Source organism: Ostrinia furnacalis, unplaced genomic scaffold, assembly GCF_004193835.3.
Source record: "Ostrinia furnacalis isolate ACB-3 unplaced genomic scaffold, ASM419383v2 OfSCF2235, whole genome shotgun sequence".
Classification (NCBI taxonomy): domain Eukaryota; kingdom Metazoa; phylum Arthropoda; class Insecta; order Lepidoptera; family Crambidae; genus Ostrinia; species Ostrinia furnacalis.
Genome location: NW_021132474.1, coordinates 81,215 through 153,303, shown reverse-complemented (window position 1 = coordinate 153,303; position 72,089 = coordinate 81,215). Strand labels below are relative to the sequence as shown.

The window sequence follows — 72,089 nt, the reverse complement described above, 5'->3', positions numbered from 1 at the left end:
CCATTAGTTTATTGAACGTCACTATAAGAAAGTGAAATGACAACGGTGTCGAATTTTGCTTACCTTCATTATTTTTTTTAATTTGTCAACAGTCATCATCATCATTTCAGCCATAGGATGTCCACTGCTGAACATAGTAAGCCTCTCCCAATGATTTCCATAATGACATTTTGGTAGCGGCCTGCATCCAACGCCATCCTGCTACCAATATGAGGTTGTCGGTCCACCTGGTGGACGTTTTATGCTGCATGAACAGTAAATATTTGTTAAAATAAAATATGAGACACGGTAAAATCAATGTAATGAAAAGCATTTTCAGTTTTTAAAGGGAGCATTTTGCAAACAGTCGTTGTAAATATTGTATTTTTGCAATTTGCTGACGTTTAGCAGTGTATTTCATAAGGCTGAAATAATGATGATGGCATTTCTTCAGGTAAGCTATTATAGTGAAGGCTTTGACAGCCCCGGTATGTACTTTCATGACTCTCTGAAAATGTCTGTCATAACTCAACCGCATATAAAGTGTAACCACAGATTACTAATAGAAAGTAAGATACATTAATTTATTACAATGGACATCACACAAATACAGGCAATTACATAGACATGACAATGGCACATAATAAAGGAAGAAAAAATAAAAACAAGAGTAAACTGAGCAGTGCCACCCATTCACAAATAAGATGCCCACTGCAACGGGACCCCACTCAGCATATGCCGTGGCCCACGGTGAAGAAGGCCACGGCGCTGGTTTTCAGTGTGCCCCATAATACTAGTATCAAGGTACGGGTGGCTTATTAATTTTAACTATGGTTCTACTCTGACGCATTCCAGTTAGACTGAAATGTGCAGTTAATTGGTACCAGACGAGAATAAACATAACAATGAAACGTTTGTTAATTCTGCTATTAATTTAGAGAGCGCATCGGCGTAGGCACTTTAATTAAATTGTTGTTTAATTAATTTTGACTTTGACAAGTTAAGATTTGAAATATTGCGCTTAAGCGTTTTTGGATGTATTTTCAGCAATAATGGATTTTGTTTTTGATTAAATGTAAATTCAAAAATATCTTGCTTCTGAAAATACGATACCTAGCAATGCAAGACTCTGACAGATAGCTGGCGAATGACACTAATTGCTTAGATAGAATTATGTAGGTATGTACACGGACGACAGCACATCAAGTTAAAAACTAAGACATTTTATGTAGTTGTCATAGGGACGATTTTGTTTGTTAGGTATAGTCTGTTATAATGAGACTGTATAAAGGTGTATTTTTGAAACATAATTGAAATAAAATTATTATTTAATTTATCCTTATTTAGAGCCTACATTCGGTAATCATTTCATATTATAAAATGCACATAATTTGATTAAAAGCTCTATCTTTTTAATACCTGACGTAGATTATTTATCTCTTTATTTACACGTCTAACTAAGAATTCCTTTAAATATTTGTACGGGCTGATAAAGTATTTATAAACAAGTCCATAAATATCTGTAAGTAAACATTTGCTTAGAAATACTTTGTTTACGCTCTCGCTCTGTTCTGAACCACAAAGGATTTGCATTTTTTATGAGGTAGTTTATTCCTACCGCGTTACTTTTACTGTGTAATAGAACTAGCAAATCCAGTTGCTTAGAGGTACAATAGTTGAGAGTTCAATCTGAGGGTTCTAGCATAAGAAAACCACTATGTCAGTTCGTTAATAATAAAAAAATTCAAGGAACTCAAAAAACGATTTATACTTAGGATTGGATTCTTATAATGGCTCTAAAAAGTTCAATTAATTTCATGATCGGCTTACAAATATGGACTTGAAAACAGTTGGTAGAGCCCAGATGAATAAGTGATAGATTATGTTCTTTGGCTCAAGTTAGAGGGAAAATGCAAATGGTGAAAAGATGACGATGGTGATGATAAACTTAAATTACTTTTGAATTAAACTTTTATAGACTTCTGAACAAAATTAGGTTTGACAGACCATTGACATCGTTACATGATGACCGTGAGTAGTACGAAGAAACGATGGACCAAACCAATATATACTACCACTGTATCGAACGTATTCACAAACATTACTATGTGGTCTCACAGTACACGTGGACGCAAAAGGTCACACACGAACCAATCACAGAGCTCTATTCAACGCTGCTGCTTCACTTAAGCAAGTATCGTTTGTGAATACGGGTGTACTCTCCGTTCGCTTTAAGTTTGCCGCTGGCGATATGACGTCACTCGAAGGGAAGCGTCTATAACTTTATCAAACTATATTTAAAATATTTTTTATTTATTATTATTGATAAAAACACATTAATTGTGTTTAATCACTAACTAATTGCGTTTAGTCGCCGTTGAGAGAGGGGACGCGCATTCCACGGACCGGCAAACTTAGCGCGAACGGGTAGTATGCCACTTTAAACCCGCACAAAACTACATTCCCCGCAATTCGCCGTCATTCCACAAATCTTCGTGCCGCTGACCAAGTTGAAAGCGTAGACTTTTTATTCCATCACCGGGTGCGCAGGTGGGCTGAGTGGATTCGCGGATTCAACCAGACGGATTAAATCTATTACTTTGAAGAGTTAAATTTTAGAATTTCATGGTCAGTTTTACTTCTAACGGACTTCAAGTCGGCCTATGAAAAACAGCCTAAGAAAAAAAGAACAATATATTGATTATGTTGCCCAGATAGAAAAGTGATAGATTTTATATTTTTTGGCTTACGTTCAGAAGGACAATGCAAATGATGAAAAGATAATGATTATGATGATAGTCTTTATAGATTTATGAACAAAACTTGGTTTGACAGACCTGAGAATTCTCTTTTACGTCATGATGACCGTGAGTATAGTACGAAGCGACGATGGACCAATATTTATGTATAAAGAAGTTATGCGTTTACCTACCACTGTATCGCCCGTATTCACAAACATTACTATGAGGTCTCACAGTGCGCGTGGACGCAAAGGGTCACACATGAACCAATCAAAGAGCTCTATTCAACGCTGTGCGTTCGATTTGCTGCTTCACTTTAGCAAGTATCGTTTGTGAATACGGGTGTACTCTCCGTTCGCATAAAATAAGACACATTAATTGCGTTTAATCACTAACTAATTGCGTTTAATCGCCGTTGGGAGAGGGGACGCGCATTCCACGGACCGGCAAACTTAGCGCGAACGGGTAGTATGCCACTTTAAACCCGCACAAAACTACATTCCCCGCAATTCGCCGTCATTCCACAAATCTTCGCGCCGCTGACCAAGTTGACAGCGTAGACTTTTTATTCCATCACCGGGTGCGCAGGTGGGCTGAGTGGATTCGCGGATTCAATCAGACGGATTAAATCCGGTGGATTGAAAAATAGCACAGGCTTGCGACCGGATTCGATTGGGTTCGGTAAACATGTACGGTTTGTCGAGGTATGATAATTGAAATGGTCTGATTTTGTGTTAGAAATATCCTATAGCTTGGACAATGGACTTACATCGCCGTTTGTCTTGGTTTAAGTACATGACATAATAGGTAAAGAGATGAACGCTACATCTAGGTTAGAACTGTAGTTTCAAGCGTAGTTGGAATCGATTATGGCAACAAATATGACATGCTTTAGGTACACATTTACATAATCATATCGTGTTTGCGGTTATGCAACAAGATTTGTCAATAGTTTTAGCAGCATTTTCGGGACTCCTAAATAGTCTAGTTATAAGATAATCTTATAAGATAAGGCTTTTACCCAAAAGGGATCCATATAAATAACTAGGAATTGTAAAAAAAAATCATATTGTATGTAACTTGAAATATGGATAAATAAAAAAGCTTTATTATTATTATATTATAAGATAATCTAAATTCTCTTCATCCAGAAAAATTGAGATCGGATTGCAGGTTAAAAACGCACATAAAAACACTCTACGTAAAGGTTTGTTTTCAAGAGCTACCCACCTAACCTAATTGAGGCGTCTAGATTCGTTAGTATGTTTTAAAATACCTAGGCTGAGTTGCTCCATCTTACTTTAACTTAAACAAAAATCTGTCAAACTCCATACAAAAAAGACCGGTTATTGTTATAGTTATGGTTAAAGTTAGTTGGTGCAACTCAGCCCTAGTTTCTAAAAATCTGTCTTCAAAAGTTATACCTACATTTTGCTCAATTAAATCTAGCACAAAAGTCCAGAATACTTCGAGTTCTCGAGCCAGGTGCTAAGGATAAACGGCGGAGCCCGGCGCAGCTCCATTGCGTTTCCATTTTACACTGATTTACCATTCAGTCATCTTTCTGGGCTGTCTCGCTTGGAGAAAGATTTCAAATGCTACTCGTATTGAAGTTTCAAAATAAGTTGAGGTCGTTTACATTTACTGACCCTTAAATAGTTAAAGTGTGTGTGTAGGCGTATAGCATGCACCTAGAGGTAGAAGAATTATTAAGAAAGTTGCGTAGTGTAAAGGATCGACTAAAAAAGAAGATACCGGAATATAGTAATGTAAAAGATTAGACAGATAGATAATTATTTTATAATATACCACAAGAACACTGTTGGGTTCCAACACTAAAACTCATTCATTCCTTCATTCGTTCGATCTTGTGACGTATGTATTTGAGCGCCTTTCGCGCCAAGTAGCGTTTCGTACTCCGGCCATTACACTTGTGATTGTGAGTAATATCTTAAACTGTGCAGTCCTGGCAATAAACTTAATTAGTGAAACACGGCCTTTTAATCAACATCATCTACAACATCTCCGCTGCCCTACAAACACAAGAAAATAAAAAAATACACAAAAGAGACGGTACACACGATACATTTTTTTTATTTCTAACGGGTAGCTCTTGGCCTGTATCTCACCTGATGGTAAGTGACCCTCTTTAAAATTATTCCGTGCTATAAGATCACTTCAGCTACTACGATCTTGTCATGTTAGATTCTTATGACGACGCGTGAAGTTTTTAATAAGAAATGGTACGTAATCTAAATAAATATAACTCAAAGAAGACTGACTGACTGACTGACATAGTGATCTATCAACGCACAGCCCAAACCACTGGAAATTTGGCACGCAGGTAGATGTTATGACGTAGGCATCCGCTAAGAAAGGATTTTACGAAACTCCACCCCCTAAGGGGGTAAAAGGGGATCCACGCGTACGAAGTCGCGGGCGGCTGCTAGTTATTCATATAGCTAGGTAACATGCGCAGGTCGTGTGCATATTATTAAGATCTTCTTTCGAAAGAACCTCACTGTTTCAATCTCCAATGGTAGGTACTCAAGACGTTATATCTGTCCTTATCTCACATACCTAATAAGACGCCGTAAATCTCAGTCGCAGCTAAATTTGTTGCATTTTACAGTGTTGCAGTCTCAACTTTGAGATTTAAATAAATGCGAAGATTCTCAGAAACACGACGGAAAAATCCAGATTTATAGCAGTATTTGTTCTGCACCAGGTGAGCTGACAACTGAGATAGCAGGTATCGAGCTGGCTATTTCGAGAATTTGAGATGGAACGAAACGTCATTTGTGTTAATAATTTGTAGTTTAAAATACTGGGAGTTATGATGCTAAATAAAAGTAGTAGGGTCAGTAGGCCTAGGATGCGCGATAAACAATTGAGGAATTTTATCGATTCGATATAAGCTCATACATTTAAACAATATCTCGAATTATACTATGGTTTGAGATGTCACACTGTCGTCGCAAGTGGTCGATTTGTTGTCTAAAATCTTCATCATCATCATCATCTCAGTCATAGGACGTCCACTGCTGAACATAGGCCTTCCCCAATACTTTCCATTCCTTGGTAGTGGCCTGCGTCCAGCGCCTTCCTGCTTTTACCTTTACGATGTCGTCCGTCCACCTTGTGGGTGGTCTAAAATCTATTATGACGCGCATCGTAGCCCATATGGACAAAATATTTTATATGTAGTTGTCAATGAAACAAAGACGTGCTGTGAACTTTTTGTCTACTTTGGGTGTCACGAACTATTTGACGCTGACTGTAGGTAGGTACGTACCTACCTACTACGCGTGAAGATTTAGAGTAGGCGCACACCGTTGATTTTTCGTCGGCCGATAATTTAGTCGGGCAGTTGATCAGTATGGGCATGTATGGGAGTGCGCACACTACGCCGATTCGATTTGGCCGATTCTTCATACAATTTAAAATCGGGCACAACTATTGGCCAACTGAAAATCAACGGTGTGCGCCTACTCTTAACACTTGAGAGTGGAACTACGAAGTGCTACGAGTCACTACGAAGTGCTACGGAATTATACTCGTAGCGCGTTCGACATGTTCTCAGAATCTCATTCGAATAACTTCCACGGCGTAATGAGGAAGCCAGCCTATGTTAAGTCGGGAACGTGGTAGCAACGATAATATTATGGACTATTGATCGAATAAAGTGTTTTATTTTCAAGTACCTAATTTGTGTTTGCTGGCATTAGAATATAAACTTGCAATCCTAATTTTGGTTATTTCTATAGATTTTGTCTATAAGTAAATTATGTGAATTAATGAAAAGCCTATTTAAATCGTTTAATACTTCTATCTAACCCTGAAAAAAGAGTTGGTTAATCATATTGGCAAAATTGTGACAAACTAAGAATTTCCGAACATATCATCATCATCATCATCAACATTTCAGCCACAGGACGTCCACTGCTGAAAATAGGCCTCCCCCAATGACTTCCACATCGCACGGTTGGTAGCGGCCTGCATCCAGCGCCTTCCTGCTACCTTTGTCAGGTCGTCGGTCCACCTTGTGGACGTCTCACGTCCGAACACATATTACATGGGATTTTGCAGCTCATACAATGTCAATAGGCTAGTTGCCTAAAAAATTTTTTTTAGTCCGTAATGTTTAATATCAAAAAATATTGGACACATATATTTTTATTTGTCAATCTAACAAATAATTACATAGTTATGGTGCGTTGAAGTTGCGCACGACGTCACGACGTGCGGCATTTTTAAGCAAGCGTTGACGTCACGGGCCTCTTCTTATGAACTTTGGCGCGCTTTATCTCTTTAAATTTTCATTAGTTTGAAAAAGTAAAAAATACGTGTAGAGTATTATTTGATAAGTTAACTGACGGACTAATTAAAACTCTTGCTTTTTGACCCAGGCAACATCCCCATTAGCTGTAATATCAAGTACCAAATAATACATTTATCCTACTAATCGTTCGTATCTATTCGATAATCTTCAATGGATCTATCAGCACTCGAATACGTTCCGATTTAACCATCATTTATTTGGCAAATCTCATATGCCGCGATAATGCCCAAATTGTGCCGGAAAACGATCATTGATTGCAAGTATGGAGTCACAGACAAAAGAGTTCGAACACGTCAAATAACTAATATTAAAGTAACCTACTTTCAAACACATAATAGCGAAAGGTCACTGATTGACTGACTCACTCATCATGAAATCTCAGAAACTACAAGTGCTAAAAGTCTCAAATTTTGCTTGGGGGTTACTTTTAGAACGTAGGTGCTCACTAAGACGGAATTTTGCAAAATTTAACTCTTAATTAGGTAAAACGGGATCCACGCGTACAAAGTCGCGGGCGGCCGCTAGTAGTAACTGTACTTCAGTTAGTTTACGTTTGGTGAGCTCGCTAGCGACTGCGTAAAAATATGACATTAAAAATGTATGATTTATTGCGCAGCGCCCCTAGCGGCTACTTTCAAGAAATAAAATCTTCATAGATTTTTTGACCAATTTCGGCGACATGACTGTGGTATACCTACAGATATTTGTAACCCAGAGAAAAACAGTATAGTTTTTATACCGATTTTTAAAGAGGTGTACGCATGCTTTAACATATGTAGTACGGGGAAGTCACGGGCAAAAGTAGAAGTTGAATAAAAAATGAAATATCGAATTTTCTGTTCCCGATGAGCTATGTCGTGGGAATGAGTGAGCAACCGCAATATGATCAGTGCGTCGGCCACGATTAGAAGCTTACGTGACTTCACTCAACTATGGCGATTTCGTTGTTATTGCTAGAATTTGATGGTATTATAATAGGTGCTTGTTGTAAAAATAGCCTAGTGAATAATATAGTAACGAACAGCTTGATCGAGTTATTGAAAATAGTTTATTACCTAGTATTTAAAAAAAACATCCTGATATAATCATCATAAAGATGTAGAGTAGATGCAATCATAAGATTCACACAGATGTGTATTAATAACTAAGAAGAAAGGTAGTATTATTTTTATAAAATATGAATTATTTATTAATAACTAACAATAAATAATATAACTATAATCCGGGCCTTTTCAAGGCGAGAGTGAATAGGCACTTACAGGGCAATATGTACCATCCTAGACCGCATCCCAGTTAACATCAGGTGCGATTGTGGTCAAATACCTGCCTTGTTATGCATAAAAAAAAAACTCGTAGTCTGAAATCCCCCGCCTTATTAGGCAAAAAATAACTTTTTCGATACATACAAGTACGTATAGTAGTAAAAGTAGATACTTACCTACATTATAAAATGACCTACTTATTAGAATTTAACTCGTATTAATGCTGTAAAAATGATACTACTTGTCCAGATTTTTTCATAAAATATTTCCACCAACACCACCCCAATATTATCACATTCTGCCCCAACAGCGAACGCTTCCGCCAGATTATGTTGAAGTAATAAACCTATTTTGATACCACCTGTTACGAAGGATAGTAATAGGGATCCACAAGGTTCATAGTCTCTTAGGTAAATTGGATCTGTGAATAGATATCTCTGATTGAATTAGCCGGCTCATTGGCGCGCTCCGTTCGAGGGGTATAGCGTAAAAATGGCAGATGCTAAGAGCAATATAAATATCTTGTACGCATGTGGAGGCCAGTAAGTCTCCGACAATAACAAAGCTGGTAGAAACTATGGCCGTTGGGGCAGAAAAGTTCTCGAGTGGCGACCACGGGCTGGAAGACGTAGCGTGGCCAGGCCTCATACTAGGTGGACCGACGATCTGGTAAAGGTCGCGAGAAGAGCCTGGATGCGGGCAGCGCAGGACCGTGCATTGTGGAAAACCTCGGAGGAGGCCTTTGTCCAGCAGTGGACGTCATTTGGCTGAAACTTTCGTACGCAACAATAGAATTATATTTGGTTAACATACTGACAGTACTTTAATCTTATATCAGTCTAATACAATTCATGTCGGCCTTATAGTTTTAGTTTTCATCTTAAAGATACTTTAATTTGAAAACGTAGTGACGATCAATATTATAAACTTTACGTTTCTTAAGAATTTTAGTAGCTCAAATAAAATAATAAGTGTACTAAATTCAACAATAATACATAATACAATTATGTAAAAATACTTAATAAAATAAAGTTAAAACGTAAAGTCTTCTTTCAGCGACTTGGCCCACTTTTAGCTTGGTCCACGGGTCAAGCGCTGGAAGACTCGTTTAATATACGGTTTTATAAAACAAACGACGGCAGAGCAAGGGAATTAACGCTTAATCAACATAAACACATGGTCTAATTCTCTGCATCTGTGTAGTCTGGGACACTCAATACGTTAGAGCCGCTATTTGGTACGAGGGAGAAATTTTTGGCTTTTTGTATCTGGTGAATGCAAAGATGGGAAAGGTCAACCGTTAAGGGAATGCTCCAGATGATTACTTTGCTATCAATGTGAGGTCTTATGAAATAACATTTTCACTATTCTATGTACGATGTACGATCGATCAATCAATTTTATGTTTGTACAACACCGCGTATCGCCCGTATTCTCATACGATGCTTGCTTAAGTGAAGCAGGAAATCGAACGCACAGCGTTGAATAGAGCTTTGTGATTGGTTCGTGTGTGATCCTGTGCGTCCACGCGAACTGTGAGACCTCATAGTAATGTTTGTGAATACGGACGATAGTCACAGCGGCGGAGTGTTGATAATCAAATTAAAAGTTCGTGTTGTAAAAAAACAGAAGAGTAGTAAAACAATTAGAATAATAATAATACACTCGACAGCAAATAAATCGCACCACCCGCGACGTGAACTTTAAAGATTTTCTTTTGACACAATAATGGTGCCCCAACAATATTGGTGTTATTTGAAAGCCCAATAAATATCCTTAAAGAAAAACACATTTAATTTCTTAATAAATGATTAACATATACCATAAATGTGACTTGAAAAAAGACCTCACTTTGGGCTCACCTCTGGGATCAATTACGACTAAATTTTATGGTTATAAAACCAAATAATGATCACACGTTTCCTCTTTAACAGATGAATAGCGATAAATCCCAACTTAACAGTTTTATAGCCATAAAAGTTGGCTCAAGCGTAACTATCTATTTTTTGAAGAAGTGACTCTGGATCCTTCTAAAGAAACATTTTTGGGGTAAAAACCTTTCCTATATTGAAATGAAGTTTAGAACTAGGCTTTTGAATGGTACCAATATTGGTGTGAAGTGGGGATGCATACGTTTGAAAGTGCTTGTCGCGGGTGGTGCGATTTATTTGCTGTCGAGTGTAGTAGGTACTTTCTATTGCTACGAAAAATAAATAAATACACTTACCTGTTCTGCAGACCAGCATCAATTCAGCAGGTAAACCGAGTCCATACTTCATTATCTGAATTAGAAAATATGAGAATTTGTAAAGTTAAATAACTACCTTTTTATTTTAAAGTACCTACCTACTTTATTTTGAAAATTTGACGAATCTATGAAATGAAGGTTTTTGAAAAGCCTAATGCCTGTTTTCACCATCAATTCCTAATTTTTAAGTGACCCTTATGGTGACACAATACAGGCATTTTGTATTCATAGGAGTTACTTAAAAATTAGGGATTGATGGTGAAAACGGGCATAAGACTAATAAATGTGCGTTCAAAATCAAAAATCAAAATCAAAAATATTTATTCAGTTTAGACCACAAGTGGCACTTATGAACTTCAAAATATAGTAAATAATAAAAAAGAAAGGGTAGCGCTTATAGGTAGGTAGTTCAATAACAAACTGCGTAGAATAGCAATAAAGAATTAAATTCAATTGAATCTGTACTAATATTTTAATAGGATATAGTGATCATAGTGATCAGACAGTTTTAGATTTGTAGGTATTAGCCTAGGCGCAGACCACCGACTTTTGGTTGACCGATAGTTGGGCCCGATTTTAATTTGTATGAAGAATCGGCCGATACTAAATAAATGTGTAATGTGCGCACTTTCATACATCTCCATACTGAATGGAACCAACAATCGACCAACTAAAAGTCGATGGTTTGCGAACAGGCTTACTCACACAGTTGAAGTTGTAAAAACACAAAAAATATTGCACTCACCTGCTCTTCAGTGCCATGGTACCAAGTTGTTGAAGGTTCAGCAACATTCAGGCCTATCGATACAACACTTCACAAACACACAAAATAAACACACAATACTGGTCCAAAGTAAAAGATTGTTACAGTTACCGAGCCTGTGGTCTAAATACGCACTAAACATAACGTAGAATGCACAATAAAACCGTCCCGAATGTTTAAAAAAAACTCCGATGACGCGACGACGTACGGAGTGCGCGACGATAATTCACAAACTAATTGTGAAAACCAACTAATTACAACAAGAAAATATCAAAAACGAAGTCGGTAGTTTAGAAAAAAAAAATGGTCAAACCAACCATTTTGTTAAATGCACGCGATTTTACTAATCATCGTCACCCACCACAAACAATAAAGTGATTTGAATTTAGAACGTCAAAATTCGATTCAAAGAAAGAGTTTTTTTAATTTGAAATGAGGCAAAGGCGTTTAAACATACAGCCTGTGTCAGTTCAGTGGACGCATACATTTGGAAAGATGAAGATTTGAATTTGGAACGTCATAGAATGCTACCTCAGAGACCCACAGATCACGAATTTACTCGATATTGCCTTTCAAGAAAACAAAAGAAGGAGAAGGTTTAATATTTTTTTCTTTCCACATCTATGGTCATGGTCACTCGATGGTTGTTTATTATAAAAAAATACATCTGTAATGCAAATTCTTATTTATATTTTCTAATGTAAATACTAACTTAATTGAAATAGCAAAGACTGTTACGGACGTTTATAATTTTCTGTAAAGTAGGATACCGTCGATTTCATTAGATTTTTATCTAAATAATTCTTTCTGACTTGCGAAAAAAATAAAAGAAAGCAAAGTGTGTACTGTGTCATAAAACAAAATGTTTGATCTTCAATTAAAAAATGAGGAAGTGCTCGTGTTTCTTTGAGTATAAATGTTATTTTTTATATTAGATACGTAAACAAAGACCCTAATTACGGAATTATCTTTCTATTACAGAAGAACAAAGATAACAAAATGTTTTAAAAATTATTAACTTATTTTTCCTTAATTTGTATTTTTAAGAGATCTTAGAGTTTTATTTAACGTATTTTATTCTGTTTTTCGTCGGTATGAGTTTTAATTTAAAATAATTATTTTTCTTACTCGTATCATGAAATTTCTACTACCTTAGTTTACACATTAAATTGATGTAACTTTGTAATGTAGTTTAGTTTTAAACGTGCAAGTAGATACTCATAATATTTATTGATAGGTACTCATAATATTTATTGATCTTTCGGGAAATGTGCTGAACGGACTTTTGGTGACACTTTTCAGTTTAATTGTTTACTGACACGGCGAATTTTGTACCATCTATGTTCATAAAACATAGTAGTTTCGGAGCCTATTCAATACAAATAAATAAACAATCAAATATTTTGCCTTTATAACATTAGTGTAGATTTTCACATCAAAATAACATAATTTAAGTACCTAATAATTTGTGGCAAAAACAAGTCCACCGGTAAAAATTACTATCCTAATGACATTAGTACCCTCGCCCATGGTCACCCCAGCCCTCGAGTGAAACATTGGTGAATTTTCCGGCACGTGAGCGGGAGATTTAATGTAATTTATCTGCACTCATGGCGCTCTCATTTGAAACGATTTACGCCCGTGTAGAGTACAGGCGGCACATCAGACTTTACATGCCTGTTCGAAAATAACACCTATTACAATGACATAAGAGACCATAGTGTCAAGCTCGATATGCTTCGTTGTCTGTACACGCTCAGACGGTTAACCCCAGTCGCCTCACAGGTATAGGCGACAGAACTTATGACTACATTTTTATTGCGAAATCGCTTTTATTTCAACTGCATAAGATGTTAAAGTGTTCTAGCTTGACATGCCGTCGTCAGTACTTGAGACCACTTTTTTAACCACTCGTAGTAAGCTGAATATGCTTGTGTTACGAGTAAGTATAGTCCAGCAGCGGCGGTATTATGCGACCGCTTGGGGTTTAATGGGAGGTAAACTAAGGATTTTAATCGTAATCAGTAGATTATGCATGATAAGTAAAAGTGCTTTTTTAAAGCCTATTTGCAGAAATAAATGAGTTTAATGAGTTTTCAAGAAAAAAATAAATACCGATAAAAAGCAGAATAAAATACAACCCGGTACAAATTCTTGATCTGTGGGCCTCTGAGGTTGAGTTATATTATGATGTTCCAAATTTAAATCCTAAGAATGTCCTTTGAACTGTCAGCCACAGGCTGTATGCAAAAAACATTGTACTGTATATTTATTACGCCTTTGCCTCATTTCAAATAAAAAAAGTTGTCCGTCGAATCGAGATTTGACGTTCTAAATTCAAATAACTGTTTAGATTTTCAGCGCGAGCGCGCACATCGAAGTATGGGCGACACACGGCGAAACTAACCGAAGTGCGTGTTTACACTACGTCTCGATCAATTTCCCGCATAGTGAACCTACTTGCGCCAATAATGCTGAGCAGATTTTTTTCTTTTTTCTAAAATACCAACTTTGTTTCTGATATTCGCTTGCTGTCATTTGTTGGTTTTGACATTAGTTTGTGAATTAACGTCGCGCACTCCGTACGTCGTCGCGTCACCGGAGTATTTTATACATTCGAAACGGTTTTATTTAGCATTCTACGGTATAAGTTTAATGCGTATTTAGATCACAGGCTCATTAACTGAAAAACAATATTTTACTTTGGACCAATATTGTGATGTGGATGTGTGTTTGTGAAGTGTGAGTTTAATCTTCCGCTGTATCGGTAGACCTGATTGTAGCTGGAACCTAAAAACTTCTCTCATTTTCAAAGCCAGAGGATGATGTGAAATCGCAGTTCTCTTCCTAGAATTGGTGCTGGCGGCCTGCAGAACAGGTAAATTATTTTTATTTTATTTTATTTTACAAGGAAAACAATACCATGTGTATAAACTTGTTAGACAAACATTTTAGAAATTTTTTAACCATTAACATGTTTTCAAATAATATAGAGCCTAAATTATTGCTTGTTTGTCATTATGTACCTACCTATGTGGTGCATTTTTTTTGCAGTAGGAAGTAGGAATTATCTATCACTGTGCTTTCTTTACTCTTCTGTTTTTTACATTACGAACCATTGTGAGATGATTTATACGAACTATTTTAAGAAGATAGTGTTTGATTTTTTTTACCCGATGTACAAGTAAAACTTATAAATCTGTCGGAACCACCCAGCTAACTGTAGCATAGAACAACCTACAATAAAAAGCGAGTATAGATAGCGACTACTTGGGATTGGTCTTATTATTGAAATTATTGAGAATCTGCTATGTCATCATCAGGACGTCCACAGCTGAACATAGACCTCTCCCAATGACTTCCACATCGCACGGTTGGAAGCGCCCTGCATTCAGCGCCTTCTTGCTACCTTTATCAGGTCGTCGGTCCACCTTGTGGGTGAACGTCTCACGCTGCGTTGGCTTCCACTCCAGAACCTTGCTGCCCCATCAGTTCTGTGTACTAATGTGTGATCTGCTATGTGTGATTGATGATTCTCAATAAAATGACACTACTTAGAGCAAATGGAATACGTATAATGCATATAAAGGTATTTATCCGTAAACCAGCCACATAAGTAAAGCCTTAGCTTAGTTCAAATCTAAGATGCTATTAGGTATTTTATGTAATGCTTTTGAAACAATTAAGAAAAGATCCAGTTATTTTATGCCCTGTGTCTGAGATTGGGTTAAAATCTTAAAGGATTCCTACTACATTTCTTGCAAGCTGAGCAAATTCCCAGATTAGCTAATTGATCCAGTTTAAGATTTTCGTAGAAACAAACTTCTTGTTTTGAGATTGTTTATTTTAACTTGCTTTTCACTTTGTTATCCAGTGTTATACAGTCTTCTATAAATCACGACCTAGATTAGTAATTTGAGCTAAGACAAACGTTATTTGAACCGACTTGAAATGGATCGACTAATATCTTAATAGTGTTCTTAACTCAATTTAATAGAGACCAAAATTCAATAGATTTGTGAAACTCCGTTTACTAAAACGTTTGGAGACAACTAGCAAAACTTGAACAACGAATATACGAGTAGATGTCTTACGAAGACTGATGGGGCCTTAACAAAGTCAAAATCAAAGTCAAAATTTCTTTATTTGTTTAGACTAATAAATAGTTCTTACAAATCGTCATTTTGTTCTTAACATAAATAAATATATTTTGTTAATATTAAGCACTTAATTAAGTAACTAAGTATTTAAGTTTATTTTTAAAGCTATCTAAATGTAACTGTCTCAATGTAACTGTCTTTAAGTTGATAAATAAATAAAATAAAAAGTACAAAATGTGTGATAGCTTGAAAAATATCGACAGGTTTAGAAATCGTTTTTTTTTTTAAGTTTTATCTCAAGTGTGATAAAATTGATAGATAGATACTTCAGATTACTTCCAAATATTTTAACATAGCTTTTCAAATTACATGCACCAGTACTGAAAAGTAGCGTAATATAACGTTAGGTACTCTTGCAAATTGGTTTATCTTCTTGAACATTAGAATTGTTTGAAGGAAGCATTATTATTTTCACATTATACCTGGAAAGCACTGATAAAAATGCCTTGTAAATGGAATAAATCCGTATACATTACATTAGGATAATCAACTCTAAAGACATCAGAGAGCTTATTACGTCACATAACTGAAGTGCTCAGACTCAGACATGAAGGAAATAAAAGTGTTTAACATTTTTGTGTCGTAAAAATGTGAAGATTTGAATTAATGTTTTCTTTGTAAGCTTATGACAGCTAACCTTTTTTCATAAGTTAATCCGTATTATTTAAGTGGTTAAACTTAATTTACTTTAAACCCGTTGCATAATTAATTGTTATGAAGTAAGAAAGTCTATTTATGCGATCACGTGTCTAACTTTTTATTTGCTGACTGAAAACTAATGTGACAATAGTGTCAACAACTGTTTTAAAAAGACCCTTCATTCTGGGCTTAAAAACTTAATTCATTTTAAATTACCTGTAAAAAACGATTTTTGTTCGCATTGTAATAGACAGTTTGACACCATACCCCAATAATTCGAAACCACAACTGTTTTAAAAAGACTCTTCATTCTGGTCTTAATAACTTAATTTATTTTAAATTACCTGTAAATTTCGATTTTTGTTCGAATTGTAATTGATAGTGACGTCACTTGCTTGTAGTGCCATACAAAATCTATGGAAGCGTTTCGTTTTGACAGTTTTAAAAAGTACGTCAATTGACTGTGGTGTCAACATGTCTATTGACAAAAGTAGTTTAATTTAGTTGACAAAATAGTGACGTCACTTGCTTGTAGTGCCATACAAAATCTATGGGGGAGTTTCGTTTTGACAGTTTTAAAAAGTACGTCAATTGACTGGTGTTTGTCACATGTCTATTGCTGCCAGGCTACTTAGGACCTTATGATAAGTACTTTTGGTATGATTTTTTCATAATGAACCTCATAATTTTATGCTTTAATATCGAGAAAAACAAGCTCTAAGTGCGAATTTGATAGAAACTAAAGATCTTCAAGCCTGCCCAAACGGATCACACCACGAGTTACCAATCTACGTGTAACCACTGCTGTAGCAACAGAGCTGAAACTTAAGCTGTACGACTACGACTCCTGTGCGTAATGAATGTCGCATTGAAACCCATAATTCTGTATTTTAATTGCCATAAAACTTTAAAAATGTCTCGAAACTGAAAGCGAAGTACCAAAAACCTCTTTTTGTCGCCGGATATTAAGCTGAGGACACAGTAAGCCATTATAACTCGTGCTCAGTGCGTCCCGACGCATTAATTTAAGCCTACGAACACAATTTGCGAGGGGAACAAATGAACTAAGGCGGGTGAATAATTTTGTGTACGAGGACGTTCGTTGACGAAACACCGCGGTGAAATATCTTGGCTACGCACTCGAGTTTTTGATGCCCCTTTCATTGCGTTGGAATGCAAAATGTAACTTTTACGATGTTTTTCTTGCGGTCTTCTAGTGCTTTATTATACTCACTGTGGGACAGCTAAGGTTGTTTTGCTTTACTTACGTAAGATTTGGTTTTATCATTAAATTCTGACCACGCCTGGACTTTTGAAAACTCACCAAATAAGAGGAGGTATAAAATTTTCTTCATCAGGTCATTTATTCAGTCTCCACTGTAGCGAAATATGACCCTCTCTCATTTACCAGGAGTAAATGAAAGATTTGGCTTACACTCCCCACAATGACTATCTAGATCCCTATCTAGTAGTAGCGGAGGCTGATATTTACTTACGTTCTAGAAATGTTCATTCGTTTCTTTATCCTCCACTGAGCTGGACAAAGGCCTCTCTCAAGGATTTCTACATCAGCACGACCAATCTTACGCTGTCTGCGTCCAGGTGCTTCCCGCGCCTTCATAAGATCGTCTGTGAACCGAGTAGCAGGTTTGCATCCTCGAATATGTAGTCGCTACTCTATTATGTATTTTCTTCTAGGAAAAAATGAAAATCAATCTCCACCCACACAATTTGTGTTGTTCGTTCCAAGATGACCTATAAGGGCTGACACATCAAAGTGGGCCTACCATCGAATCCAGTCAAATGAAAATCTCATATCAGGCACGTATTTCACAGAGCCGTGAACACGATTAAACAGGCGATCAAAGAAGTATACAATCCCGATGTCAAGGGTGAACGGCGAAATCGTAGAATTTAAAAACACAAATGAGTTTTTATGTGCCTCTTTTTTCATGACTATCTTCAAGTTGTAAAAAAACTTGGATTCTGGTTCGTTCGTTCGTTCGTTTCAGCCGAAAGTCGTCCACTGCTGGACAAAGGCCTCCCCCAAGGATTTCCACAAAGACCGGTCCTGCGCCGCTTGCATCCAGGTACCTCCTGCGACCTTAACCAGATCGTCGGTCCACCTAGTGGGAGGCCTGCCCACGCTACGTCTTCCAGTTCGTGGTCGCCACTCAAGAACTTTCCTGCCCCAGCGGCCATCAGCTCTTAGAGCTATGTGCCCCGCCCACTGCCACTTGATTTTAGCGATTCTGCGGGCTATGTCAGTCACTCTGGTTCTCCTACGGATCTCCTCATTTCTGATTCGATCACGCAGGGAAACTCCGAGCATAGCACGCTCCATCGCTCTTTGGGTGACCTTGAGGATGAGGATTGGAGGATGAGGATTCTGGTACAATTTCCTTTTGTATGAGACGCCCTTGACAATTTTTGGCCATGAAAATCGTTATAAATCTCTATCTCCCTCTTTTTTCAATCAGGAGCCTCTACCATATTCTTGTAGCTGTAGTTTTTCCATGGTCGTTCACAACTTATGCCGAGAAAAATAAACATTATCGTAAAATAGTTTTTGATAAATATAACTCACATTAGTTATAACTTACGTGCAATATTTTATAAACATGCAACGCTAACTTACACGTTATAATATGTATACTAGCGGCCGCCCACGACTTCGTATGCGTGGATCCCGTTTCGCCCCCTTAGGGGTAGAGTTTCGTAAAATCCGTTCTTATCGGATGTCTACATCCTATAAGGAACCTACCTGCCAAATTTCAAGTCTGTAGATGTTATAGCTTTTGCTCTATATCAAGACTTCTTGTATGATTTTTTCATCAGCTGTTTTCATCTGAAATCTAGACTTTGAAGTTTTCAAAGAAACAGTCACTTGAGACGTTTCTGAGAATTTATTAAAAACTACTAAGCACTTAGTAATTCAGGATCAAGCGAATTTTACGAGCGAAAAATTACCTCCAAACTCCTTTTGATCGATTTGAACACAATTCAATGAATATTTTTTTGTATTCCGACGAAACAACGATTTTTTTTTTATTGACACGGCAATCTAATGCCTGACAATTACCTTGTTAATAGTTTATCTTTAATTTAGATCTAAATTCTGTTTTCACTTGGTCTGTCTAATAGTTACGTAAAATGCCACATTGATGTAGGTATTAATAGCTCCATCAGACTTTCACTCATTCTATAAACATTAAACAGTCTAAAGCCTGGTCCGTGAGCACGTAGAATTTTGTCCAATGACCCCAAGCTACCCATCCTTATCGCTCGCTCGTAATTATGTTGCTGTCGCGCTCGCACACTCACTGCGGGCGCCCGTTGCACAGTCGCGCGCAAATTCTACGTGCTCACGGACCAGGCTTTAGTAGCTTACAGACTAATTTTTTTTTTATTGAGATATAATTAAATATTAGGTAAAGTCGTAAAAGTAATTCCGAGCTTTTATTTAATACGTCTCCTCGCCTAAGGCTTAGAAGTAATTTTAATAATGGGATAAAAAGACGTACTAAATTTTATTATGTAATAGATTTAGTTATCTATCTGTTACTGTAAAAGCTCGAACTACGGTTAATCTTAAGATTTAAGTGTAAGTCTTAGGATTTACCGACATGAGTTGGTAAATGTAAGTATTTCTGAAAATACGACGATTTTTTCGAGCTTTTACCATTCGAATTCAGTATATGCTAGGTTTTACCTCTGTCAGCTGGTAGATGTTGGTTTTAGGAATAAAACAATGAGTAATTCTTAATGGGGAATTATAACACGATCGACTAAAAAATAACTTAGCGACTGATTATGGCATACCTACTTACTGTTTTAATAACTTGAGCGGTATGAATTTGAGTAAGCGAAAAATTAACTTAACTAACGACGAATATTGATTAATATAATCAAATGCAGAACGAGCTTACAAAAAGTGGGTTATGCTTAATCCATTTTAGATATTAAAATTTTGTCCGTGCGACTACATTACTAAGTGAGTGACTAGAAATACAAAGAGGGCAACTTCAATATTAAGATAGATTCGTTTTTTTCCAATTGAAGTAATTTCTGATGATGATGATGATGATGATGAGATGCGCTGAGCACGTTATGACATGTTTTGTTTTTCAACGTTTACCGTGCCATTAATGTAAATCCTAAGATTTACCAACGTAATGGTGGTAAGAGTTCGAATCGCAAACCTTTTGGGACATTTACCATTAGACATTGGTAGATCTTAGGTTTTACTGGATTATTTTAGGATTTACTGCAATTCGAGCTTTTACAGTAACATATCTACCACTTATGTTAAGAATACGAATATTTCTCCAACATGATATGCCTATGTAACAAGCCACAAAGCCGTGATCAACGACGTGAGCACAGCCATTTCCTTTTAATTCATAGTATAAGTATTTTATCTCATCATCATCATCATCATTTCAGTCACAGTACATCCACTGCTGAACATGGGCCTCCCCCAATGACTTCCACATCGCACGGTTGGTAGCGGCCTGCATCCAGCGCCTTCCTGCTACCTTTATCAGGTCGTATTTTATCTAACTTAATCCTACTAATATTATAGACGTAAATGCGAAAATTTGTGAGGATGTATGTTTGTTACAATTACTCCGTGATCATGGCGCTTGCAACAGTGTCAAAATATCGGAAACTCAAAAATTAAGGTACATGGCAGCAATCCCGTCAATAATAATAATTATTACGTTAGTGACCGTGGAAGTTTAAAACAAAATATTGTAATGATCTGTGACGAACTAAATTCCATGCTAGTGAAGTCGTGGGCAAAAGCATTAACAACGCACATACAATTTTATACGCCACTAACTAGATCCTCCGTAAGATCCACCCTTTTCCGAAGTCGGTTACGAGACTTCCCAAATTACATATTTCCTTTGTTAAAGTAATCCAAAGTTATAATTGGGACTTAGTTCAAATTCTACGTGTGTTCGGATGCAGGCTTTACCATTCTGTGTCCGTTGTAATTTGTTCAATTACTTACGAATTCAGTTACATTTTGAATGCAGTGTTTTGTTTCACAGACTCTTGAAATTTTGAAATTTTAATACTTACTTCACCACTTATGTACAGTTAACGTTTATAAAATGCACCTGCTTACTGTCTTATCTGTACCTACAGTCGTCTGTAGTTGTACGTAGTTTATTAAAATAGACTCCGGCCCCTTTACAACAAAAAATTTAAGCCCGGGACGAAACTGGTTTTAAAATGACATTCCCATACTAAACGTCAATTTAAACCATAGTTCAACCAGACTCCAACTAATTGACTATTTATTTGTTACATTTCCAGTTTCCATTGTCGCAAACTATAAACATTACGTTGCATGATTTTTTTGTTATTTGTACCTCACGATAGTTTCGGAAGCTGGTTGAAACAAATCAGCGAGACAATTCATATGGTCGCATTAATTTAACACTGCGACATTTAGTCCCAAACTAAGTACAGCTTGACCCAAAGTAATCTTAAATCAACCCTAAAATGTCTAACCACACCAAATAGGTACACAATCGAATTTTTCTGGTGCACTTTGGTCATAGTCAAAGCTCCTAACCTTCGCTCTACACCGTCATACCAAATGGCCTTTCCAAAAGAGGTTACTGGGTGGAGGGTTAAAATTTGACTGCCATAACATGAAATGTCACGGTTTGCGTTATCGCATACTATGTTGATAGATGACATCATTAACGGCAAATATTTGTTTATATTTTCTTGGAGGGTTAAGGTTAGAGGTCAGAATCAGAAGTCAATGCGAAGGACAATGGGTATTTTGGTTCAAATCCAAATATTGGTTAGCGGTGTGGCTAGCCAATAAATAATTTGTGGTACTTTGTCTAGACGGCCTAAATGTAATAATTTATTTATTGAAACTTCAGATTTTGCAGTAATCTAAGTGAAATTGCTCTGAAATCTGTTGAAACAAAAATATGATAAAGAATAAAGTCTACAACATGCCTTCTAAGAATTTCGAATGCCTATTGTAAACCAACTTCTTCTTTTTTTTAACACGAAATTTACCGAGACAAAGTTTCACACACCTAGTTATACTTAATATCTATGATTGAAAAAGGTGTTCTCTAATATACAGCCTAATTTTGTTGTTTTAATACTACAAAGAGTATTTTCTGAAATCTATAGCACATCATTCAGTTCAGTACTTCTTAATTACATTTCCAGGAGCAAAAACGGCATAACACCTTCAACTTACACGCGCTTTCAAACCCTAAAATAATTGTCAATTTATTTATTAACTTTATTCTATTAAGCACGAGGCACTTTACGCGACAAATTGACATTACCATCTCTCTCACACGTTGTAATGAACGACTAATTGCATATTACATTTTAATTAACCTACTTTGCGCCGTCGTATTGTGCTTCAAACTCTAATTAACAATTTGGATGCCGGAATGAGAGGCACTGACTGCAAAGAAAAACTTTGTTTTGGAGATGTTATTTGAACATTCTAAACAAATTAACTTGGAATTGAAATCTAAAAGTCTTTATTATTGATCATTGAAGACTTTACATACGAGTAATAGAAAATAGCATAGAATACATTTTTTGTCAGTTTTTGGCTTTACTGTCAGTGGTGTATATTTTTACCTTTATTTTTAACCTGTGATTCCTGGCAGTCGCTTCTTAACTTCGTGCTTCTGCAGCGGTGGGAATAGTTCCGTAAGCGCTAGGATTAGCTTACAGAAAGTTATTTTATAAACTGATTGAGAATATTTGTCTTCTAACAACAGAGGCCACAAACTTGGTAGCAATTTAAGAGGCCATTATTGCTTTAACATGAAGTCACTGGTAATAATATGACTAACATGAAATAATGATGGGATTGATTGGTTAAACGTTCCTCCAGTAGTACAGAGTTATTATTTGTTTTCGGACAATTATTTCATATCTATTATCTTCGATTTTACCTCTATGACTCACATCAAAACCGTAATTATTCTGTTCCAGTACTAAACGACTATTATGCAAAACAATATTTTATACACCACAGAAACATAAGGAAAATATCTTTAGGTGAAAGTAACCTCAATTAAAAAGTTGTGTTTTCAATCGAACTGATTGTATTAAAAACTGATGTTGATGAAAATCTAAAATATAAAAGGAGAAACTGACTGATTTAGTGACATATCACCGCACAGCCTAAGCTGCTAAACGTAGGCACTTGAAATTTGCAAGGGACGTAGTTTAGGTACCGTAGAGGTGCACTAAGAAAGGAATTCCCGAAATTCCCACGGGACTGGGAATAAGCGGGAAAATCCTTTTGTATGAAAAATCCAAACCGCTTAAGTTAGACGCTTGAAATTTGGCATGCAGGTACCCTAGTAGGTATACTTAAAGCTTAGTTACAACAGGATATTGCAAAATTCCCACGGGAATGGGAGTTAGCGGGAAAAATACATTTGTATGAAAAAATGTAAACCGCGTAAAATAGATGAAGGGGGTTAAACGGGATCCACGCGTACGAAGTCGCGGGCAGCCGCTAGTAATTAATAATTCTACATTATCCCAAGCAGAAATTGAACTAAAGACTCTTAAATTGTCTGTTAAATCAAATAACTCCCGCGAACATTGACTTCACAATTAATAGAAACTAACACACAAACATTACTATGAGGTCTCACAGTAAGCGTGGACGCACAGGGTCCCAAAAACTTATTCAGAGTGACACACAGGAACCAATCACTCTATTCAATGCTGTGCGTTCGACTTCGCATTGCTGCTTCACTTAAGAAACCATCGTTTGTGAATACGGGTTAGAAGCCAAGCATATTACTTACCATATCCAACTTCTTCCACACGACCCACCAAAGTTCAATACCTACTTAATTGACTGTACGATATTGTGCTTTCGCCCCTTACCCGATCCTACGAATAAATTCAACTCAGTTTAAGTTTTCGCATCACGTCGAGCTGTCAAAATTCTCATACGTTTTGATCGCGTTATTACGTGCGTCGTGCAAAACAAATGAGACGTCCGTACGGGGACGCGGTTGGGCTGGAAGTGGCTTGTTAGTAATATTTTGAAGTAAATTATTTATTATTAATTAAAATGAAGTGGAAAGTTTCAGTTTTTCTGCATCTTAGGTATCGGCAGCTTATGAAATTAGCATTTTTAATATACTTACCTACCTATTTCCAACTCATTTTAGGATTAAAAATAAATAAAAATTACTTTGCAAAACACATGAAGGAACGATAAAGTATGCGAATTACTTTACTTTTCTTCACAATATTATTTTAGTGTCATTAAATATTCCCACCCGTAATATTAACAAAAGAACTTGGGTTTTATCTGCGGCCGTCAGTCTTAAAAGTTCAGGGTTAGGTAAGCGAATTGACATATTTATTAAACGAAAATATCATAGAATGACCCTTTCAAAACATTGTTTCTTTGTAGACTTGAAATAAAAATACTTACGATTGAAGTCATAGATTAATGGATGTAGGCCGTTACCAACCGGGCGATGTGGAAGTCATTGGGGAAGCCTATGTTCCGCAGTGGACGTCATGTGGCTGAAATGATGATGATGATTGTCATGTCTGACCTTCTTTATGGTTGCTTAGCAACGCGTGTTTTTCATTGTTATGACATAGTCATGTAAATAAACATTCAATATTTATCAAAGCATATTAACATCCTCCGAAACCGTCCTCTTTCTAAGATCAATAATAATTATTTCAAACCAATATTGAAACAAAGTCTGCCTCGACGAACATTACAACAGTATTAAAGATAAAGGTTTTAACTCTTGTAAGCCCTCAGGACTAAATTGAGCCCCAATCTTAACGATCAAATACCTACTCTTTGAAGTCGGGACCTTTGTCTGCTCTAATAAACTGAAATTTATTCCGATTCCTTATACGTTTTCTGTCTAATTCATTTATTAGAATATAAATGACTTGAACACTTCTGTCCAATTATTTCTTAGGGATTAAATTTTAAATCGGACAAAATATAATCTTGGAATTTCGTTAAGGTTCGGTAAAACCAACGCGTTCAGCCTGTGTGTGCGATGGCGATCACCATGTCGTGTATGAATTTGTAGCGATGAGTTCACTTTAAAGCATCCTGTCATTGGTCTATCGCCATCGCCATGCGACGCGATCTGCACGCGTTGGTTTGGTCGAAGCTTTACATTTTGTGTTTACACGCTGTTTTCACAAAGATCATCAAACTATGCTGTTACACATTTACGTAAAAAAAGTTACGTAAAGTGATACACTGGCGTCTGTGCATCAGCTCTCAAAATGAGATGAGACGTCATCACCTTGTATTCCACTAACATAAGAGTACATACTTGAAGAATACTGTCTGAAAACAACTAATGACTACATAATCTCTTGTTACCCAGAAATCTTTGAATCGGGTCGAATTTGGCATATTTCTGGCACTGAATGCCCAATGGCATTAAGTTCGCCTTATGTACCTACTAATTTTGTAGCATTAAAGCATAAATAAATGCATTTCCATATTCCTGATAATTGAAACTGTGTCAGTCAATTTGGGCTCAGTAACTGGAAGAAAAAATAAGGACAAAGTAGCTAAAGTAAGGCCAACTAGCAGCGTTACAAAAGGTCGATTCGACTGTCGAATTGACAATCTATTCTGTCTCTTCCCATCTTGTGTATTTGTCGTAATGTCTCGTTCTCCCGCCAAAATATGTCAAAGTCAAACCCTCTATTCCAAATGACCATGACATTGGGTTTGTTTACATTTGGTATCGCTTCTCGTTGGCCGTACTTTAGATGAATTATTGAAACTGCGCTCGTCAAATTTTAACAGGCATATCTAGCAAAACTAAGTCCGTGTAAACAGGTGAGTGCGTAAGCTTCGCTCACGTAGAAAGTGACTGCTTCGCTGTGAATCGTAAGCGGTGGGCCATATCATACTTGGATATGAAATATTTTCACCCGCAACTAGTGCCGCGATATTGCTTGTGAAATATTGAAGCGATTCCGCACTGAATATTAGAAGAGGTATTACGTTATATTATTTGTCTTAATTACAATGAGTAGTTCCGAGTTTAGAGCTAAGAATTTGTAATATTTATTTGAAAAAGGCACGTCTTTTCTAAATTGATATTTAAGAGTGATTAAGAATTTTATGAAAACTAATTTACCTACGTTATACCTACTTAATGAATATGAATAAACGAATTAATAATGTCAAATATGGGTTTAACTCATGTGCTCGTATGTGAAAAGACTCTATTTTTTTTATGTGACAGTAGGCAAACGAGCAGACGGATCACCTGATGGTAAGTGATTACCGTCGCCCATAGACACCTGCAGTCTCAGTACTTCAAGTTCTTTCATCTGGCTTCCTGATCATCGAACCTCAAACCTCTAGCGTTAACTGCTATTCTACTTACCAGTGCGCCGCTTTTGTATACAGTGTGAGTCACGTTAAAGTGTACATATGAAAATAGATGAAACTAGACCTATTTTTATCGACAAAAAAGAGGTCAAAAATTTTTTGAGATTTTTTTTTAATTTTTTATAGAATTTTTTTTCTTCCAATTACTTATTGTAAAGAAAACGTAATAACTTTTAAACTAAGCGGTATATCCTGATAAAATAAAAACAGTAATAATGCTAAATAACAGGCGATACTAAAAAAATACATAAAATACACAAAAAATGCCAACAAATAATAAAAAATGATACTTTTTGAAATAAATCTGCTTAAAAATTCGTGTTTTTTTGGTTATTTGATAAATTTCTCCAAAAAATGCCCCTATAACAGGTGGTTTTTATTACTTTGTATTATTCTCCATCGTATTATCTTTGTAAAACCAAAAATCGCATGTCTCTATCCCTATCACAACATTTGCTATGAGCGTTTGAACAAAGGCCTGCCACAACATTATTCTCCGCCTGCAGGCAGAGAAAATTTTAATTTCAACTAAAATGCTTATTTTACTTCGAAATCTTTTGTTTTTATTTAAATTTAACTTGTCTTTATCTAAATTACAAATCTAGAGCCATTTTCAGTTTCGTTGTTAACGAAGCGTTGAATAGCGCGCCCGGAGAGGCTTAGTTCAAACGATCATTGCAAACGTTGTGATAGGGATAGAGACATGCGATTTTTGGTTTTACGAAGGTAATACAATAGAGAATAATACAAAGTAATAAAAACCACCTGTTATAGGGGCATTTTTTGGAGAAATTTATCAAATAACCAAAAAAACACGAATTTTGAAGCAGATTTTTTTCAAAAAGTATCATTTTTTATTATTTTTTGGCATTTTTTGTGTATTTTATGTATTTTTTTAGTATCGCCTGTTATTTAGCATTATAACTGTTTTTATTTTATCAGGATATACCGCTTAGTTTAAAAGTTATTACGTTTTCTTTACAATAGGTAATTGGAAGAAAAAAAATTCGATAAAAAATTTTAAAAAAATCTCAAAAAAAAATTGACCTCTTTTTTGTCGATAAAAATAGGTCTAGTTTCATCTATTTTCATATGTACACTTTAACGTGACTCACACTGTATTTTACACAAATTCTACTAATTCTGTTATAAAGCCTTCTGACAGCGGCTTCAAATCCCATTATTTGGAACAAATACGTTTCGGGAATCCATTTATAAATGCGTCAGCCATTCAACCAGGAATCCACGAAACAAGAGGATTTTAGCTTACATAATATTTTACGGATTAAATAGAAATTTAATTATGCTTAATGTTTAATACGATATCTGTTTTGTTTTAGAGCACACTTAGAGTAGGCGCACACCGTTGATTTTTAGTTGGCCGATAGTTGTGCCCGATTTTAATTTGTATGAAGAATCGGTCAAATCGAATCGGCGTAGTGTGCGCACTCCCATACATGCCCAATGCCCATACTGATCAACTGCCCGACTAAACTATCGGCTGACGAAAAATCAACGGTGTGCGCCTACTCTTAGTCAACTTAAGTGGTTCTTTCTTCGGTGGTGACACAAAATTGTCACATTATAACTGTCATTCCTTCTCCAACCATAGTGTCTGCTAATTATGTCTACTTAGTTGAAACTACAAAGTAAGCCTACGTTAGGAAGGGATTGAATACCTCATGACAATTTCGAGAAATTTCATACGTTCTCGCATCACTCTTCACACAGCATTTAATCCAGTAGATTCTCAAACACTATTGTATTGCTTTGATCTGATTTGAAGGAGATAAAATATAATAAGGATTATTAATCCAAAAATAAGCGTTCCTTTGCGACCTCACTCTTCAGCTACTTGAAGGGTTAACTACACTTTTAACATCACACGATCAAGGAACTAACAATAGATGACTGATACCGATAAGTCTAGTGTTCTAGAAACCTCTCGAACACTTAAGGCCGACTCACACATATCAGTGAAGTCACAGTTCAGGCTCAGTACCTACCGGCACAGTGCGAAATATTCTTTCATACAGTTTCTATGAACGCATCCCCACTTGTCAGTGTCAGTGACGACACAGTGCTCTCAGTGTCAGTGCCGACACCGGCAATCACGGACGTATTCGTCGACAACGATATTTTTTATCGGATCACGGATGACGCCGCGGCATCAAAAACAAAATAACTTACTTCATGGTTTCTGAACAAGAATAATGAAACAGCTCTGACATTTCAAAATATTTCACTGACGCAACACTGCCTGTAGCACTGATACTGAACTGAACGGACACTGTGACGGAACTGTGGCTTCACTGATATGTGTGAATCGAGCTTTATCGATAATCTCGTTGCTTTGAGCCAGCTCTTCACATTAGCCGACGAGGCCAACGAAGAACGAAGCCATGAAAAACTTGTATCCCTCTCGTTTAGGGTATGCATCGATCAACCGAATTGCCAGACGTCAATCAATTGGGAACTTTCATTTGACTTACTCCTCAAGTAAGCAGTCGATTTATTTCCCATGCCAACGGTCAGAGGTGGCGTGCTCAATAATTTAGCTGGTAATTCGTCCGGGAGTGAGCCGCGTATCTATTATTCAGGGTTAGTCCGAAACTCGCGGGAATGGTCTAATGCATCCGAAAATGTTTTCTAATTCGTGCGGAGTCATGGCTACTGTTTGATTGATTGGGACTATAAAAGTTTGATGCTGGTTACTTTTCTACGGAGGTGTATTGAGGGTTAACGTCATGTTTTGCCGTCATCCATTAATTTGGGACCATTAGATGGCACTTCTATTCTAAGATGTCTCTTTGCAGCTAATAAGACGTGTGGTTAGGTTATAAAGTTGTTATTCTATTTTTTTATCCGAAGGTTTGAAAACTTTTGCAAATGGATACCTAATTTTTAATCTAAGTTCTTCATTAAAATTTACTTCTATTCTATTTCTTTGAATTTTGCGTTTCTCATGATGTTCTGAGTACTTGTGAATCTGGTACTTAGGGAAAAACATGTAGATCCTTGAGTAGAATGTATTCTTACCCTCTTACCTCTTCAGTTTCCTGCTCTCTCGATGTCCTGGGTCAGCTGAATGTTGACTGCGTTGAAACTGTATTCATAATCTAGATCGAATTAGTTAATAAAACCGGAGGTTGAACTCTCTACAATAAATGGATATAGAACTTTTATGCTTTTTGTCAATTCAACAATATTAAAGGGGGTAAATTTCGCATGCTTAACGCCATAAAGTTAGTCCGTTTAATTTTCGTAAAAAAATCAGCGTATTTTCACTTTGTTCCAAAGAAGTAATTCATACTGTTTTGTTCGCAAAACTTTCGGCTCGTCTTTCAAACTCATTATAGATTACAAAATTTGATAGCGACCGATAGAAAGTAATTTTGACCTAAAAATATACCGATAAAACAAAGCAATGTCAATGGGCTTTAAAAATGCTTTTGAAGCTGGATTCTTTAGAGCAGTATTAACCCTCTTCGGGTTCAAATTTCACAAAAGACAGCAAGGTATTAACAGTAACGAGGTTGGGTTGTTACAAACGCGGTGCAAGGTAAAAACAGAAAGAGATTTTGTGGGAGCTTAATATTTGACTAGGTCTGAGCTATGTGGTTAAACAACAGATGCATGAATGTGAATCATTCATAATAATATGACTTTACAGCTGATAGGTATACTATTATTTGGAATCGCCATTATTTAGTAATATTGAAACTTCAAATACCTTCAATTACCTTCAGTTTTACATAGGATTAGTCTGGATTCTGATGTTTTCAAAAACTACATCCCTTCATAAGATGTGACTCAATTTGATAGTTGATAATATTATCTCCTCATTGAACTCTTCTAAAGACGTTAAATTTTAGCAATTACAATGAAATTCGTCTTAAACATTTTCATTTGCTTTGAACTCTTATGATTAGATGGCGATTACGGCTCATAAAAAGTTAATTAAATTAGTAGTGAAAACTGATAATTCAAAATAAAGTGTCTATAGTTGAAACGTGTAACTTGTACCACACAATGTAACAGTCAGGGATTTCAAGGGATCTCCAGGTTTGGGTCATTTTAATGATTATAACCGGTTGAATCATTAGCAATATACCGTTAAAATTACAGATACCGCGTTTATTATACTACATTTTCCAGGGACTCTAATTCGTCTAGGTCAAATTGTTTGAATTAAAATCTATGAAAGTAAGTTTCTTGTTTTGTTTTCTATGAAATAAAATAACCATAATTCTTATATTTTGTTATTGTTTAAGAAACTATTAAGAGCAGATTTGTTTCTAGAAACATATATCCAACATTAAGCATAACCTGTAACAATATGTAGTTTCAATAGTTTTGTTTTTGAAATGAAACGCGAAAGTTAACTTAGTGTCTTTCAATATCTGTCTTTTTCATGTTCACAACACAATAAAATAGTAAAATAATAGTATTAATAAGCTTTACTTTTTGAAATTTGTAAATTAATTGTCTGACGCCATAAATAAAACAATCAAAATTTACACAACGATCCTTTTTATTTAATTTAAGAAATCTCACAATAAAAGTCTTGACTGGATCTTATCCATAAACGGCAGTATGCACAGCAAATGTAATATTTATTACACAAATAAAAACTTACACTAAGGGTCATACAAATTTCTTACATTTATTTACATCCGCCCTTATTCATGAACAAATTTTCTTTTTCTACTTAATAGTTTAGTTAATTTTCTAATAAACATTTAATGCTTATTCAAAATAAGTAATGCGGTGACACAATTTTAATTTAAGGACAAAATAAATACAATCACAATAATAATTTAGTTATGATTTAAAATAAGTTTACGAATAAGGGCATAAATAATTTATAGAATATTGTCCAAAGTCAATATCGAACTGTGACATTATTAAAAATGATAATTTAAATAAACACGATACCCTGTTTGGGAGGGGATCTCCCCTTCAAAATAATAAAACAACATCGTAAAATTTGTACAGTTTATACGTATTTCGTAAGTGTATTTTACTAACATAATAAGGGACATTTTTGAATAACAACACCCAGATTTAAAAATAATTATGAATAAACTTTTTTGTTTATGCAATTTTGGATGAATACGAATTAAAATAAATATTTATTTAATTATTTCAAGTGTCGTGTGATAGACCCATATTTATTTTAAATCTGGGAGCTACGATATAAAGTGTTAATGAAAATTTTATTTTCCACACACATAACTACAAATAAATAGTCAACAGTGATTTTAAAATTTTGGTTGTGTCATTGATCTCTGATCTGAAGGTGGGTATGTCATAGTATTTTCATTTTAAAATTTCCCATAAAATATACTCATTGTAAATGAATAATATTGTAAATGACCGTAGACAATGTAACATTAGTTTTTAAATCGCGATCGCTTCGCTACATTATCAAAGAAAAGCCTGTAGATGTTCAAGACTGACAAAATAAATCTAACGATGTTTAAATTACTGCTGTGACAAACCCCCCAGAAAAAAAGATCAATAACTGATAACTTCTGAAAAAAGCAACGAAGCTATTTATTATACGTGTTTCATAACCTATCTTTGGACGTGTTTTATCTAGAATTAAATAATAAATAAGTTACATAAAAAGTTAATGTTCAACAAAATAAATGAACTTATCATTAAAGTATACGAACTACTATACCTACATAGACAGTTATTACATAAAAATATATTAGAAATATTATGCCTTCTAAAAAAAGAATAAATAAATAAGTCTTAACAAAGTAACGTTTTTTCGGTATTTTGCATTAAACAATACACTAATTTATTATTAATTAATTGTATTATAGTTAAAACAACGTCCAACACTATTAGGCCATTCAGCATAACTATCTACTTCCACCAATTTATAATATTTACAACGTTTTTAAAAATGCCATTATTTACAAACCATTAACTATTGGTTTTTATAATTTAAGAAAAATATTTTTATATGAAATTCATACATATCTGTACAATTCGATAGCTACGACTTAAAGTTCATAGAATTTGGTAATGTTTAAAGAATACACATTGAAGCTATTTGGTTTGCAGGACATTAGATTGTGTGCCTAAAATTGTCCCTTGCGGGAGACCACGCGTTTTCACTTTGGGTTTGACTAGAGGTTGAAGCCTCACTTGAAACTTTATAAGTTCGAACTCTTAGCCATTTCTGTACCTGAAACAAAAACACAAGAATATTTAGTGATGTTGTTTCAACATTTGAATTATTAGTAAATAGTGTAGGTCAATAATACTTTGTAGATTTTTAATTTAACTGTGGTAAGCCTTTTGGAACGATAAGTTTATGTTCGAACTAAACTATGTATATTTGTTTATTCATTATTCAAAACATTCTTCTTTTAAAATTTGTTAGAAAGAATATTGATATCAAAGGGCTTATAGAAAATCTTAAGTTACTTACCACTTTGTCTATTTACGATATCACCACGAGCATCACAAATGGCAGCAGCAGCGTCGTGATGGCTTTATAAAAAATTGCACCTGAAACAAGTTGATCCCAATTAGAAATTATAACGTATAACAACTAACCTTATGCCTACGTTTTTAGAGATACTAAACATTTTAGTGCCGTCACATGAATGTAAATTAGTTACAAAAGTAGTCAATGCCTCATTATAAAACAGATACCCCTTTCATTGCTAAGTTATTGGATCAACAATATCTAACTCTGTACAAAGTGGCTTGAAGAATTATTAAGACGATGAAAGAGATCTTCATAAAGTTTATCATAAATAAATCAAGATTTTATCAAAAGAAAATATAATATTGTAGGCAACATTTAAAGAAAATACCGCCACATGTTGAAATCTTCGAATCGACCGAACTGCAAACGCAGCATCAGAAAACTCAAAGTCAATTACGCTGCAGCCTTTCATTTAACCGACGTCTAAGCTGTACTTTCAGACTTCGAAATGTAATCTAAAACCCATTGTCTATCTTTTAATTACAGCTCTAATTGGAAAAGTAAAACTGACACCATTGGAAAAGAGCGAAGTATTGAGTTTAGTTCAGAGAAGATATTTCCTTTTTTATTTTATCTAAAAGCAACCATGAAATTGAGATAAATACTAATGGTCATTTTATGATTTTAGAATAATGCCTTTTTAAAGTAATAAAGAAGACATCATTTTCATACCAATGACTCTTGGTGAGATTCCTATTCCCTAAGTACCAATAACAAAATGTATTAAAATTAATATAATTGCTTCAATGATAGTTTTATTACCCGACTATGCCACAAAGAGGGTAATTTATATTAGATCTCAATAACAATGTACCTTAAAATTTTTATGCTTGTCTTAGAAATTATTAAGAAAATGAAAGTTTGCAATTTTCTGCACTTTCGAAAACATTTAGCGTCTGAAAAGAAATGACACACATATTTTATAAAGCGTCTGAAAAGAAATGACACACATATTTTATAAACAAGGCAATAAAATGCATTTAATAAAATTGAAATTAAAATTCTGCATTTTGTGGTAGGTTATTAATTGTTGGTGTGTTATTAATAAATTATTTACAAACACAATGACAAAGGTATAAAAACAACGCAATATAGCAATAATATGTTACACGTCAGTCTGGATAAGGATAACAGGAATAATGTTGTGTTAGCAAAGGGCCATCGTAATCCGAATAGAGCCTATCCCGGAAAATTGGACGAAATTAATGAGGACTTCTTATCTTCGCTTGATTATTGCAAGTACCGTAATCGCGGTCCTAAGGGATCCCGGGATGATTTAGTTTTGTTGCAAAAGTAATCTTATGATAATAATCATAAAACCCAAGCTGGGTAAGCGGAGAGATTAAAAAGTTTATCGGGGTTATCAAACATTCAACCTTACAGGAATAGAAAACAAATTGAGAAAATCTCCTCAGCGATGGTCTCTAGCTATTGATAGCAAAAATGACATAAAGATTTTATTTAATACATTAAGTCTAAAATAACCAACTTTTCAAAATAATGTCAAATACTTAGTTCGTAATTTATTCGATAAATAAAAGAGTCATTTTTTTTAATACTAAAATATTCTTATGGGACAACTTCTGACACTCTAATGAAGTTGAAAGATCTAGCATAAAATATAAGAAGTAAATCTATCATCATCATCATTTCGGTAGCGGCCTGCGTCCAGCGCTTCCCTGCTACCTTTACGATATCGTCGGTCCACCTTGTAGGTGGACTTCCCACGCAAAGTAAATCTATTACAGAACATAATCCAGAAATAATTATTTTGTATGAAAATTGATCAGAAAAAATAAATGATTTTATACCTTTAGACCTTCCAACAGCCGCTGCTAGTTGCATGTCCGCTGCCGTCGGCATCTCTGGTGTTGTGCTAATAGGGCCTGTGAACAATAGGTATATCAATCTTTAGTAACTTAGTAATAAAGGTACAGTGTTGACTATTAACAATGACACCAAGACACAAATTCTTTGAAGAATACTTTACTAGGGTTTAGTTTTCAATTTTAGAAGCTCTGAAGTCAATAAGTGGTTATACTAAATCTTAAAACATAATATCATAGCTCGTTCTAGCTACCAGACTTCTATCAAATCATTATGTGATAAACCTGGAGCCATGTGACACACTAGCCCAATGTTAATAAAAATCGAAGTGACTACCCCTCCTGGAATTGGTTGGGACATTATCCCATTGAGTAAAAGGGTTAGAAGGGAAAGGTCATTCATTCACTCCCTGACTAAAAACGAAACGTTGATATCTATGATGACCAATGAAATTGAGGGTAGCAGGTATTTTATAGGTTAGGTAAAATAAGTAGGATTCAGCACAAATGACCGGATTTTCCTAATTAAAGACACATAAAGGCTCTTATAAAGTTATAAAATGTTTTTACTGTCAGGTACATCAAAGGGGAGTTATTTTGGTTCAAAATGTAAAATTATATTCTTTACGAGGAAAATGGGTAAGTCGGATGGAACATTGCTTAAAATTTTAAAAGAGAATAAGTCACAATTCAGTCCCACGCAAAAAGTCGAGGAGCGTGGGCAGAACGGCAGTGCAGCTCCAAACAGTGTTTTATCGATAAAGGATGATGGGCACTTTTCTATGGAATCTGGGCGTAAAACCAACAGAAATGTAACTACTATTATTTGTTAGGACTTAAAATCAGAAATATATTTTCATATAAATAACTACCAAAAACTCCCGGGTTTGCTTGGAAATTGACATAATGTGTAATAGTAATAGGTGCTTTATTGCGCAAACAAAAAATATTATTAATTAATATACTTATCTACTTACATTTTAGATACATTAAGTTATTTATCCATTATTATGTCCAACAGTTCAGGAGTGGGGCCAAAAAATGGTATATTTAAACCATGTTCTACATTATAAGCGTAGGACCATACCTTAGTACCATTTAGAGAAATAACATGAACACAGTCATGTTTCAATGGGATTTCTACCAGATAAGTTGTAGTGTTTTCGCATAATCGATCACGGATGGATTATTAATCGATATTGCCAAATAACGATTTATCGATTAACAATTCGATTAATCGATTTGATTACCATCATCACTGTCATTTGATTGTGAATTCAATTCCTTATTTTCAGCAATATAATCGATTATTGCAATCGAATAATCGATTGTGATTTATTCGGTATACATACTTACTAAATCGATAGTAAGATATTATACAATACTGAGAGTATATGATCGATAAAAGCAATATAATTGACCTAATACTATTTTTATTACCCTAATGTGATGTGAAATACTATGAAAACTTTGCATATTCAACGACCTCTATCTCCGTATCCCCGCGTATTTCAGGATTGTTGTCATACTATGAAATGAAGTACTAGTATTAAGCTTTAATTTAGTATACTTTTTGTCTCTGTTGGTTTAACGCCCAATATGCCCATCATCCTTTTTAAATATTAGAATGAACTGTTATTTTAGGTAGGTTAACCCTACAGTGGTCGCGTGGATTACACCCGTAATCCACTCGTGCAAATTGTCGAATATTTTAAAATCGGTCAACGCGATCGTTTTGATACTTCGTGTACTTTAAGTTGCATAGTCGAAGATCACACTTAATGACGTGTGAGCGCCAGGTCGCGTGTGGATGTGTCGCAGGAGCCCCGTAAATGCCAATGGTCTACCCGTGTAATCCGCGCGACCAATTACGTAAGTATTTTTTAAGTTACCTTTTTTGCTTATTGTGTTTGTTTTTGCATTATTAGTGTAAATTAATGCTTTATAATAAATAATTACGGCACAGGTATGTATTTACATTTGTGTTTTCAATAAAATCATTGTAATTCAGATAAAAATCATGAACAATAGACAAAAAGCACAAATTGCGGAATGGCTAGAAGTAATTGACAATGAAAGCGTATCTTCTAGCGACTCTTCGGTTTCTGATGAAGAAGTGCACATTCTTCCAAGAGAACAAGTTTCACAGACCAGTGATTAGCCATCTAACTCAGAACCATCACAGCGGAGGTTTTTAGGTCGCTACTTTGACTGCGGAAGAAAGCGAAATAAAAGTTCTGGAAATACTTGTAATTCGTGCAACAAATTTATTTGTCCTTATCATTCCATGATGGCCTGTATCTCTTTTTCAAAATATAATTAATAAATAAGTGCAATTAGTACTGAATAATTTCTAAACTGCCAAAGTTGACATTTTCTTGATGAAAAATGATGATTTTTATGTTTTGGTTAATTTATAAAAACTGAGAAGAACTGTTCGTTTCTTTGTTTGATTATTTCATTAACTAATACATAACAATAAATATAAAAAATAAAGAAACATGTTTTTATAAAGAGATGTTTTCTTTTTTTACTCCATAAAATGGCTTACGCATGTAATCCACGCGACCATTTACGTAATATTTTAGAGCGCGACCGCCGTAGGGTTAATGCCTATAGTTGAATCACCAAATGGTTTAAATACTATAAACTAAAACTTAAATCTTAGATAATTAATCTACTTAGTACAAATTCAAATGTATGTATGTATTCAAATTAGTTAGTCAATAAAATTTTATAAAAACAATGTCCCTAAAACTGAACCATATTACTAAAATCATTTTAATTAACCGAACATACAAATTACATTAAAATCGTTTCAAGAACCATGTCAACGTCCTTTCATCTCGTAGAAACACACAAACCACACTCAGTGTCTGTGTATTTACTATTATTATTACTCCCGTAACAAATGACAAACGATTCCCGGCTATGAAGACCAAAGATTAAGGCTTAAGTTACACCATCTTACTTTAACTTTGACAAACGTCCAAATCTGACAAACTCCACACAAAAAGCACCGGTTATTGTAATTGTTACAGTTAAAATAAGGTGGTGCAACTCAGCCTAAGAAACCCATTATTTTAGACGTGTTTCCCCTTCTATTCACTTTTTGGGGCTCTCATAAATTACGTCACACCTAAGGGAGAGAGTTGACAGTCTGATAAACTGAAACTTTCTATGGAAATACAGACAGAAGTGGGAACGTGATGTATGATATCGTGACGAACAGGGTACAAAGTCGTGAGAGCACATCAAGCTGAATGCTGAACCTTATATGCTTGTAAAAGAGGCTATTTTGTAACCGCAATGTATTTGCTGTCAGTGCTGTGCTTATGTTCAAAACAGCTAAGTTGTAATTTCAGAGAATTATAGCTGTAACTTGCATAAAATACCCATTTTTGCCCGTTTCCATTTTCACTATTTACTTATTGTGTGCCTAAAATAGAATACTTTACTCTCTCAAGTTGTTGGACGACGGACATTTCGTTACTCATGAAAAATATTTTAACAACCAATTAATTATTTCTTGAATATTTCAATATTAAAATATATGTTTGGGTGATTTACTACTCTCTCTTTAAATACCAAACCACAAAATCTATTTATTAATTATGACAAAATGACTTCCACTAACCCAAAGGCTACAAAATAAATCAATGAATTACCGTTCATCGGGTCAAACCAATAATTTATAAACCACAGCATTGTAGTTCCTTGCAAACAAAGTCCTTACGTCAGGAAAATAGAACACAAAATCAATCATAATAATCCGTCTTCCAATCACACGGGGGAAGCCCCGAAATCTTCGGAACTACTGCTTGTTGACTTTTCATTAAGTGGCCGGGGGAACACCTAAAAAAATGTTTGTGCTGACTCCCTTGCCGATATCATAATATTGGAGGTAAGTACGGCGAGGTCAGTAATAATACAGCTTTATATCGTTTTTTTTCTAGTCACATTAGTGTACATTTTTGTACTAAATCACAACTATACTATAGGTCAGTCAGTGCCTGAGGTATGGGAGCACGGGAGGGTGTTTTTGTAACATCAAACGTCAGTGAGACCTCCTTCAGTTCAGATCTTCTTCAGATTTATAATAAATACTCTGTCACGTCATAAATATCAATGGCTTCCCGTGCTGCTTCCATTCCTCAGGCACTGAGAGATAAGAGCTAGATCTAAAGGAGTAGAGTACAGAGTTTTTTCTGACTAGAATGGTATTCAAAGCAAACATTCAAAAGATATTTTTATGAAAGGCCGTTTTAAGTAAGTAAAGATGCAATAATTCAGCGTTTGTACAGGCATAGCGCATAGCTGAGTTCCTACAACAGTGAAGCGTTGAAGGGGTCACATATTATGACGTAACGGAGCTGTTACGGTACTACTTTTAAGCTGGTTTGCACCGTCTTACTTTAACTTTAACAAACGTCAAAAATCTGTCATAATCCATAAAAAAACACAGGCTATTTTCAAATTTACGGTCAAAGTTAGGTGGTGCAACTCAACCTAAATGTTTCGTAAAATTTGACGTACAATAACGAGGTTTCCCACAGGAACGTACTGCACTATACCTGTAGCAATATGGCGAGCCCTCCCTAAAGTCTACTGCTCGCATATGTACTGTCCAGATATTCTATTAAACCGCGTTTTTTCCTGCCACAATGGAGTTAACGAACCATAAAATTATTCACCAGGAATGGTGGCAGGAAATGTTTCATCTCGCTCTACAATTTAGATAGCTGTGTACACAAAGTTGGCCCTGATAAAAGCTTAAATGGCCCTCTCACAAATTATTTTGGCGAAATTGTTATTTCCATGCCTCCCCGTTAAAAAGTATCCCCCCTTATTCTTTTCTCTGGTCCGCATTAATAGCATTCGCTAACTTATAAAGCGGTTAAATTGCTTGTTTTAAATAAATAAACAGCTTTTATTTGTGCTTGTGTAATTAAGGTCGCTTCAGAAGGTTCATAGTACATTACTAAGTGTCATAAGTCTACATAATATACGAGTACATCATCATCAGAACCACCTGTCAATTCACTTAAGCTTTATACCTACAGTACACCTAAATAAAATTGTAGGTACGAGTAGCTTCATTGATTTGTATGTGCGAATATCATGCGGCCTAAATGTAAACATTTTTGTGAAGTAAGATGTCCAAATAATATTGAAACAATTTTATTGAGTCATGATCGCCATGCTGAGAGAGTTGTAGCACTCATCTCTGCCAGTCTATCAATATTAATTTATCAGGCACGAAATTCCTCCAATGAGTCTAACTGATAAACAGGACCTCATTTAAACTTTTACCTTGCAGTAACTAATTTTTGTTTCAATATCGCAAAGCGTGGAATTACTATTTCAAATAGCCCTCATCATCATCATTTCAGCCATAGGACGTCCACTGCTGAACATAGGCCTCCCCCAATGATTTCCACAATGGCCGGTTGGTGGCGGCCTGCATCCAGCGCCTTCCCGCTATCTTTATGAGGTCGTCGGTCCACCTTGTGGGTGGACGTCCTACGCTGCGTTTTCCAGTACGAGGCCTCCATTCCAGAACCTTGCTATCATTGGCCGTCTGTTCTGCGCACTATGTTCCCTGCCCATTGCCACTTCAGCTTGCTAATCCGTTGGGATATGTCAGCAACTTTAGATCGTTTACGGATCTCCTCATTTCTGATTCGATCTCGTAAAGAAACACCGAGCATAACCCTCTCCATAACACGCTGTGCAATAGTCAAAATAGCTCTACTGAGCCAATATCTACTGTGGGATTCGCCTGTCAGCAGCCCGTCTTCATTGTCTACTTATAAAAACTGAGGACCCTATTCATAAGTTGGTTTTGCAAAGGCGATAAAGAAATTCATTCAATTTAGTAGGCGGCTCCGTGACTTTTTTATTAAAATAAAATAGCTGAATGAAGTTATTAACTTCTACTTTCAACCAGTTCATTTCTGAAAGTTAAAAATTCTGTGACCTTATGAATATAATAGGAAAAATATCAGTACGCCTGCCGGTTTATTTAACGAGAAGTTACACGCGGTAACGAGTTTTGGTTACAATTTTGTGAATTGTTTTCATAGTCTGAAAAACCGACTAGAATAGGTAAGTACGATTTTCATGTGATACAGTATCCTTGATTGAAAATAAGACATTGAAAAATAACCTTATTGTATCGTACTTTTCAGAAGACGTGTAGAATCAATAAATATAGCTTATTTTATACTGGCTATAAAATATTGACTCAAAACAACCTACTTCAAACTTCATAAAAACTAGTATCTTATTTCTTTAGAACACATTGTAGCCCTTCTACACCAGTCTAAATTATGAAAGCCATCAGCCATCACTGAGCAGAAAAGGCACAATAAAGCCTATTGTTTGAATTTTCATTTTGTACCAACTTTCCCGTCTTATAAGTATAAAAAATGGCTGATATAAAACTAAAAACATGGGAGCTTTAGCGGAAAAAAGCACTTGAAAGCGCTTGCTAGCGCTGAGAAACAAACTATACAGTTGTCGCGTCGGCGAGGACACATTTGCTAACTTTAATAGTAGGTAACGTGTTTCATTCATTTTTAGCAGTAACAGCGCTTACCGCTTAACGATCGCTATTTTGCTTACAAGCACTTCTAAGCGCTTTTTCAGACGTACTCATGATGAGATTATTCTGGAACAAAGCATCCAGAAGATAAAAAAGAAAGAAAACACATACCCGGATAATAGATAGCCTCTTTCCTCACTACGTAGTTGGCCTGCGGTATCCTCAGCATACAGATGAACTCTGCTGGGGAGGGCAGGTCGGCGTCTCTCAGCGTGATCATGGCCACTGCTGAGTACCTGCCGTTGACCAGCTTCTGACTGTGGGAGACGCCTTCCAGCCGCCTGGGGAGAAATAAAAAAGTTTAGGATTATGTGACTCTGTGCCTTCCAACCGCCTGGGAAACCATACAGCAGGTTATGAAATGTGACCGTGTGTAACGTGTGTGTGAAGTCACAATCAGTTAGTCATCGTTGAAATAAATTGTTAACTACACTAACATTCTGAAGAGGTAAGATTTGTTTGTTTGTTTAGAATAGGCTCCGAAACTACTAGACTTATTTGAAAAAAAATTTCACCATAGAATCTTAATTATTTCTGTTGAACATTCATAGGTGTTACGATACGAAGTTCGCCGAATCAGCTAGTATTGCAATTTAGACAACCTACATACTCATATCTAACTTATTGGAAATGTTAATGTAATGAACATTTTTAATTATATCAAACTTAACATTTTCATATTATCAACAAACAGAACCATTACCTATAAATGTATTCCTAAGCAAAAGCCATGACCTGTTGCTACGAAAAAGTTCAGTTTAACAAAACAATACCTATGAATTCCGAAACAATACTCTGTGCCTATAATAAATTAAGAAAAAACTGCCACTATTTGTATCGGACCGAACCATTCGAATTTGGAACGCTCAACAAAGGCGCTGTTCTAAATTTGAATTGCGCGTTGATTGACTCGAACCAATCACGGTATTTTCCTATTTTGTTTAGGCTTTAAATGTCATCGTGTGTGGGCGGGATGAAATTGAAAAAAAAAACAGTTTTAGTGCCAGTGTTTCAAGAAAACTGGGTAAAAATATGAGTGAACTAGTGAAAAAGTTTTTCTTATTAATAATAATTTGTGTATTGTGAAGGATTGCTCCTAAAGCTGCTAGTAAAACTGGTAAGTGTTTTTAAAAAAAACATTTTCTTGGCAGTGAGTTTTGCTTACAACTTCAGCACTGTAGAGTAACGTCCGTATTCACAAAAGATGCTTGCTTAAGTGAACCAAGAAATCGAACACACAGCGTTGAATAGAGCTCTGTGATTGGTTTGTGTGTCACCCTGTGCGTCCACGCGCACTGTGAGACCTCATAGTAATGTTTGTGAATACGGGCGTGAAAATATTCATATATTCGCTTTTCAACTGTACTCAAACCACGCTCAAAGTGACACAAAAGTTGGTCACTAGAGACCAGACAATAGATTGTGTATGTTTTCTTTTGATTTTTGTGGATTACAGAAGAAGAATATTATTGAAGTTCGTATCGTATCGTTTTGGATCGCTGTATGAATAAATATTGATAAGTCTTATGTAAATTATATCAAAATAAGTAATAAGCTAGGTGACTTTAGCCCAAACAAAATCCATACCTAGCTTTACTAACTTTTGTCTTTGAACGGGACTAAACAAACTAAAACAAGCATACACAGGCTAAATTCCGGCTTATTTACTTAATATTTTGTACGAAAACTTAGTCGCAAAATCAGCATAAAATAAATGCTAGAATAAGTTTGTTTGTACAGTTTATCTAAACATCGTGCTTGTTTTTCTCGATTTTACTCGCTAACTACACATTTACTCTGAACAATGAAGTCCGGTTACATCTCCAGGGAAATCTTACGGTTTCTTATAATCTTACGGAGAAAAGGACGTGTTTAAGGTCCGAATAAAGCAATGAGTTTTTCCGTAGTTATTCCAGACTTTTGTATATTTCCAAGACATTTTCATAGTACGAAATTAAAAAATGAAAAGTGTCTAAATCGCGAATGATTATTTTTATGTCGGTTTGTGTGTTAAGTTTTTACACTCATTATAAAATAATTTAAGTTGATGACTTTAAATCTTAATCTTTTGGATTCAAAAAGACTTGAATTTGAAAAGTCCAAAGAGTTAGAGATGCAGTCTAAGAAGGTAAATATCTGCCTTGTAAGTGCCTATTCACTCTCGCCTTGAAAACGCCCGGATTATAGTGTTCAGGAAATTAAATCAGTAGGTTAAAGTGGAATCAATTTTATTGCTTTACCAAATTAGCGCATTCACATTATTTCTTAAAATTCTAGCATTTAGACAATAAAGGCCCAGGTAGGGATTCAATAATATTAGGTAAGTATTTACATTTTGCGATTCCGTTTTGGTCATGGATTTAGCGATAAACGTCACTGACAGACTTAAATCCACGCGAACAAAGCCGCGAAAAGAAGCTAGTTTACTCCAATGCTATAAAAACAAGCCTTCTGTTCATAAATATGAAAAAACAATATGGTGGCAATGGAACTTGGCACGAGGGAGTACCAGGTGCGGTGGCGCTACTTTAGGAGAGATGCCAACTCCGTTCGGAATGCATCGCCAATTGTTTGGATTTGCATATTTATTTTGAACAGTTTTGTACGTGCTTATAATATACGAATATCTAACGCCCGTATTCACAAACGATGCTTTCTTAAGTGAAGTAGCATATCGATCGCACAGCGTAGATTAGAGCTCTGTACTACCCGTTCGCGCTAAGTTTGCTGGTCCGTGGAATGCGCGTCCCCTCTCCCAACCGCGATTAAACGTAGTTAATGTGTCCTATTTTACCCAAATACACATTTTTTATCAATAATAATAAATAAAAATATTTTAAACATAGTTTGTTAAAGTTATAGACGCCTCATTTCGAGTGACTTCATATCGCCAGCGGCAATCTTAAAGCGAACGGATAGTAATTGGTTCGTGTGTCACACTGTGCGTCCACGCGCACTGTGAGACCTCATGGTAATGTTTGTGAATACGGGTGTTAGCTTGTTCCCACAGCAATCCAGTTTTGCAGGATCCCGTAAAACTAGACTGTCGTGTCGTTTGAACACACACAAGCTGAGTTGCACCACCTAACTTTGACCGTCTATAACGTTAACCGATGTTTTTTATATCTAGTTTGAAAGACTTTTGATGTTTGTTAAAGTTAAAGTAAGATGGTGCAACTCAGTCATAATGTGTGCTTAAAATTCGAATTAAAAACAAACTGATCGGTTTATTGCGGGACACTGCAAACGGGATGTTCATGTGAAGGTTAATATTAAAACACGTAACTGTTAAGCGTGATCCTGCAAAAAACAGTTCCTCCAAAAAACAGGATGTCTCCGTTTGAACAACCCTTATTTAATGGTAATAGGTGTTATTTTCCAACAAAAATGTATACTTTTAATCCAATGAGCAGTTGACTGTACGTGCTGATAATGCCAGCAGCGAAATTAGTTGCGAAAGTAAACTAGGAAGTGCTTCGTTAGCTGTCTTAAGTTTATGCTGTAATTTCGCGTGTTTATTCTTGTACAAGTAAAAATGTACTTTAGTCTTACTTAGTTTAAGAATATGAGCAATACTTTTTTCTAATTTGTAAACAAAAATTTGCTAAAGCACCGAATCATAATGTTAATTAGTTTTATCAAATGTAAGATGTAAATTGGTTTAGGGATTTATTTTACCGGGTATTGTGGTCTAACCAGTTATCGCCACAAATACTGTGTACAGTACAGTACAGTACAGTATTATGTGTGTTTTGTTTTATTGTATTATCATTGTGGTCCAACCAGTTATCGCCACAAATAGGTACTGTGTACAGTACAGTATTATGTGTGTTTTATTTTATTGTATTATCAACATAATGCATAGCATTGTCATAATTGTTGCTGGTACAGTGGTTGGTATTGTGTCTCGGTGAATTAAGCTCTTAGAAACTAAACGATCGTCGATATCTACTTGCTACCTTGTCTGCTTTTAGTTTGCTGTACAGTCGATATCATTATCAGAATATACAAAGTATATTACATCGAATTGTAAATTTTTAAGCATCTTAAATTAAATAAAAATCCCAGTAGCATAAATTCTGTCCGTCTACTGCTGGATTCCCTCAATGCACGCTCTGCGTCCGACCCTAAACTTCCCTCCACCAAGTAACTTGCCCATCTTTTTTAGGGCCATCTCGCACGAAGCACTCACGAAACACTATCCTCGTATCTATGAAATTTGTGACGAAAATCTTCTCGTCACAAATAACAAAACCATTTGTGCCGTTGGGTCGTAATTCGCCTGTGATCGCGCAACCGGCGGCGCTAGGGGACTACGAATTTGTGACGTTATTTCACACTGGACAAGTTTCTTAGCTATATTTCATATCCAGTTGCATTGCTTTTAGGGTTGATAGAGGTTTTTTTGTGGTGATTGTGCCTTTTTAGTGATAAGCTAATGTAAGTTTTTGCAATACGCAAGTATAAGAGTTAGTTGATCGAAAATTAAAAGTGATGGTGAAAAGTAGGTATGGTGTGTGTTTTTTTGGTACTAAAAAGAAAATGTACAGACGACAGCACTTTAAGGTAAAAAATGTGGCACCTTATAAAATCATGAGAAGGGCGATTTTTCAGAGAAAAATGTATGGGTAGTCTTATGTGCTGTCGACTCTACAATCAATAATATGGCACCTAATACAACTGGGCCCCAGATTAAGACGCAGTGCTATTCATTTTTCTTTAATTTATTAGGTGTCTTAAAAAGTTTTTATTATTACTTACGACATTCACATATTGAAAAAAATATTTTGGGCTTCTAAACAGACAAACAAATTTTGATAATTGCGGCACCCCTAAGCTTTCGTGCTTATCAGGATGGCTTCCCGCAATGCGGTTGTTATATGCGCTTCATACATCAGAACCTGACCAGATTACCCTGACATCTGGACTTACACCTCTCGACTCTCACCCGGGCCAAGTCTCGAGAGCATTAGATGAGGGGGGGCTCAAGTTATACTGGCCAGGTGCCCCTGTTAAGCGATTTGGTGGAAATTAGAAGGAAATCACAGGAAAGAGAAACTTCAATGTTTGGTTCGAACTAGTAATATTCTGGAAGTACGCAGGATATTGGGTATCCACAGGATTTATTGGGCGAAAGATATAAATTGTGGCACGAGTTTTGAGGATATCGTGTTGGTATTTCAATTAAGTTTAACGAACATTTCGATATAGATAGAGTCAATAACAAGTGGCGAAGAATTTAATAATCCAATTTTTTTGTTATTAAGCGTGAACTTGCAGAACGGATTTGTGTACGTGTGGAATTAGTACTTTCAGTTGGTATTTGAATTTATAAACACTGAATCGTACTTCTGAAGATATATTGACCATTTTCTAACCGATCAGTCCAGTCTTTGCAGTCCAGTGTATTTTACCACGTTTAATTTTCGTGAAAGTCTTATAATTAGTACCTACATCAAATTTTTTAAGTAAAATAGGTATGAAAACTTGGATTTTTTTCAAGATAACTAATTATAGCTTTGCTATACCTGTCATTGTGCATATGATTCTTAGATTTATTATATAAGTTAGTTTTTACGTCTTTGTATAAAAAGCTTTGCTTAATTTGGAAATACTTGTGTTAGATTAGTGGTGGGTTCACCACAAAGACAAAGTTTCAGCCTTTACCTTACTTAGATTTCACTTATGTATCCTTGTTATTGACATCTATCTCAAACAAAAGACGTGTTTTTCATGCCTTAAATAAAAAAAAAAAACACCAGACTCACACCATTAAAGGGAAGCGGATTTTACACATCGTTGTGCAATCACCCGTGAGATTGCGGCATTTGCAGATCCTTGTACGGATTCGCATCAAGACTGTAGATAACATACAGGGTGTATGAAAACCCGATTTAGGGGAAGCGGTGAATCAAATTGCTGTGAGAGACAATTGGTAATTGACTCAACGCGCTTGTTTTATTTTAAACTACGTTTTGTGCGCGGCTTAGCACGCGTGAAAATCAGTTTGTTACCATAATATCGTTTATAAAAAATAACAATTTAAGTTTTATAAAAATCTGTTCAGTAGTTTACGCGTGAAAGAGTTACAGACATCCATCTATAATGACATACTTTCACATTTGTACCTATTTAACTAGATTTTGCCCATGACCTTCTCCTTTTGTGTTGCATGAATTTTGGTTTGTTATAGCCTATGTTTCTCAGTAATTGTATGTAGCATTCTTGCATAGCGTTTTTGAGTTTAACTGTTACATACAAAATACAAATCTTTCCTCTTTATAATAGTACTATGATAAAATAATTGTCGTAACCAAAGAAATGGTTTTACATGGAAATTAACATGAGATGATTAGAAATTAACATCAGGTGTGAAACACCTGCCGTGTCCGATCAAAAAATAGATTCATATTTGTTTCAAGTAACTGTCCTCACCATAGGTTGTCTGGAAGAGATCGCTTCATAGCGATAAGACCGCCTAATTGTACCTTGTGCAATCGTTCGTTCGTTCGTTTCAGCCAAATGACTTCCACTGCTGGACAAAGGCCTCCTCCAAGGTTTTCCACAATGCACGGTCCTGCGCTGCCCGCATCCAGGCATTCTTGAGTGGCGACCACGGGCGTGAAGACGTAGCGTGGGCAGGCCTCCTACTAGGTGGACCGACGATCTGGTAAAGGTCGCGGGTGTGCAATAAAGTGTATTTATTATTATTATTATTCATCAATTCTAAGACACCCTGTATAAACTCACCTCTCCGGCGTGGCGAGCGTGAGGTTGGGCGCCGGAAACGCGCCGTCCGCCGCGCAGATGACGTTGACGGTGTCGTCGTCCGTCTTGTTCTGTATCAGCCGGAAGTTCTGTTCTGGCACTGGAACATGATAGCGAAATGTTACAACGGAAGTACACTGAGAAACACCGCTAATGGGGATGTTGCCTGGGTCAAAAAGCAAGAGTTTTAATTAGTCCGTCAGTTAACTTATCAAAAAATACTCTACACGTATTTTTCACTTTTTCAAACTAATGAAAATTTAAAGAGATAAAGCGCCCCAAAGTTCATAAGAAGAGGCCCGTGACGTCAACGCTTGCTTAAAAATGCCGCACGTTGTGACGTCGTGCGCAACTTCAACNCGTGACGTCAACGCTTGCTTAAAAATGCCGCACGTTGTGACGTCGTGCGCAACTTCAACGCACCATAACTATGTAATTATTTGTTAGATTGACAAATAAAAATATATGTGTCCAATATTTTTTGATATTAAACATTACGGACTAAAAAAATTTTTTTAGGCAACTAGCCTATTGAAAAGGCGATCTGAGGTCATAAAAGTCATTTTTGCAATTAATTGGGTGGTCATTAACTATTATACTCGTAAGTATATCATATCATAAGTGCCACTTGTGGTCTAAACTGAATAAATATTTTTGATTTTGATTTTGAGTAATCGTTCGAGAAACGTCCACATTTCATTTTAGCTCTAAAATTAACTTATATTATTATGACGCTGACGGTGTCGTCGTCAGTCTTGTTCTGTATCAGCCGGAAGTTCTGTTCTGGCACTGGAACATGATAGCGAGATGTTATAACGGAAGTACACTGAGAAACAACGCTATCTAGGTGTGGAAGGACACAATGATGTGAGTATTTTTATTGGTGTTAATTTTACAGGCATAACTCATAATCGGTCAAAACCACGTTTGACTGCAAAAATCAGTCAATAGTAGTTATGAGTTTTGACTGTAACATTAATATTGAAGTTTCAATGTATGCTTCAACTAAATCGAGCTTTTGGCGTTGCTTTGTAATAGAGACAGGGAAGTCAAAATTAATTACATATTTTATAGTACAGTATGAAAATACGCTTATAAAAGGGGCACATAGTAAGGATTAAGGTAATCAATAAATTAATTTTGTCTGTGTGAACCTACTGGCATTAATGCTGTTATGCTAACAACTGTCAGACGGTGACAACGAGTCACAGAAAACGGGAGCATTCAAGAGGTTTGACTGAATTTGTGGTAGTTTTGTCATGAAAGCCCGCCAAATGATATCAATTTGAAATGTAGGTACTTTTAGGCAGGGTTGCACTGTCTTACTTTAGCTTTAACAAACGTCAAAAATCTGTCAAACTCCATACAAAAAGCAGTGGTTATCGTTATAGTTACGGTTAAAGTTAGGTTGCACCGCACCACCTTCTAAACTGCAACTCGGCTTTACTAAAATACGAGTACCTAAACTAATTTCTAAATTATTTTATTGAAATGAGCTTGTGACAAATTGTATGGTTAAATGGTTATGACATAGCAAGCTACTTAACGAAATCCTTAGATTTTGTCCTTATTCTAAATTCGTAAGTTTCTGACTTAGTATAAGAACTTTTCATAGTAAACCCACGATATAGTAGTTCCAAAGCGGACCGCTTAATCTAGGATAGGCAGCTTTTACATTAACGACTTAGCCCATCGCTCAGTCGCAACTATCGACAAATCTAGCCGTTGGAGCGGAAAATGGAGTGACGTAACGCGTAATGTATTCAAATTGTGTGGTCGTGGGGAATATATTTAAAGCAATTTCAATCCAACAGTTTGTGTAGTAGTTTGTGGGTGTGAGATTTAATATTGAAATGTTAGGCATAGAGCTTGGCGGTATAGAGACCTTAATTTCGTACTCCTCCTATGTTCTTCTGACTAATTTCGTTGCGGGTCTAATGACAGTTTAACTTTCCCCCGGGACAAACTTGACTTTCACTGGTTGGGTTTTTATTGGCGGTCAAGCTGTAGACACTGGAGTTGCAACGGTGGGAACGAGATATTATAGATTTGAACCTAATTTCACTTTGAACATAAAAAAAAACCCATTTTAAGTAGGTTCAATAGTGTGCGATACTTAGAAGCCCTTGAACAGTATCTGCCAACCAATCTTTGAATTTATTTAATTACTTTTAAAAACGGTGTCCCAATTCTCGTTTCCTACAGAATGTGTAAGATAACTTTTACCTGCAGCTTTGCCTATGTGAATTTTCGTCTCTCTCAAAAAGAGAGTAAATAAACCTTTGTCACTCAGGAATAATCTAGAAAGAATTGTCAAAATCGGTTCACTAAACAAACTCACAAACTGTACCTCTTTACAAGGTTAAAGTTAAAACGTAAGTTAAATATAATAAGAGCTAATGCAAAAGTTTTTAACGACCGAAGTATCAGAAGGAAGTCGCTGTCCTGCCCGTAACTTGACACTGACGTGGGTAGCCGTTGTCCTGTGATGTACACATACACTGTGAAGTCAAAATAGAATCGTCTGCGATCGTGGTACAGTTCAAAATTGAATGTAGGTTAATTTGGCTGGGTGGTAGAGACGGTACAGTTTGCTATGTTTTTAAATAAGCATTCACAGACATCAAGGTTGTTGATTCTGAGTTTAACTTAGGGAGAATAACACTAGAAATTTTTAAAGTATGTTAATATTCGTATGTGAAGTTTTTTTTATATAAGTTTCTATGAAACGTAGATCTAAAATGTGTTCTTAAAAGCTTTGAACAATGCATATTTTAAAGACTGTAAACCCTTGAAAAAGAGGCTGACAAAACTGACTGAAATTCTTGCGTTGCTTCTTCACAGCACTGATCTATTTATTGTGCAGCAGCAGCAACAGTGATAGGATTAATACTGGGACGTGTAAAAGTGCTTTTTAAAACTTAGTTACAGAAATAAAATGAGTTTCATGGGTTTTAATCTAGTCTCGTACATAAATCACTCTGTGCGAGTTGGGTTCAGTTTCAACTTTGCATTAAGGACGATTTTCCAAGATACAGCGCCAATGGGAGTTGGAATATTTGAGAGGATGAGCGCATCCAACTATACAATGCAAATCTGCATGGCCCACTTGCGCTGTGTAGGATTGGGTCATTCTTTTTCTTTTCTTGTGTGGTTTGTTACAACTGACCTCATATCCCTAATGCTGAGTTGCACCAACTTACTATGACCGAACTATAACGAGTTTAACAGATTTTTGACGTTTGTTAAAGTCAATTTAAGATGGTGCAACCCAGCCTTAGTATTATAACTATGTTTTATAGATACTATCTCGATGAAGCGGGTAGAAAGCCAAGCAGTCGATTATGCCAATATCAGGAAGTTATATTGAATTAAATTCAATTAAAACCCAAATTCTTTAAAGCATACTAAGTGAAAATTTATAATCCTACATAGATAGGTACGGACTATAGAAATAACGTTTATTTTGAGAAATGGCCGGTGTAATAATGTGGAAAAATGTGGAATATAACGTACTAATATTAGTTATGATAGTTATAAAAAGATATACTTGGTAAATTTAATCCAGACCCAGCGATGTTTTACTACAATTTTATTAAATAATCAACGTTATCACACCCTTTACCACCAATAACATAGATTGCCAGTCATCTTACGTTCTTCCTTTGTCCCCGAAGCCCCTCAAGCCCGGAATAAAAAGTCGCGCCGGATAGCAGATGTTGGGATGTGTGAAACTCGCTTAGCAAACAAAAAACAATGGCATACGCGTAAGTCACGCGTGTCCAATAAAAAAAATGAATAAAACATATTGCTGAAATGACGCACTTACGCCTTGCAGGGTTGATATTGATATTATGTTTGTGTACAATGTTTACCTAAAATCAGACTCCATATTGTTCGAATTCATACATTTAAGATTTCTAAAGATTCGACAATCTTATTCAATTTAATTCAACAGACCTTAGACGACTCGTGTTAAATCAAATCAACATATTATTTGTTTAGTACTGCCCTATCACCATTTCGGGACATCATACTTAGGCTGGTGTCTAGTCGCTTGTGTCTAGTGTGTGTGAAATGGTAATTAGTTGTGTGTGAATGGTAATTAGAAAGAAGAAGATAGAAAATAACTTTATTTTGGCAACCACAAATTCAGGAAACAAAGACATACTTTCACAAAAATTTAACTAAGTTGCCAAAAAAGGTCACCCACTCTATTAGATAAAACAACTGAATGTTTTGAATTAAATCATCATTGAGTCAAGCTACGAGTACTTATCGAGTTGGATAACTTACATGGGGTCTATTGACTATGCCAATGGATAGTAATCACACTAACCCAAAGTGTATTACTAGCAAAAAACAAGGCGTGTTATGAGATTTTTTGGATCATTTGTAACACACCACAACAACACCTATTGCTGTAAGAGCTATTAGTTTTCATATATTTGTATTGCCACCAGAGTTCACACACACAATCTCTCTCTATGCTTAAATTCATAAACATATAATAATTGGGGAGACAAGAAGAACAAAATATGCACTTTCTGACAGACTTTATTGAAGACGTCAAAGTCGTAACGTCCCTACTTGCATTAAATTCCGTCCCATTCCTTTATTCCTTCCCATCCTAATATTACCTCTACCCTCAAACTTTTAACTAGGAACATTTACGATATTCCAGTTTATGACTTGTACCACCACTAGCAGTCGCAGACCTTGTCGCAAGAGTTAAACGTTTTATGAGTAACCGTTTGGCAAATATGAAATTCGACTGCTGGAAAAGCGGGGTTACTGCTGTACGGTATTCGAGGTTTTGGCTCTTTGCGTCTCTATTTTTCATACCAAAATACTATGTAAAGCGAAAGAGATAGAGACACTAATAAAAGTGTTGTTTGGTCGACTCGCTATGGCACATGCATTGGTATGGTTATAGGATTTTCTCTAAAATAATTGTTGGATTATATTCGTCTTTGTCACTAATATTGAAGTATAAATCGAGTGAACTAGATTAAGGCTGAGTTGCCCACCTAATTTTAACGGAAAGTATAACGGTAACCGGTGCTTTTTTATGGATATTGACAGATTTTTGACGTTTGTCAAAGTTAAAGTATGATGATTATGAGTATCACTACTGATACACTGAATCATAATGCTTTAATAATTAAAAAAGTATTGAAAATTTTAATCGAATTCAATAAACTTTACTACTAAGAAAACTAAGCATAAGCGCTGATCCTCTTCCTTTCAATTCAATGGAAATTAAGATTTATTATTCGGGTAAAATATTAAAGACTAGCCTTATTTTTATAAATAGGTAGGCCGCAATTATCTATGATTGATCACCCTAGTTCCGAACTTCCTTAACAAAACAATGCAAAATTAATGAACCTCGCTCCAAAATTCACACCTGTGAACTGTCTCAAAAATCTAACCAGGGTTATGGATCTTTTCACGGAAACATCCCGTTTATTGCAGGAACTGTTTTTTGCACGTGTTTTACACCCGTATTCACAAACGATGCTTGTATAAGTGACGCAGCAAATCGAACGCACAGCGTTGAATAGAGCTTTGATTGGTTCGTGTGTCACCATGTGCGTCCACGCGCACTGTGAGACCTCATAGCAATGTTTGTGAATACGGGCATTTATAACGTTGACACGAACACCCCGTTATAGATGACCCACGCTGAACTGTCCCACCAAACTAAATGAAAGGGGGGCGCTACCATCGTTCAACTATATGGTTTTCAACATGGCAAAAATCGGAACCAGCGATCCGGTATTGACGGTGGCGCATAGTCAATGTCATGCATAGGACAGTTCAGTATTTTGGAACTATAGCAGTCTGCTTACCATGAGTTTACGTTAGGTGTGCTCGCTAGCGACTGCGTAAAAAAATGACATTAATTGTATGACATATTGTGCAGCGCCCCTAGCGGCTACTTTCAAGAAACAAAATCTTCATAGAGCTTTTTGACGTACTCGCTAGCGAGCACATCTAACGTAAACTCATGGTAGGTACACAGTATCCCGCAGAAAACTGATCCTTTCGAATTTGGAATTCGAATTTCAAACACACTTAGGCTGGGTTGCACCATACTTTAACTTTGACAAACGTCAAAAATCTGTCAAACTCCATACAAAAAACACCGGTTATCGTCATAGTGACGGTCAAAGTTAGGTGGTGCAACTCAGCCTTAATGTGTTTACACGACACAGTTAAGTTTTGCGGGGTCCTGCAACTACATCCTGCAAAACTGGATTGCCGTAGCCCTTATTTGGTGGGAATAAATTCAAGGAGAGTGCTGTGTGCAGCTGAATTTTTATTCCGACTACCCGCACTGAATATTGAGCAGAGTTCTTGTCTATAGCGATAGTGCGTTTGAAGTAACTTTTGAACAAATTAATAAAGTTACTCTTTTTGTATGTGCAATAAATAAACCGGCCACTGTGGAAATCATTGGGGGTGGCCCTATGTTCAGCAGTGGACGTCCTGTGGCTGATGATGATGATGACTCTTTTTAGATGGTTTGACATGAAGAAAGTGTTTTTAACAAAATATAACCTCATATCTAATAAAAAACGTATTAAAAGTTTCGTCGTGGCTATTAAATTTTAAACTTTTTCATAAAAAAAAAGTTACTTTGAAAGCTCATAATGCACGAGAATTGACTGAATTTGTTGATAGCTTTTATGGAGTAACTAAATCAGATAGAATATAATTAAAAACACGTGAATTTCGTTAATAGGTCATAGTACACAATTACTTTATGCAAAAAGTGCAGTCATAGTTTTGCAAAAAACGAGAACAACTTTGATTGCCTACTAAACTTTATTTTCAGTAGAGCCGTCACACACCAGTGAGAATTAGGTCGGCCGCTACCAACCGGGCAACATGGAAAGCATTGGGGGAGACCTGTGTTCAGCAGTGGACGTACTATGGCTTTGATGATGATGATGATGATGATGGAGAATTAGGTTTGGCGAAATATTTTTACACATCCTTTTTGCGGAGTGACATAAATTCTAGCAAAAGACTGTTAGGTTGTGAATTATGTGAATGCTACCACTTTGTCACACCATTTCATACTAGTCACTATTTATAGTATGGTCACTATTTATAGTATGAGTAGAGCTTATACTTTGATTGGTTTGAACTTGAACTTAGGTAATTAGTATTTATTTAAAAACAATGCAACAAATCATCATCATTACATCGGGCTATATAGCAAGCAGACCACCGCAGGATAGAGGCCTCCCCTAATATGCGCCAATTTGAACTGCTTGTCGTATCCAGCTTCTGATAGTGGCCTTTTGCAAGTCGTCACTCCATTGGCAAGAGGGCGTCCTACAATGCTTACGGACCCTACTAAAAAACTTATAAAATCGCGGTATCTACTCATAGACGCATCATCATCACCATTTCAGCCACAGGATGTCCACTACTTAACACAGACCTCCTGCCTTCCTGCTGCCTTACTCAAGGACTAACATAATACAAAAACTACTTACCAAAAACAGTCATCTGTTTCGTTTTGGAGTCCTCATCCATAAACGTGGACACCACACAGGTATAGTCCCCAGATATTTCTGTATCTGGCTTCACAATCCTTAACGCCCTGTACATCTTCAGGGGGTCACTAGATGCCCTATAGTTCAAGTCCACACGACCCCTCAGGATACCCATATCCTGGGGTTTTTTCGGCACTATCCACTGATACACAGGTCGCGCTTTGTTTTTGAAGAACCATTTCACCATTAACCCTGATGTGTTGTTACCGTACGTGTAATCACAGTCTAATATCACGGAGTCCTGGACACCATACTGGATTATCTCTGGCACTACCAACTTCACTATTTTCACTGCGTTTAAACCTGGAACAAAAGAAATTAAAGTTAATTATTGCGATAAAGTAATGAGCACAATCATGTTGGACACAACGATAGTGTTTCTAAGAATACGAGTGGTTTTACGAATTTTTTCGTCCATGAATAAACAAGACATTGTATAAATTATTTAACTTAATTAAAACTCGGCGTCTGCCAAAATATATTTTCATTTTAGATTGTAAACATTATAAAACATTTTCTAAGAATTAGAACTAGGTACAGTTTTGTAACCAATTAAAAGTTTTTGTCCAAAAGCTAATAGGCAAAATATAATAAACCTGTTTAAAATAATCCCTCCCAATTTCAACTTAGAAAATAATCATGAATTATTTTGCAGATCAACGTTTGAACATCTACCGTAGGGCAAATGGGTTCTCACAGTGTATCGACAGCCTTAGCGAAAGCCAAAACAGTATTTTATGCCTGTTCAATTACGAATACCGGCACAACAAACTTGCTTATTGAGAAATTATAAAGTTTTGAAGGGACGAACTCCGGCCTAATGCTGAGTTGATCGAAAACCCATTTGGAAGTTATTAAGGTCATGCCACTAACTGCTGTCAATAATAATAAATCGAATGGAAGAACTGGCGTAAACAAAACACTGAATATTTCGCTGATAATGTAAACAATTAATATTCATGAGCAAGAAAACAATTTGTCGCGAGACACATTCAAGTTCGTGCTCAAAGAAGATTCGGTTAATCCATATCCATCAGTCTTGTAGCCATTAATATTTACGCAATTCCAAAGTCAACGCTGCTGAAAGCTTATTCAAATTCATCCATGGCCCTACTTAGAGCACGGCCTAAAATTTTGATTCGGTCACACTTAAAATTTCAGGAGAGATATTTTTGTACCAAGAGTAACCGTAAATTGCTCATTCTATACCCGTACTTACATTGGAACTAACTACACATAAGAATGTAATTATTTCCTCCACAAATTATCATTCTCTATCTCTACACAGTTTTTTTCTTGCAACTTTCTTCTTTTTCTAAGGTCCAATTTATCTCTACATCAGAAGTGATCAAAATTGGTTCAATTCCAATAGTTTATTACCGTAAAAATCAATAAATAGACAAATAACTTAATTCTTCACATCGTAAATTTTTGAATAAATTTTCAGTTTTCACGTATCATAGCATAGTCTTTGAGTAGTTGCAGTGAATACAGTGATTAACATTAGCAGTCTAGCGCTAAAACGAAACTTTGCAGATTTACTCGTATATCATCATCATCATCATCATCATCATTTCAGCCACAGGACGTCCACTGCTGAACATCCATTTTTTTACTCGTATATACTGCAAAGGAATCCTTGCCCTGGATATCTTCAAATCATTTTAAAGCTAAAATGATAATGTTTAAAAGTGCAGCAAGGAAAACGCAAACATTTTCCAATGTTTTATCTTGTAGCCGAGGTGCTACTAGTAGTGACACGGTAAAATACTGAAATACTCGTAAATGTTTTGCTTTAAATGTTATTTTAGTTTGAAGCTGCATAAAATACAAAATTTATAGCACATACTCGTATTAGCACAGCAAATTACGACTTAGGGTATTTGGTGAAAATTGTTGAATAGTTTTATTTATTTAGACTAATTTAGAGCAACTTATAATTTTTTTCATTAACCCTTAAGTAACATCCTTATTTTTGGTTACACTTTGAACACCCTGGGGCAAAAAATTACCCCAAACGGAAATTGAAAATTTTTAAGTAAATATTTAAAATCAATTTAATTTTGTGATTTACAATGTATTATTGAACTCACTGAATTATATGATTGCTTTAAAAGAACGTCTATCTAGCGTAAAGAAACACCTTAAATCAATCATAACAAAAAACAAATAATTTGTCATTGGCAACTAATAGTCTCCACAATGGTCTTCTAGAAAAATCTTGGAATGTTATTGTGGGAACGAAAAACTTACACTAATCGGACATTAAATAGATGTTTTATGCATATTTTAAACACAAATGAAATAAAACGAAAATTTCTGGCTTTATAATAAAGCAAAATAAAAAAGCTTATTTTTTTATAAAATTATGAAAAAATATTTAAAAATACTTTTTATTTATTTTATTCGTAATTATTTTTTTCAAAACACATCAGACACGCCGAATTACTACGTAATTATCACTTTTGAACCCTATTTCTGTGTCGAATTTATGAAAGCTCTGTTCTGAGGGGATGTCTTCAAAGTTCGAAAAGTATCATGTAAATCATGCTCTAATTATCTCTCTGCATACTAGAGACAATGTGCTACTTAATCGTCATATAAATATTTACTCATTTTGTTTCAATGTTGTAAAAACCTATTAATAACATGTTAGGTGATGATAAATTAAAGTGTGCGTAACTAACACCCTGGGGTAAATTTCTGCCCCACCTACCTGTACAAGCCAAACGGATGATTTTTTTCACATCCCGCATCTACGAGCTTAAATCGCACACTCTGGATTGAGAATACAGAAAACGACAATGCACTAGCTACGCTAGAAAAAAAGATATGTCAATTTTTATGCGTCTGGGGTAAAAAATTACCCCACGGTGTTACTTAAGGGTTAAAGAACAGTATATTCTGGCTAAAAGTTTGAATTAACAGAAACATTTAAGTTACATAATAGACTTCAACACGTTTCAAGATACATTTTTGTTCATTATGTCTGACTATACCACACTATCATAGACATTTTTAACAAGCGATCAGCACAATACACCTCACATGTGCCTTTTCTTCAAGTATCTCGTACGTCTTGAATCCAAAATACCTAATACAAGTACAGCACGGGCCGTCGTTAAAGTCGCCACAATACGGAGAGCACTCGCTCCATTCCACTAACGAGGTGAATATTTCAAACCGTCACATTTGGATGAAGTCTCAAGACAGCTGAATGGACTAGTACCGTTGCCTTTGTTAAAGAAACGTGTGGTGCTCAAACTTTGCGAGCTAGCACCCTATTACCAGCGAGAGTACGCCGTAAAAATAGTATTTAAAATTAATTAAATAATATTTCAAACCCACATTTAGATGAAGTCGCAAGACAGCTGAATGGACAAATAGCAAGGCTTTGTTAAGGAAACGTGTGTCGCTCAAACTTTCGGAGCCAGCATCCCCTTAAGGAGTACCCATTAGGTAAATAACGGACTATACCTAAATTAATTTTGTAAAGAAATTGTTAACTACTTCGATAGCGAATATGAGTTTCCCAGTGTCGTCCAGGCACAACACAATCAACAAAACACAGCAACAATCGAACAGGTACCTTGTCTGCCGCCGCGCTGCTGGTAGGTACTCTGTAGGACGCCGCCGGCCGGTAGTTAGGGCTTCGCCCGGTGTCTTCGGTGGTTCACTTGAGTCACTAACTTCAAGCAAAGTACTGTGGAGGCCTCACACACAAAACATTTCCAAAAAGTCACCAAATTTCACATTTCCGTTGGAGCACACAATAAGCGTGGCACTCGCGGAGCCGGCCCAAACGCGAGAGGGCGAGCTGCATAGCTTTCGTTCGTTTTCCGTCGTGGACGCGGCGCGGCGCTACTGTAGTCGCGCGCGCTCGCCGTGTAAGTTTTGGCGGGACGGAGTTGGCGGCAGATTTAAATAGGTCCCGCGCAATCGTACCGTGCTCATTGAAAGTATGTGTGCCTGAACAAAGTCCTGTAACAACCGTGGGTCATTCGCAGACCATTTGCGAAGTTCGTAATTTGCCGTGGACATTAATGCAATAAGTTCGTCACGAACGCCTATCGCCTCCTCAATAGTGTCTGCGCCTCCGTTTAGGTCATCGACAAAACTATTATGCTTCAAAAGTTTAGCTGCTCTAGGATAAACCGAACCTTCATCAGCCGCTAACTGCTGCAAACACCGAATGGCAACAAATGGACTTGACTTAAGACCGTAAGTATTCGTGGTGAGGCTATAAACACCTACGGGATCCGTACTATGCTCTCTCCAGAGTATTAATTGATATTTCCGATCATCCGGGTGAATCCACGTTTGTCTAAACATCATCCTTATATCCGTAGTAAAAACAAAGTTGGGATATCTAAAATTCAAAATAATTTTAGTTATGTCATTTTGTAACTTCTCCCCCGCATACAAACAATCATTGAGAGCGACCCCGTTGGAAGTCTTCCCGCTGCCGTCAAATACCACACGTATTTTAGAAGTGTCTCCCGAAGATTTAAAAACGCCGTGGTGTGCCAAAAAATAATGTTCATCCGAATAACTATGAAAATTAGCCTTTTCCATATGTCCGAGTTCTATGTACTCATTTATAAAGTTGACATATTTTTCCCGAAATTCCGGTTGTATTTTAAACCGTCGCTCTAAAGCTTGAAACCGCCGATAGGCCATCTGCCTAGAATCACCCAACCGATCGTGAGTAGGTATAAGCGGCAAGCGCACCGTGTACTTGCCGTCCGCACCGCGAGTTGTCGTGTTAACAAACAGCTGTTCACATTCCACATTCAAGGGATCCATAATTTTAACCAAAGGTGGCTCTTCCGAAGCCCAAAACCGTTCAACCGCTTCAATAAGTGTAATACCAGATGTATTAACCGAATAATTAACCGCCGCCGAGATTTGCCGTAAACCGATATTTTCAGACTTATCGCCTGCCGAAACCGAAACCGCCGAATTTTCATTTGAAACCGAAACCGCCGAATTTTTATTTGAAACCGAAAGATGATGTAGCTGATCCATCATACACATTGGAACCTAATGAACAGAGAACTCTGATGAGGAACCAGAAGTACTGGAGCCAGAGGACAAGAACATCTTGCCGCCGTACTTTGAGGCTGATAGCAGCACCACAGCTCAGCCATGTGATACATTGTAAGCTGTTCCTGCCCCTAGTTCCAGTTCTGCCACCATATCAAGAAGCGCGCTTATTCCTAAAGGCAAATACACTATGGAAAAATGAAAACTTAGAGCTTAGTGTAAACCAGATAAGGTTCAGAAGATCTTATGACCTGGCTAATGAAATCCAAGAGCTGCCGTGAGATTTTAGCCTTGGAAAACGTTAGGTGAAACCGCATTCTTAACTGTAAGCTCCCAGAAGGAAAGCAGCTAAAAGGATAACCTAGAGGAACATCAGTTGAACAGGTTTCAAATTATGATGGCGTTGGTATATCCTTGGTAGCTTGGAGAGTTAATAAGATTGTGAATCGGGTATCCAGCATTGCTGGCAAGAACCTCACATCCGTAGTAAAGTAGAGTTGACAAGTCACAAAAGAAACATTACTGTAGAGGGGCCTTTTATAGTAGCAGAATATTATCATCACATGGGAGGACCTGATGGACCGCGTAATGGTACATTATAAGATTAAACTGCGTAGTAAACATTGACACATAAACCTCTCTTACCCCCTACTTTTTGGTACGATTTTACACCATGATGCACTTCTGCAACACCATGTTTTTTTCAAAAATAAATACTTTTTTTTCAAGTGTGTTTTTTTTAACTATTTTTCCCATCTTCTATATACCTCATACGACCTGTTTTTGATATAAAAATAATAAAATACGTTCTTGCGCCGTAAAGGACACAGAAACAATCGAACAGGTACCTTGTCTGCCGCCGCGCTGCTGGTAGGTACTCTGTAGGACGCCGCCGGCCGGTAGTTAGGGCTTCGCCCGGTGTCTTCGGTGGTTCACTTGAGTCACTAACTTCAAGCAAAGTACTGTGGAGGCCTCACACACAAAACATTTCCAAAAGTCACCAAATTTCACATTTCCGTTGGAGCACACAATAAGCGTGGCACTCGCGGAGCCGGCCCAAACGCGAGAGAGCGCGTTGCATAGTTTTCGTTCGTTTGCCGTCGTGGAGCGCGGCGCTGCTGGTAGTCGCGCGCGCTCGCCGTGTAAGTTTTGGCGGGACGGAGTTGGCGGCAGATTTAAATAGGTCCCGCGCAATCGTACCGTGCTCATTGAAAGCATGTGTGCCTGAACAGTAAAGTACTTGACTTTTATACGATACTTGACCTTTTTTGTTTAAACCGCTTTTCTATGAAACGGTCAGTGGCATTATACTAAAATTTTCTACATAAATAGCCTAAATGAAGAAGCTAGAATATTGGTGCAAATCACTTGCATAGGGTAAAGAGGTATTTCTACGTCCCCCTGCAGTGTGACAGTCCTAATCAAATAGATCCTCAGTCCACCGAAGCCTGTCAAATCATTAACTTTCCACCAAATTGCTTTACAGTTTACAAACCGCGGTTTCGTTTGCTTACGGTCATTTAAACTGGGTTTTATTTACTTACGCCCGCGGCCCTCGATTTAACGGCAGTGGCAAGGCATTTCTAAACATACATTTGGTTACAAAATATCTTCTACTTTAGATGCAAAAGCACTAATTTCATGTGCAGTCTTTTGCATGTTTCTATTTTGATGATAAAATCTGTATTTAATAAAAATCCGCTGCACACTATTTAAATATATCACATTTATTTGAAACCGCCTCAAAATAATCACACAGAAGTAAAAAATAATAATTTACCCTAAAAATTTCATAAAATAAAATGGGTCACACTATTTAAATATATCACATTTATTTGAAACCGCCTCAAAATAATCACACAGAAGTAAAAAATAATACTTAACCCTAAAAATTTCATAAAATAAAATGGGTCACACTATTTAAATATATCACATTTATTTGAAACCGCCTCGAAATAATCACACAGAAGTAAAAAATAATACTTAACCCTAAAAATTTCATAAAATAAAATGGGTCTTGGTGAGTGCTTAAGATATTAAGTAGGACCCTCATTTATAAACTTATGAAAGTAAAAGAAGCGGAAAATGAACTTAACAGTCCAACTCTGAAAGTTTTCCGACTTCGTAAAATATTCGGAAAAATTTACATTGTTTCAACGCTCGCGTATTCGCGATACTTGACGAAGTTACTAAATAAATTCCCAGCGGAGTTATTAGGGCAATTTCGCCAGCTTGCGACCACCTCTTTACTCGCGTGCAAGCGAAGGATCACTGTTTAAAATAGTGAAAAAATCCAACACACTAAAAATTCGGAAGCTATTTGTACAAGTACCTGGGTGAATGACAAGTAATATCTACTCTTAAGTATCATCATCACTTCATTTTAGTCTCCACTGCAGATAATTTACTAGAAGCAAATGTAGGATTTAAACTCTTAAGTAGGTATATTGCATCGTTTTAAAAGTCATCCACAAGAAATCTATTGTTTGGACACGAGTAGAGCAATGGACGCAGACAGGTAACATCACCCTGCTATGTATTGTCAAAATATGGCCAGGAGTGGCAGGGGATTGTACAGATATAAAATATTTAAATGGGAGGTAAAATACGTAAGCACAGCTGTTTACGATTATTCTTTTTGTTTTTTTTTAGTTCACTCTCGAGATTATTTTTCAGAATAATACAACAATGTTTAAGCACTTAGACATAAACAATGTAGCGCCATAGGAAGTTGTAATTTAATAACTGCAATTTTCATCAAAAATATAATACTCTGATGCTCTATCGCCTGCACATCGGATGGGCTCATTTAGCCCTAATAAAAATACTTATTTTATATTTATGTACACATAAAAATAACTAACCTTGGTTTGCTCGAGCAGTATTTCCACCACTAATCACTTTAAAACACTTCACAAACTTCTTCTTCGAGACGTCCGTTCACGGCAGAGGTTGGATAGCGACTGACATAAAGTGAGTAATAGCACTTGGATGAGTGAATGAATCGACGGAGTGAGTTGCCGAATCTGACGTCATCGATATCCAATAGTTATTTAAGAAATTATTTATTAATTATTATTAAATACAATTTAATTAATAATCATAACAATTGAGAAAAAAATATAATAAAAAATATATAAAAACACTTTTTCCTTTCTTATTTTAAAGGAGCTGATAGCATCAGGCGGAATAACATTAAATACACATGAGTTATGTGCATATTTTGAGACACATTCCCTCGGGAACATGTTATGGCGATATAATGGCTAGCCTGTGACGTCACGATCTTGACGATATATTTATATTGTAACTAGTGACGACAGCACATCAAATAAAGACCAAGGTATCTTATTTCGTTCTAATAGAAGTGATTTTGCAAATGATGAAAACTAAATAAGTTAAAGATTTTAATTTTAGCGACAACATCACGTGATCTTATCCAACGTGGTCAAAGTTGGACTACAATTCGAGGGTCATTAGCTAGAGTATTGTGGTGAACCTACTTCTAACTACTAGCTTAGGTAGAGGAGTTAACAAAAATATTTGTAAATTTTTCATCGATCCTGAAAAATCTCACATTTTAAGTTACGCCACTATTGTACTATCTGTGCGATATACTGCATAGAGAGGGTCGTATTAAACTTGTTTATGCTTCGTCTGAGCGTAGGCTTACGTCGTAGTTTTTGGTTTAGTTCCATTGGTTTAGGACTAGAAAAATATTTGTTTTCCACTCGAAGCTTGAGTGGTACGGTCTGCTGCACAATCATGTTTGGGCTTGTGATAAAAGTTGACCTTTATTAGTATTGGATACGGTAAAAAACAAACATAAGAACAAGCTGTATTGAAAATTATTTTTTCACTGAAATTATCCTATCCATAATATAATTTTAGCAAAAAAAAAACTTCAAAAAAGTAGAAAAATAAAGTTAGGTATTTATTTATTTACTAAGTCAATTAAAACATGATTGATCTTTTCGGAGTCGGTGACAGCTTACCAAAGTTTAATGGTCAAAAAACTCATGCCAAAATTTTCAGTAAGTAATTCCTATAAAAAGCAAACATTAAAAAACCCAGCATACCTATAATGTAATTGATTATCCGCTTCTGCAGTTTCATAGGTAAAATCTATCACTGCAATATACAAAAAACCTCTTTTTAATAAACGCAAGATTCGGTTTTGCGGAAACAAAAACATACAGTGGAATTGATATTCTCCTCCTTTTTGAAGAAGCCAGTTGAATACATCAGGTTCACAGCCAAAACCTATCACTGCCAATATACAAAAACCTCTTTATAATACACGCAAGATCCGAGGTCTCCAAGGTCGATACTATTATCTTACCGAGGCAGGTATTTTATGAGAGTAAAATACCGGCTTATAGGCATCCGCCTTTATATTTTTAAGCCTAACTCGGTCATATCATTAGGGCTACAGCTTTTACACCTCAGCGCCCAGGCTTTAGAAATCAGTGTTGTAAAAAGTTTTATCGGTTTTGGTTTCGGTTTTACTTCAGGAGTTCGTAGGTAATTTAATATTTTTTTCCTTTTTTGACAGTTCAGGTTTGATGGTAAAAGAGTACTTATTTATATTATTCTGTGCCAAATATTAAAGCTATTATAAGCCCGCCCACACCTCGTCTAGCCAGCATCAAAGAGAGTGTAGGTCAAATCTTTTTAAAGAGGGTTGATTTTGCAGTGGAAACTAAATCACCTAACGATGACAATGACGAAATGTAGTAAATATTGACTTACTTAGGATTGTAGGTACACGTAGTAGTCAATGTAGGTACGTAGACGACCATAGTAAGTAGTACCTATATTCATTTAATGTAATATCTATTAATGATGAAATACGGAAAAAATAGTTCGGGGATTTTTTAAATCCTTCGTGGGAACTTCAAATAATAGATTTTCAATTCAGTCATGAATTGGCAGTCAAATGCCTAATTAAGAGATCTGAAAACCCATAGTTTCATAGATTACAAGGTTAAAAGTTGGACAAAATATTTTTATATATTAATAATTAAAATACAAGTCCTAAAAATACAATATTGTCTAAAAATAAACCATTAAAATCACATGCTGGCTAAAATAAAAGGCGCTTTGCTTAGACAAGCGACGTCCTATTCCACTTGGAGAGATTTATGCAGTGTCTACGAGATTTATTTATTTCACCACGATACCCGCCCAGCTGAGTGTGTAAATGAATTTTATCGACGACTAGCGGCCGCCCGCGACTTCGTACACGTGGATCCCGTTTTACCACCTTAGGGGTGGAGTTTCGTAAAATCCTTTCTTAGCGGATGTCTACGTAATAACATCTACCTGCATGCCAAATTTCAGCCCGATCCGTCCAGTGGTTTGAGCTGGGCGTTGATTGATCACTATGTCAGTCAGTCAGTCACCTTTGAGTTATAATATTTAGATTAGATTTTTAGCTGATATTCCCATTTTTGAGGCTAGATTTTTAGATTCCCTACTTAAACCCATATTCACAAACAATACTATGAGGTCTCATAGTGCACTTAGACGACGCACAGTGTGACACACGAACCAATCACAGAGCTCTATTAAACACTGTGCGTTCGATTTGCAGCTTCACTTAAGCAAGTATCGTTAGTGAATACGGGCGTAATTATCATCATCATCATCATTTCAGCCGTAGGCCGTCCACTGCTGAACATAGGCCTATTTACCCCAGTGATTTTCATAATGACCAACTTCTAGCGGCCTGCATCCAGCGCCCTCCTTTTACCTTTATGAGGTCGTCGGTTCACCTTGTCAATGTTTACACCTCCCGTGCCGCTCCCATATCTCAGGCACTGACTGACTGAGTGAAGCGCTAAAGCTACATAAAACTAAATTTTCCCGCCAAAATTTATGGTTTGAAATGGAAATAGCTACGAAATTCCATCGGAGGGGTTATTTCTGCCAAAACAGAATGCAAGTAAATTCCCATGGGTTTATTCTTATGGCGCCATAAACATGCTCTGTCACTACAACACATCTGTAGAGAGAGGTGTACGCAGGTACAGTCAGAGCCAAATAGTTCGTGACATCAAAGTAGTCAAAAAGCTCTCAACACGTCTTTGTTACAATTGGAATAAGGTTGTGTTGTCTTTTTGGCTCTTTAGGTGTTACGAATTTGATCCTACTGACTGTATAAGAATAAACCAAATTGGGTGTCACGAATTTGACACTGACTGTATAAGAATAAACTAAAATTAAACAATATCCATTAGGTACAGTCGACAGTACATTACACTATACATATTTGTTGCAAAATAGCCTGTATTGCAACGAGATAAGACGCCATTGTTTTAGCTTGACGTGCTGTCGTCCGTACCTACAGAAACATTAATATTATAGAAACGAATGTTCTCTCTCCGTCACTGAAACAATTTCGTCATTTTTTTATAATAAAAATTTTTAACCTTATGATGTCTTTCATATGACCTTTTTGTACCACCAACTGAATCATCTTCTATTGAATTTTCTTCAACTTTTAGTTTCGGGATCTAGACAAAATAGTGTAGGCATAACGTTATGCCTTTGCCATAATAATGACATTTATAAAAAACAATAGCACTTAAAAACTATCAACTGCAATTAAAAAAGTATACCCATTACCTTCTCCTGGAAATGGCAGGCACTATAGAATTATGCCTTTGCCTACGTGGAATAAAAACCACTCCAGTCTGCCTCCACGGGGAAATACTTGGAATACAATTACACGCATGCACTGTGTAATATGGCGGGTGTGTAGCTTGAATAGAAACGACAGGTAATACACACCTGTTTCGTCCTCATAATTTCATTACAACTGTCTACAGCATTTTTGCGCACGGGTTATGCATAGCTTATTTTTATTGCTTTAATACCTAGAAATAAGAATAACAACAAAAAATTGTTCTGAATTTGCTTTTATTTGTAAAAAATTNGTTCGTCACAAGCCATGTTTGAAAATTTATAACAATCGAATATTTTATGATTCGAGTTCGTGCAGAATAGGCACCCGCCGCCGGTTTGTTTACGTGAGCCCGCCGAGTCAAAGTTTGTCCTACGAAACCTCGTAATATTAATATCAGCTGTTCCAACCGTGTCCGAGTAGTTAGCGGTATCGATAAAATGACATTCATTTTGAAGAAATGAAATAAAAGTATCAAATTCTGGCAAGGTATTGCGTAAGCCGCCGTGTAATTGTTCATATCGAGTTTTTATATCGGAAGGTAACTTTGACAAAACAATAAATAAAAGTACATAGTCTTCGACACATAAACCCAAGTTTTTAAGTGACCGAGTACATTCAAGCACGGGGTTCAAAATGCCTACGCGCAAGTTTTTTGGGTTTGTCAAAGTAGGTAAATTAATCAAACGACCGAGGTAACGATCGATCAACATTCTTTTNGCGATACCTCGCATTTCCAAGTCAGTCTCATTCCACCATCCGAACTAGACGGCTGTCTTATCCCATTAATCTCGTGTTCTTTTTTAAAAACCCAAATCCTCTGAGGCTCATAACAGTACGCAGAAAAGAAACATTACTTGTTTGAGTTACAGTCTTAAGAAAATAATTTAAGAAACATCTGCAATGTATTGCATCGGCCATATTTTTCCCTTATTTTCCTGTGTACCCTTGGCTGTTCCCTTGATGGTACAGTGGAAAATAAATTTTAACCGCTGTACCCTTGGCCGTAAAACCCAACCAACTTAAATTGTACACGTGACCAAGAGGACTATCTTTTCTTGAATTTGGCCAAAAGACAAAAACAAATGAACATCGATAAAAACAAATGAAGTAGGTAACATGGATGTAGATAAAAGTAAAACCTAATTATATTAATTAAGTACATAGAATAAAGACAATATTACGCCATTTTTAACCGACTTCAAAAAAGGTTACACATTTTTTTTCTATTTATGTTCACCGATTACTCCGTCAATTGTGGACCGATTTTCAAAATTCGTTTTTTTGTTCGATTGGGTACACTAAACTTCTGAGGTGGACATTGTCACCAAGTCAGGATCTCATGATGGGATCTTAGGGAAATCGAGGGCAACCCTCAAATTTTATAAGCACGTATATCGTTTTTCATATTTATTCTAAAGATATTCAAGTATAGTATGCATCAGAGCCCCGATTACGGTAATTTTTAACGTCAACAATCCAGACACGCTTCTCGATTCTGCGATACGATTGGTCGTTCAACAGCGTACGTCAGCTGTTTTGACCAATCGTATCGCAGAATCAGAAACGCGTCTGGATTGTAGACGTTATAAAAGTTACCGTAATCGGGGCTCTGGTAGTCATCATCTAATGTTGATGAGGTGATGATGGAAGGTAAAACTCCTTAAAGCTTAGGAGTTGGAGAATAATTCTTTAAATATTTTAGCTACGTATGTACATCTATATGTATTACTTCAGGTTTTTTAGGTGAGCTGATGATAAAAGGTTAAACTTTGCAAGTTAGGAGTTAGATGATACTTTTTAGTTGCCCATATTTAAATTAGGTAGTTATCCTGTATTTGTAGGGAAGATTATTTACACTTAAAATGGAAAACTATAGTCTCAATCTCATTAAACATAGATACTGTCCATATTCAGAGGTACTCTCCATATTCAGTGAGAATAACAAGGACTAATCAACTAAAAAGCATGAAATAAATTAATTTTAACAAAAAAATTAAAACCGACTCCAAAAAACGTCTGCTTGCAGGCTGAATACATGGGAATCATATTAACTATAAGATCTGCCTTGTAAAACGGGCATGTAATTATGTATTCTACCAAATAAATTATTGAATTTGAAAATTTGAATTTAAAACCTGCACTAAAAAGTAGAAAATAATTACATTATTTATTTATTAGGACAAATTTGTTGTGAATTTTATCATGGAAGCTAATTGCATTGACGATGAGATATACCTTGTTTTATTGAGAGGAATGGCGGTAATATTTTATTACATGACGGTCGACAATACTAAAATTTTGACATTTCGGAAGTGGTACAGGAAAATGGCGTAATATTGTCTTTATTCTATGTACTTAATTAATTATAATTAGGTTTTACTTTTATCTACATCCATGTTACTTCATTTGTTTTTATCGATGTTCATTTGTTTTTGTCTTTTGGCCAAATTCAAGAAAAGCTAGTCCTCTTGGTCTCGTGTACAATTTAAGTTGGTTGGGTTTTACGGCCAAGGGTACAGCGGTTAAAAATTTATTTACCACTGTACCATCAAGGGAACAGCCAAGGGTACACAGGAAAATAAGGGATATTTTTAATTTTACTCCCGTACAATTCGGCTCAGTGTGAGTCAGTTGCCGGGTCAGTCCGATGGAGGTGACGTCAGCGCGTTTCAAATTTCTCTCGTAAAACAATGACGTCACCTATCAATCTGTCATCCACGTTACGGACCATAGACGCACCACTGATTTTCATACTTTAGAAAAAGTTCAAATATCAATAAAGATACCAGATTTGGTTAATGTTATGTCTATTTTAAAAATAATCTACTCCTCGCCACTAATTTGTCTGATAAATTAATGTGTCTATCATTTAAAAATTACATCAATTACTTAGCTAATGTCTTTTTAGTTTATCTATGCCTATGTAACAAAAATCTGGATATTGCATTTGCGGTTATGATATCGTCTATTCCTTTTTATGACAACCCATAAAAAACACACAACTTGTCAAGCGTTTTAGGAAAACAAAGCCACAGAGTAAACATAAACAGTAACTGGCACAGTTATGTTTTATCTTTTCCTAAAACAATGAACTTACTTTTATGCAGATGATGTTGTAATTATTTACAATATTATACAACGAAAATGTAACAAAGATAAAGGTATGCCCAGAATTGCAGAATGTGCGGGTATTCTTGAACGTTTTTGAAGATCTGTAGAGTAGAGTAGGCGCTAGACCTAATATTGTTTAGGTATATTATGACTCGATTAAGAAAACCTTCATAACTGTAAGGATTACTTTGCGTGTTATTTAGTTGTAATTAGGGTTATTTTGCTCAAAACTTTAGTTTGATAGATGCTGTCGATTGTACATTTTTATAATCATCAATGACGCCTCTGGGTGGCATCAGATTCGTTGTGCACACGTAACTTACTGCCCGTGTTGTATTAGGACAGTAATGATGAGTTGAAAGTTCAACAAACCGTTGGTGGTCGCTGACTAGTCAGTTGTTTTTGTTGTGAAAGTGTGCCTTGCCAGAATGCTTACTTTATTTATTGCTCGAAAGTCTACGTCATCGTTGTTTATGGTGAACGGAGCCTACGCAGATATTACTTTATGGTCGTAAAACTATACGAAATGACGAATGATGTTGGATTTGTGTAGGTTTTTTGGGTTTGCCTTAAAAATTATATCACTAAGGAATTCCGGTAGGCAGGTATAATATTGCTCTACTATTTCTTGGAAACTATCGCGCCCTAAAATGTGTCAGCAAGGTTGCATAAGATTCAAAGTAAAGTGAGTTAATGTTGAATCATGAAGCTTATTAATTAATTCACAAAATTAACTACATAACTATTATAAATTGCACTGTGCATTTGTTAGCATAATTTTACGTTTAAATAAAGCTGCTCATATGACACAGTATAGGCTGTTTTTAACAATAGAGGGAATAATGTAAATTATTATTCTAATCTGCAGAACCCAGAACCACACATATTAGTCACTTTAATCGAACAATGATAAAACCAAAGTATGCGTAATAATAGTAAATACTAAATACATACTACAAAATACATAATATGCTAGATTATGAGACGTATTGAAATTCCAAAATTCATTCGTACAGATACTCTTCTAGTTTGCCCGAATCCTGGGCTTTGATCTGATGCTTGAAGAATTTAAAAGCGAACTCACAATCGAGGTTCAATTGATTTTAAAAATAAAAGTGTCGGTCCGGTCACCGCTATGAAAAAAATCAATCACGATATTACGGTACATGATCTCGAGGTTATAACTCTTAGAGTTTTTGTCCGTGAGTCATACTTGCAATTAGATGTTACTTACCCTGTAGAACCAGCTTCAGAGTGACTCATGCTTCCACGGAAGCCACTGTACAACCAATGTAGCGAGAACTCCCCCCTTTATTCAGCTTCAAGTGTAGAATTGACAAAAGTATCACACTGTTCAGCAACTTTGGAGGTCTTGATCTTTTGGTC

At 36.0% G+C, this 72,089-nt stretch overlaps 1 protein-coding gene across 1 annotated transcript; it reads right to left on the bottom strand.

Annotated features, from left to right (window-relative positions):
• Positions 1–31,082: 31,082 nt before the first annotated feature.
• Positions 31,083–64,668, bottom strand: LOC114354856 (uncharacterized). The gene is made up of 7 exons (XM_028307427.1): positions 64,575–64,668; positions 55,796–56,158; positions 48,264–48,381; positions 41,625–41,794; positions 34,892–34,966; positions 33,018–33,097; positions 31,083–32,771 (listed from the first exon to the last, which is right to left on the bottom strand). The coding sequence occupies exons 1-6, from the start codon at positions 64,666–64,668 to the stop codon at positions 33,030–33,032; spliced, it is 888 nt and encodes a 295-aa protein (XP_028163228.1). The 3' UTR covers positions 31,083–32,771; positions 33,018–33,029.
• Positions 64,669–72,089: the final 7,421 nt, after the last annotated feature.

What these genes read in the sequence shown, in the direction of transcription:
- LOC114354856 (XM_028307427.1), bottom strand. Translation starts at nt 64,668, where the DNA reads ATGATTGTGCAGCAGACCGTACCACTCAAGCTTCGAGTGGAAAACAAA. An exon ending in GAAACAGATGACTGTTTTTG is followed by an intron (nt 48,382 to 55,795) that starts GTAAGTAGTTTT and finishes ATCATGTTCCAG; the next exon opens with TGCCAGAACAGAACTTCCGG. An exon ending in GGCTGTTGGAAGGTCTAAAG is followed by an intron (nt 33,098 to 34,891) that starts GTATAAAATCAT and finishes AACTTGTTTCAG; the next exon opens with GTGCAATTTTTTATAAAGCC.